Raw genomic sequence first — 72,089 nt, 5'->3', positions numbered from 1 at the left:
TTTACCTTAAATTAAACTTTCCGTTTGAAGGTGTGTCCAAATACCATGGACACGGCTCAAAATACCATGGACACGCGTCGGACACGTGCCCAATTAAAAGATGAAAGTTAGACACGGCTTTATAGGTGACCGACACGTTTTGACGTGTGTCCGACGCGGGTGTCCGACACGGGAACACCGATTAGGAGGAGTGTCCGTGCAACCTAGGATACCACAAAGACCAACAATGAAAAAGAAAAAATACCGAGGTTTGCAATGTATATGCCCGTGTAGGATCCCCATGGTTATAGCACCCCCAGATCTAAATTCTAGAATTCCTCATTGTCTAGACCTTCTACATGATAATTTTATCACTTAAATTTTTACTAATACAAACACAGAAATCTAACTGAACATGCAGGCAAAACTATATTGCTCCCATTTGTTTTGCCTGATCTATCAATGATCAATCCGGGAAGCATTTTCTTTGAAAGCTTATTTCATCTGAAAACAGCCATGACTATATGGAGTGAAAAACAGCGAAGTGAGCAAACCTTAGTTTGAGAGAGCGCAAGGTGCACTGAGGCGATGGGGTCCCAAGGGGCTGAGGCTCAAGGCGCGACTTTTGCACACGAGGCGCACTGATTTTTCAGAAGAACATCCATATTTTACAATCAAATTCTGTGCGAAAATAATCCCTTTTTTTGTTTTAAAGAGGGCGAACATGTACTTTAAAAGTGAAAATTAAGGATAATGGGGAGAAAACAAGGGTAAAATAAAAGAATTTGGAAAAAAATATGGATTGCACACTAATGCGCCCCGTGTGCGCCTCACTAGTTGCGCCTTGGGTGTGCCTCATGCGCCTTAGGTCAGCCTTTTGTATCCCATGCGCCTCACAGTGTTGTGTCTGATGCGACCTGGCTGGCGTCTCACTGCGCCTTGTGCATAGGCATGCTTTTTTAAACTAAGGGGCAAACACAATAAACCTATGATTCCTTCAGAAAAAGAATAGGCATAGGAACAAAACTTATCCAACATGTCCAACTTAGACTTGTCACCCACTAATAAATCAAGTACTACTCGTAGAGGAATGAAATTTATCTATCAACTCATAATAGCGTAGATAGTCACTCACAGTGTCACGCGCATGATTCTCTTGAATGTGGATATTCATAATTTTAAAATAGGACAGAAACGAGCAATATAACATGTGGACATGAATCTATACTTGATATAGGTAATAGTGCAAGCTAACTGTTTGTATTTGTTAAAGCAGTTCTGTTTGTTCAAACATCTTTCTCTCCATCCCAAAACCAGAAGCATGAGAAGTATCCGCTACTTAATTGTTACATCCATGAAAAGAATTGCCACACAAGAAACAACAGCGAAATCCAGTAACAGAAAGCAGTTCATTCAACAAAGTTTAGTACAGAGCAGTTCCATGCATTCAATATATAATCATTCGATATTTCCAGTTACACAATCTATAATGTACCTGTGAGCTCTGTATTTCAGTTTTGAAGGTTGCCAAGCTCGACTCTCTGGTCACCTCATACTAAAAGACACAGAAACAACAGAGGATGTAAGAGTTATTCAGATTAAAAGAGTTTCAAGTAGCAACAAAACTTTGACAGCAGATATTATGGCAATGTTGAGCAATAAACAAGATATTTCTATTTTCTTGTTCTCTAATCTTATAGTAATACACATTATATTTACAGATTTACATAATGTTGATTAGATATAGTTAAACTTTTAAGATGCAGTTTTTATGCGGACATCCTTACAAAGAACGAGGGTAGAAGACAGGTTACTAACTCATCCACAGTTATCCTATTTCATCTGAATTGGTATAACTGGCACCTCAAGCCAATTGTTACTGAATCGGTTTTTCCGCATACTCAGGTTTTTCTAATCCTTAACTCATTTGAATTGGTTTAAGAGGCACCCCAAGGCTATTATTACTGAGTAGGTGGTTAGGCATCACTGAATGTTTCTACAGACTCAAGTCATTTGAATTAGTACAACACTTTTATGCCCTAACTTCTCCTCAGGTATTCCCGCATTCTTATTTCATCTGATTTGAAATACAAAACTAGGTGTTTCCCCATGCTCAGTATTTCTGCATCATTATTTCAAGCTAATATTAATGAATAGGTGTTTCCACATCATTAAGTGTTTCTGGATCCTCAAGTCATGTGAGTTAGTACAACTCTTATTCCCTAACTACTCCTTAAGTATTTCGGCATTCTATTTCATCTGAATTGGTACAACACTCTTATGCCCTAACTACTCCTTAGGTGTTTATGCATCATTAATGTTTCTGCATCCTCGCGACATTTGAATTATTACAGCACTTTTACGCCCTAACTACTCAGGTTTTCCACATTCTTATTTCATTTGAATCCGTGCAGTACAACGCTCGTATGCCCTAACTACTCCATACACGTTCCCGCATCCTTGTGTTATTACAATAAATCATTCTCCACAGGTCCACAGCCTTCTCGACTGTTATCATCTGGCAGCATTAACATTTTCTCGAGACGGAGTAATACTAACGATCTAAATCAAGAATGTACCAAATAACATAGTGAAAAAAGAGTAAAGAAACAAACATACATTGTGCATTTCAGGTTTGGTGACAAAGAAATACGCCACACTCTCAAGACTATCATTCAACACCTTCGTTATCGCACCAGTTAACACTTCCGCTTGTTTCGGCGGAAATCCTTGTTCTTCTAATCTCCTCACCTGTTACATCAATTTCTTCTCAAAAACACGCATAAATTGAATAAAAAAACACAAAAACTACAAGAGAAAGAGTAATTACGAGAGCGTAAGTATCGACGATGAATAACCGCTTATCATTAGCATTGACGAGTTCCGACATATGCTTAGTATCGATATACCGACTTCCGTAACGCGAATTATTCGATAGCGAAGAATGTAATCGAAAACGAGCGGCGGTTGATTCCTTCAATTTCGTTGAATTTAGAATTGAGTTAGTGCCGAATTTAAAAAGTCGCCTATAAGCTGTAGAAGCCGCCATTAATGGACAAATTCAATCGCTTGAATGAATTAACAGCAGGTATGAGTTCGAAAATTGGAATTCCTAGGTTTTCTCCATGTAGAAGAACGGATGAGTAGAGATTGTCGAAGATGAAGATGAAGATGAAAATTAATTTGAATGTGAAGGAAGAAGTGGAGAACTGATGGTTGAGGTTTAGTTATGGCCTGTGGGTTCTCTATCTTCTTTACCTCTCGCTATAAAATGATCAGCCGCGTTGTTTTCAATTAAACCTCTGCATTTTTTATTTATTTATTTATTTTTATTTTTTTTGTGACGAGGGGACCCATATTTGCTACTTTGGGCTTCCGTGTGCACTTACTTTCTTAAAAGTTTAACGAGTGAACACTTGAACGGGTGTGTTTAGAACTAGAGGTGGCAATTAGCTAGGTGGGGTTGGATCAAGTTGGGTCTTATCGTTCAGGTTATTGAATCATGATTAAATTATGACCATATTTGGGTCGGTCAGATCGGGCTCAGCCGGCTTAACTCTTAGTTCGTATTTTAAATGTGTAATTTCCAAGTGGTAATTTTATGTATGTAACAAACTTGGTTAATGTTATAGAGGATGCAGTTTAATACTTAGAGGCTTCCAATGGGCTCCACCTACATCACAACGATTGGCCTCCTATATATCTTAGACTAAAGGGTGTTTGGTCAAGCTTTCTAAGTGCTTTTCTAATTGTAAAAGTAGAAGTAGGGTCAAACACTATAATTTAGGGAGATAAAAAACTACTTTTGAAAAGTTAATAAAAAGCTACTAGAAAACGAAACACCAAATTGATGCTTCTGCTTTTACTTCTCCCAAAAACTCTTAGGATTATGGAAACTAAAAAAAAAAACTAAAAAGGAGTAGTAGGCCAAACATATCAATTTATTAAGAAACTACTTTTACAAAAGTTAGGCCAAACAACCACAACTTTTTCAAAAAGTAGTTTATGAAAAAACTCATTCTAGAAAGTAAAAGTTATTTCACATAAACTAGGCCAAACAGCACCTAAGACAATTACGAGTAGAGGTGGTATAAAAGTTGGTTGGAATTGGGTCAGTCATTTTATATCTGCAACGCATTTCTTATCATGGGCTAGTTCATCTCATAAGGATTAAAAAATGTTTTTTTAAAAGGAGTTATATGAAATGGAGGAAGCCAAATATGATAATCTGGCTAAAATGGCGTTATCAAAAGGATTCTTATACGGTCTAACTGAATCTTTGATGGAAATGGCGCAATCAAAAGGATCATTTAATGGAAATGAAGAAGATTATTACACGGTAATCAAAAGGGAATTGTTTAACCAGGTCATGACTATGACTCATGCTCATGCTACTCTATTTTTGGGTAGATGCACGACTGAAAACTGGAAAGTAGATATCCAAATTAAATCGATCCAGAATTTGTTGGGTCGCTCATAGATAAGAAGAATGTCCTTCAATTATGTCGTTGGCATCCACTTGAGTGCATAATATTACAACATTTAATAAACTCTAAACATTAGATATCAACTCATTAGAGTAGAACCCGGAAGAGTTAAGTTCGATAACACCTAAGGGAGGGAAGAAGGTGAACTAAGTGTACCTTTTAAAAAAAATTCTTTCAACTTGGTTGTTGACAACTCAAGTGAATGCTTCTTAAGTTGAAGACCTGAGAAACTTAATTGTTTTAACTTTTAAGTTCACAATAGAAACAGATAACTGTTGCACGGACACAAGTGCACAATACGAAATAAATGAGGCAAATGAATGTAAAATTAAATGTACAAACAAGACAATGTTTTTCAGTTGGTTCGGCCAACTATATATTTAAAGGGCTAGACCTAGTGTTATTTTATTGCTTGTTTAGAAATTTGCTCAAACTACTAAACCCCTTACAATGAAAATAACACACTAACCTACTCTTGTTGCACTTAATCTTAAAGACGCTCCCCTTCAAGAGTTTTTGTTCTTATCTCACAGGTTTAAAGAGTATGGATCTCAATTATTCAGTTAAGGAATATGAGATCAACTTAATAGACTTGAACACGAGATAATAGAACAAGTTCAGATACCACAGTATATCAAACTGATTTAAGGAGATATTTAGCTTTAAAACGAATAAAGACTTTAAAACAGAAAAATGATTTTGCAAACACTTTCAAAGACAATGTTTTAAATGCACAAATGATTTTCAAAGATCTTTATCAATAAATGCTCATAAAAGTCTTGTCATTGAATGAGAAGAGAGGGAGGTATTTATAGATAGAGAAGCGCAAAAGTGGAGATGAAGTGTGTAAACGAGGGAACCAAAAACACTTCTTCACTTTTTTATCCAAGTGACAATGTGGTGAAAGGTAGTTATCGTAAAATCCTTTGAGAACAATCATATTTAGAGTGTGAGACTTAGACCAGCTGTTTAATTTTTTTATGCAAAACATAAATCTTACCAAAAATAGAAAAGGTAAAAGATCCATTTTTGAAAATGTGATTTTTGACAAGATTAACCTTTAAATCAATTTGAAAATAAACTCTATTTGCTCATTTAAATAAGACATCCTTTAAAAACAAAAGTCTTTTGCTACAAGATTAACAATTGTTGACATTTTCGAAAATTTCTCTTTTTTTTTTTTTTTTTTTTTTTTCTTTTCTGAATCAGAAACCATAATGGTTTGTATTGTGGGCATTCTTGGCGTAAAGATTGAGAATTTCACATCTACAATACAAAACTTAAAAAGGCACACAATTAAATGAACAATAACTTGGCATTATCAACTAAACATAGTCCTAACAAATCTAGAAAACAAAAGGCTTACATTTTCAATCCCAGGCACATCAACTAACCTTCCGAATTCCAACTGAACCCTTGGAGATAAGGCTATTTCAAAGAAAATTATAGGGTTCAACTTAAGTTGGGCTGTTAGAGTCACACGCATATGTTCATTTAGGCATGCGCATATAGGTTATTTGAGTTGAGTCTAGCTCAAACTGATTTAAGTCGGGCCATATTGGGCAGGTTAAACATATGGGGTTAGGTAAGGTCTATTTCAAATAAGGTACTAGTTAGTGGTTACAAGATGATGACTCAATTCAATTGGATTTATTCTCCTTTATGAAGACTAACTTATTTTTTACTGTAGATAATATTAATTGTGTTTTCAAAGTATTCGTTTTCAGTAATATTGGAAAAAGTGTATTTAAAGTATAAGCATAATGCGAAAATAAACACTCTTATTTAAAGAGTGGAGCTAATCTTTTTTTTTTTTTTTTTAATTTATAATAAGTGTTTATATAGAGGCCCATCACATTCAATCTAAATAATTCATACCCTAAGTAAATAGATTGACGGGTCTTAGAAATTTTGAAATCCTAAACATTGTTAATATTGTGAATTATTGTAATACTACGGTTTTATGAGTCTCAGGGTACTCTATCGAGTGGGCCTTACTCTGTCGAGTAAGGGTGTTTTGATTTACTAAACAATGTTCTGCTTGTAGGGTACTCGATCGAGTAGCCTTGGCACTCGATCGAGTACGAGACTTACTCGATCGAGTAAGTCGGGTTACGGGTGTTAATTGACGGGTTTTGTTAATAAAGCGGATTTATATATTATAAGTTCGTCATCTTCCTAAAACAGTTTTGCTAAAACCTAATTCACTACTTAAGAGAGTTCTCAAGTACGTTGCTTTGTTCTTCCGCTTTATTGAAAAATCCCGGAGCTAGAGAGGTCGGATTTCGTTGTTCTTTGCATCATAGTGATCCTTGCGTCAAGGGTAAGATCCACGTACCATTTTTATAGTATTTGCTTGACTTTGTTTAAACCCTAATTTTGGGAATTGTGGTTTTTATGATTTGTGGTGTTAGTAGTAATTGTATGATTATGTGAATAGGAGGAGGATTCGTAGAAGAGAGGTTTTGAGACAGCTGCTAGATCGTCTGCTGTTTGTGTTGCATTCCAGGTAGGGTTTTCCCTACTCAGTATTAGTTACATGATATGTGTGGTGATTGTGCTGTAGTTAATGATTGTTGATTGATTCAGACGGTTGTGATTGTATATTGTTGATTGATTCAGACGGCTGTTGATTTTGGTGTTATGGTTATTGTTTATCTGTCTGTGTTCTTCGGGGTGCATCCCTGGCTGAGTGGAGTCACTTGCGCGAGTGGCTTTGTAACACCCCTAATTTCCATAATATAATTCTTTAATTTTATTTTCCCATATTTTATATTTTATTTTCGGGAAAATATCCGTCTTTTGCGTATTCGGCTCGTTGGGCTCGAATTTCTGTGAAGACCCTCTCCTCCTTGGGTTTCACGGGTGATGTGGGAAAGGATGGGTGTTTTTGGGCCGAGACTTGAAATAAACCCATGAGCTTCTCTATAAATATAAGGGGAAACCAAACCCTTACTTTTCTTATCTCATAATTCTCAAAACTCAAAACCTAATCTCTTCCTTCTTCTCTCTCTCTCTTGGTGCCGCACGCCCTACCCCTCTTTTAGGGTTTTCGTGTGCCTCTTTCCTCCCTTGTGCCGCGCGTTTCTCGCCTAGGGTTTTGTGCCATCCTCCCTTTCTTCTTCGTTCTTCATCGTTCTTCGTGCTTAGATCGATCCTACTTCTTAGATCTATCTATCTTCTTCGTAAGTTTTATATTTTCGCATAGTTTTATAGTTTTTATAGTTTATATATATGTAGTTAGTATATTTATTAGATTTGTTATCTTTGGCACGTGGATGATTCCAATAAAGGCGTGGAGACTGGACCTGGAGAAGACGTTTATATCGTTGAAGACGATCTCTAGGGTTTAATTTGCTTAATAAGGTAATTAGGTGTTTTCTTTTAATTGTATTTATGCCAATTGATGTAATTAATATGATTTAATGATTGTCTTGTATGTTTGGTACGTGTTGGATTGTTTATGATCATGTTAAATTATGTTTTCGCATGTTTGTATATGTTTTAATGTATTAATTATATATCATATGTTGTTTATTTGTTTATTATGTGTGTCATGAGCGTAGTTAGAGTTTATGAGTGAACCCTAATGGCTGCATGATAGGCGGCCAAGAGTTCTCTCCAAAGTTATAGCTAAAGTTAATACAACTTTGGGTAGTTACTCTAGTTATGGCTGAAACAGGTATAACCTTGGAAATATGAATCCAGGTTATAGCTGAATCTACTATAACATTGAAGTACGAGATAAGGTTATAGCTGGAACTTACGTACCCTGAGATTTATGGCTCAAGGTTATGGTTGGAGCTAGTATAACTTTGAGTTTCGTGCACTACAAGGATAACACGGTAAAGTGACGGACGAATCCGTCACTATATAACATTTCCCGTCACAAAAAGCGGGTTTGTGACGGATTATCCGTCACAAACCGTCGTCACTATATATGGTCACAAAAAGCGGGTTTGTGACGGATAATCCGTAACAAATACACCTGGGACGGATTTGTGACGGCTAATCCGTCACATAGTTTATCAACAGTGACACGTGTAAACCGTTGCAAATTGATTTTTGTGACGGAATGTCCGTTGCAAAATTGATTTTTTGTGACGGAATATCCGTTGCAAAATTGAATTTTGTGACGGACTATCCGTTGCAAAATTGAATTTTGTGACGGAATATCCGTTGCAAATTTTTGATACTTGTGACGGATTTGTGACGGCTAATCCGTCACATACTGAAACTGTAATACTCCGTATTTATAAGTCTTGGGGTACTCTATCGAGTAGGCCTTACTCTGTCGAGTAAGGGTATGTAGCGAAATAAAATAGTTTCTGACCTGTTGGGTACTCGATCGAGTAGCTGGGGTACTCGATCGAGTAAGGGGGTACTCGATCGAGTGCCTTGGGTACTCGATCGAGTGTCCGGGTTTACGGGGAGTTTTTCTCGGGTTTTGTTAATTATGCGATTAAGGTATTTAAACATAATCGTCATTGTTTTAAATCACTTTTTACAAAACCTAAAACCTGTTTAAGAGAGAAAGCAACTAGTTCTTCTTCCTAATCGCGTTCTTGACAATTCCCGGAGTTCAGTCGGTCAGTTCGTATCGTAGTTCGTGTCGTTGGATTCCTTGCGTCGAGGGTAAGCTTTTAATATAATTTCTATAATGTTTTGTTAAGATTGGTGAAACCCTAATTTAGGAATTGGGGGTTTTGGTGTGTAGTTTGTGATGTGTAGTCTCTATGTGCTGTATGATAGGAGGAGAATTCGTAGAGGAGCCATTTTGATACAGCTGTAGATACCGTCTGCGTGTTGTGCTTTCCAGGTAGGATTCCCTACTCAGTATTAGTCCCATAATGGGATATTGGTGATGTGTTGTATTTGGTTGTTTGATATAATGATTGTACTGTGTTTGTGGTTGTGATTGCTGTTGATGGTTCTCGAGATGCGTTCTCGGCTGAGTGGGGTCACTTGCGGGAGTGACTTCACGCCCTAGTTTCGCCCTTCGTGGAACCCGCCACGGAAGGGGATGTGCACATTAATGGGACAGGGTTATCGCTCGGTATGATGAGCGGGGCTTAGGTGGGAACGACTGCGGTCCCCCACTGGCAGGGCTGGTCCAGTGGACAGTCGGTGATTGGGATTGATGGGATTGGAGTAGTTGTGTGTATGTGTGACGGTTAAGCTGTCTGTGTATCTTACTGTTGATATATATATAAGTTGTGTGATTAGTACTGACCCCGTTTAAATGTTTTAAAAACTGTGGTGATCCATTCGGGGGTGGTGAGCAGTTGCTTGGCAGGTATATCTTGGATACGCGTGGGATCTAGCTGGGGATGGAGTCATCACATATCAGAGTCTTTAATCTTCCGCTGTGTTTATTAGAACAGTTCCTTTTCAGTTGGTTTATAGTTTGAGAACAGTTGTATTTTGCTTACAGTTGGTTTTGTAATGTGATCACTTAAACTTATTTAATAAAGTATGTTTCTTCATTGTCTTATGATTATCATGACTCGGGTAACCGAGATGGTAGCATCCTTATACCTGAGTGGTCCTGGTAAGGCACTTGGAGTATGGGGGTGTTACAAATGGTATCAGAGCGACGATCCTGAAACCTGTAACCAATAAATCCAATGAATATAGGGAGTCAATTAAAATGAACCCGGGGTAAAGGTTGTAGGAGCTAATGCAAAGACTTGGGAGACGTCCTAAAGTCGCGAACTCGCCCTACAATTTTGAACCGGTCACCATGGGATATGTGTCGGGATCGTTATGTGCTTATTGTGTGCTGTGTGTATTTATGTAGTAGTATGTTGTATGAATTGATGGATGAAAGATGATAATGACGTGAATTGTATGTTGGTTGATTGTAAAGCATGAAAGTATAATTATTGATACATGTAATTTGACATGTTATAATTACGTAAGGAAAAGTGTTTTGTCTATATATATATATAAAGCGATGTGTAAGTATACATGTTGTTGTTGTCGTGTTGAGTAAAAGTACAGAAGGTTAGGAGTATGAATTTAACATGTGCTGGGTGAATATGTTGAACGTATATGGTGGGTAAATATGTGGTATGATGGATGAATTAGTGGAAAAAGATGAATCATCGTGGTATGATAACATGGTTCCGGATTAAGCGTGGTTATATAATGGAAGTTATTTTATAGTGTTGTTATGTTAGTAACATGGAATAGGATTTGTAATGTATGAGTATGATTTGTCTTACGAAAGGCTATAGAATAAAAGCATGTGGGTAGTGCATGTTGAATGTTGTTGCTTTGTTTTCGAAAATAATAATATGTGATTGGGGCTACTGGTTTCATGAGTATTGGGTTGTTTTCGTTTAACTTGGTTGTTGTTTAAGTTGTTTGGAAGTAAAAATCAAATAATTATGTCGTTTGATTACAGCAAAGTTGTCTTTAAACTGTTATAACTTGAGATGCGTAAATGATTTTAATGTGATTCCAATTGGAGGTGATAGCTTGTTCTTTTACGATTCTAACGATAGGTCACACACCCAAAACGACCAAGAAATGAGTGAGTTATGGCTGTTTTACGAAAACTGGACAGTGCTGAGAATTGGGGTACTCGATCGAGTATCCTTGGTACTCGATCGAGTAAGGGGGCACTCGATCGAGTACCTTAGCTACTCGATCGAGTAGCCCTGGTGATTTGTTTTACGTGCTTCTGATCTTCACCTACTCGATCGAGTAAGTCCCTTACTCGATCGAGTGGCCTGTACTCGATCTAGTGACCCCTATTTTGGGTCATATGTTTATCTTTTGACTTCGTTGCATATTATGTTTAATTCAAAGGCGTTATTTTGCTTCTTTATGCATTGTTTTACATGTATGTTGGTCTTGACGCGTAAGTTACCCAATTTTGTGGTGTAAAGAGTGGCACCTATGATGAGTATGAGTTCGGTGGGGAGGACATGATTTATATGTGTTGGGATTAGTAAGACTTAATTGAGGCATAGAGCATGTTGTGTGAGACGAGATGAGTGACATGATTGTATGTTGAGTAATGAAAATGTAAGTGAATGTGGGCAAGGCATGATGTAAGTTTAAGGAACGTGAGAATGAAAAGATTGAAAGAAAGGATGTGGATAGTAGCAACCCGAGATGTATAATAAATTATGGAGGGAGATGGCTAGAAATAGTGTTGAGTAAGAACATATGTAATGAAAGGTCGTTTGGAAATAGTGGTATATAGCGAACTTAATGGGACATGTCGCGATGTGGATTTGCAGGTAGTGACCGAGTTTGGAAATTTGTGTTATCGAGAGACGAAACTACCGTGTGATTTCCTTGGGTAATTAACGGTATTAAATGAATTATGATTTCTAGAGATGTAAAAAGGGAGATGCAATTGTTTGAACATTAAACGTTGATTCTATGGATAGATTAGTGGCAAGTGTGAGTGATAGCATAATAAGAGAAGATCCATGGTAAGAAAGAGTGGGATGATGTCGGTAGAAAGTAATGGAATTTGAGTTTTGGAGCAACGAAAGGGTAAATGGATTTCTAAAGAGTTAGCTAGAAGGAATAAGGAGTTGAACTATTAATTGGTATTATTGAGTGTAAAGAGAAAAGAAGGATAAAAGTAAGTCGAGGAAAATATTCACCTGAGTTATGTGATATAAAGGTAAGGAATCATCGAAATGTGTGATATTATCATGAGGATGTTAGTTAATGGTTATATGGGAGCTTCAGGACAACATGTTTAATAATGAGTTTCGAGAAATTAAGGAAAGTAAGAAGTTAGTAGAATATCTACATGATATGAGATTTTGGTGGAGAAATGGATGATGATTCAATTAAGGAAAATATTGGGAAGAATGTTGAGGTAATTTTGTTCATGGATTCGATGTTCGTTGTTTGGGATGTTAACCAAAGATAGAAAAGAAATCATGATGTTTAGAGATGAGTGAAGAGGTTTGATGTCCTGGACAAAGGTAGTGTTATGGTCTTTGACTAGTGGTTAAGGGTAAGGGTATATTAGAAAAGTGGCAATTCTAAAGAGGCTAATTTTGTAAAGACTGAATTGATAAAAGTATGGTTGTCAGGAAGTATAAGACATAGTCTTAGGAGGTGGTTTCTCATAATGAGTGTTAGCCGTATGGTTATGTATGGCGAAAGGTCTTTGGTGATGCGAATGGAAGAATGTGATGAGGGGCATGCGAGTTAAGCTCGGACAACAGGTAACCTTTGTTGAGTGGTAACTTACGTGGTCAGGATTGACTAGTTGGTTGTGATTACGGGTCTATGATATGTGTAAATGTTTGTGTGAGGTTCCGACCTCACAAGAAGTGGTATGGTGTGATAATTATAAAGTCGTTTTTATGAATGTTACGAATATATATGTTGGACACGGTAGTTTAATTGAATGATATCCAAAAAGGTAATAATTTGATTAATTTGACATGGCTAGTTATAATTTTATGTGTATTAATAACACATGTGTATTCCGTGAAATGGTAGAGATGATGTTCATGAGATGCTTATCTGTTTATTCATATAATATGTTGCGTTGTGATTGAGTGAAGTGGATTTGAGTAAGTTTTCTTGTCCGAAAGGTTATTTCCAAGTCAGTATTTATGGAATTGTATGTAGTTGTGATGTCTATCAATGTGGTTGTGGTGCCTCGGGTGGTGATCCGGGCTCGATATTTAGTGTTGTGATGCGGGTATTTTCGCACTACGGTGTGGCTGTTGGTGGCGGTGTTGCGATGCCGTCACCGGTTGTGGTCGAGTAGGCGGGATGATTATGATACGAGTTTTCGAAAGTGCATACCAGTTATACATAGATTGTTGTTTTGTTTGCTGTTGTTCTTTGTGAGTTTTGGTTGAACATGTAGACAGTTGTCTTGCTTATTGATGTTTTCTTTACCAGGTTAAGTTAAGAATGAGGTAGAGTATGATATGAAATAGAGTTGAATATGTTTTCGTTGTTGTCATGGTATAGTGATGTTCTATTGATGGGACACGGTTGTGAGAGGTTGTTACAGTAATTTTGATCTTGTTCTAGATAAGGCTTTAGTAGACATGGTAATGGAAAATGATTCGTGGAACATGTGTTGTAATGATCTGAAAGCGGCAGGTAGTTCATAACCTTTTGTTGGGACAGTGAGTGTAGGGTGTTGGGGGAATTAGTGTCATATTAAGTTATGTCTGAGTTTTGCGGTAATGAAGGAAAGAACTTGAGGATCTAGTGTGAGTATAAGTAACGAGTGTGGATCGGGAGTTATGCTTCTGGAAGATAAGTGCTTTACATAGCGAGGTATGTTGGTTTGCAGTGATAATGGAGAGTTAGTATGGTGATTTTGCTACGAGCCTTATGGTATAGGTTAGGGGTGTGCAGATTGATTTGAAGTATGAGAACTGTTGAAGTAAGAGAGCCTTGAGAAATAGGAGTGATTATGGAAATGAGGTTATAGGCAGTTATCTTTGACATATGGTGGTGATGAGGATAATGAGATAATATAGCTAAGGGTTTAGTATTAGTGAGTTACGAGGACGTAACATTTGTCTTAAGAGGAGTAGGATGCAATAAAAGAGAGTTTCATGGTGGTGCATGCGGTAATATAATTGGAAGTAGAGTGTTAGCGTAGCGTAAAGGAGGGATTTGTTTTGTGGACAATACTTATAAAAGGCCATGGCCGTGCTTGTAGTAGTGTGATGCTTCAGAGTGTGGGAATATTTTATATAGTGTTGACAGTTGAAGGATGATGTTAGGAGTCTGAGTAAACTTCGAGGACGAAGTTCCTTTTAAGGGAGGTAGAATGTAACATTCCGTTTGATGTCTATGAGTGTCTTGGTATTGGATTTGATAGTGGATGATATTATGGAGCTAGCAGCGTTAGAGGATGGTAGTTGGTTATGTATGGAGTTGGTGTCGTGAGGGATATATATGTGGTAGGTACGATATCGTGAGTCATGTTGTGGAAGTGAACATAGTTGGTGGAGTGGGTGTTAAGAGTTCATGTTCTATGTTCGGTCGAGTTCTTGAGTTCTTAGCTAAGTTGTTGTGTGTCTTGGTCGAGTCAGTATGGTTGTTTCTATGTATGGGTTGAACTTCGGGGACGAAGTTCTTTTTAAGGAGGGAAGACTGTAATACTCCGTATTTATAAGTCTTGGGGTACTCTATCGAGTAGGCCTTACTCTGTCGAGTAAGGGTATGTAGCGAAATAAAATAGTTTCTGACCTGTTGGGTACTCGATCGAGTAGCTGGGGTACTCGATCGAGTAAGGGGGTACTCGATCGAGTGCCTTGGGTACTCGATCGAGTGTCCGGGTTTACGGGGAGTTTTTCTCGGGTTTTGTTAATTATGCGATTAAGGTATTTAAACATAATCGTCATTGTTTTAAATCACTTTTTACAAAACCTAAAACCTGTTTAAGAGAGAAAGCAACTAGTTCTTCTTCCTAATCGCGTTCTTGACAATTCCGGAGTTCGATCGGTCGGTTCGTATCGTAGTTCGTGTCGTTGGATTCCTTGCGTCGAGGGTAAGCTTTTAATATAATTTCTATAATGTTTTGTTAAGATTGGTGAAACCCTAATTTAGGAATTGGGGGTTTTGGTGTGTAGTTTGTGATGTGTAGTCTCTATGTGTTGTATGATAGGAGGAGAATTCGTAGAGGAGCCGTTTTGATACAAATTTGTAGATACCGTCTGCGTGTTGTGCTTTCCAGGTAGGATTTCCTACTCGGTATTAGTCCCATAATGGGATATTGGTGATGTGTTGTATTTGGTTGTTTGATATGATGATTGTCTTGTGTTTGTGGTTGTGATTGCTGTTGATGGTTCTCGAGATGCGTTCCTCGGCTGAGTGGGGTCACTTGCGGGAGTGACTTCACGCCTAGTTTCGCCCTTCGTGGAACCCGCCACGGAAGGGGATGTGCACATTAATGGGACAGGGTTATCGCTCGGTATGATGAGCGGGGCTTAGGTGGGAACGACTGCGGTCCCCCACCGCGGGTGGTCCAAAGTGGACGATCGGTGATTGGGATTGATGGGATTGGAGTAGTTGTGTGTATGTGTGACGGTTAAGCTGTCTGTTTATCTTATTGTTGATATATATATAAGTTGTGTGATTAGTATCGACCCGTTTAAATGTTTTAAAAACTGTGGTGATCCATTCGGGGTGGTGAGCGATTGCTTAGCGGTATATCTTGGATACGCGTGGGATCTAGCTGGGGATGGAGTCATCACATATCAGAGTCTTTAATCTTCCGCTGTGTTTATTAGAACAGTTCCTTTTCAGTTGGTTTATAGTTTGAGAACAGTTGTATTTTGCTTACAGTTGGTTTTGTAATGTGATCACTTAAACTTATTTAATAAAGTATGTTTCTTCATTGTCTTATGATTATCATGCCTCGGGTAACCGAGATGGTAGCATCCTTATACCTGAGTGGTCCTGGTAAGGCACTTGGAGTATGGGGGTGTTACAGAAACAACATTTTTAAAAAAACCAGCAGGTTTGCTGCTGGCCACAATGCACGTAGCATTGTTTCAGTAAAACCTGCAATATACAACACAACCCCGTCGACCGCAAAACGGGAATCTATGTCAAGTCGGCCGCAAAGTGGGAACCAATCAACAATACGTTTTAACTAACACCAACACCGAATCATAAAGTTAAAGGTTGTCTTTTATAAATAAAATCTAACATAATTAAGTTAGTGGTTTACATAAACTTCATCAAATCTACCAAGGTTCAAGATTTGATTTTTACTTAAGAAACTAAGAGTTTACCTAATCGGGGTAATGTGCTGACTACCAAATGGATGACCGTCATCCGTGAAATCGTCTCTACCGAAATGGAGGCGGGCCAACTGAGCATGTAGAGGGGGAGGGGGAGTCCATCCATACTTCTCGAACAAGAACGCCTCCATGCTATCTCCTTTGTACTTTTGGGTCATCATCTCTCCCTCCATCCTACCGATTTGCTGTCGCAATTGTGAATTTTCCATTGTGACTCGAGAAAGCAAACTAGGTGAGTAAGAAGAAACCGAGTGACGGGCAAGCCTCACTACTACAGATACAGCCTATAACAACGGGTAAAAACCGTTGTAAAATAAAAAAGCGGACGTTGTTAAATCGGCCGTTGTAGAAGGTATTTACAACGGTTTGCTTATTTAGTGAAACCGTTGTCTAAAGTATTCACCACGGTTAAAAGCCGTTGTTGTTGGGTGTTCTCCGTTGTGGAAAGTGTTTCAAAATTTTGGAGGGAATAATATAACAACGGTTGTCGTATGTATAACCGTTGTTGTAACTTTCCCTCCAAAATTATGAAGTCTTTTGACAACGGGTTTATGGTACATACCCGTTGTTGAAATTTTTTGTAACAACGGTTCTTTGTTTAATACCCGTTGTTGAATATTATGCGCGGGTATTTGTGAATGTCATTCACAACGGTGTTATTTTTATTAACCGTTGTGAAAGGTATTCACAACGGTTTTTTTTAGTAACCGTTTTTATTACAAACTCCTAATGTTTTGAAAAAATAAATTTGTTTCATGCCATTCAAAAACCTCGCATATGTCGCCAAGACCATATACCAAAGACCAACATAAATCACAAATTGGGTTCATCGAACTCAATAGATTCAATTCAACCACAACAAAGAATGATCATCATATATATATATATATATATATATATATATATATATATATATATATATATATATATATATATATATATATATATATATATATATATACTTACAAGGAGTTGAATTTACATGAACTAATCATTCCCTAACTTCAACAAAAAATTTACTAATAAGTTGATCTAAACTCTGAGTATCATGCATTTCTAAATATATTCTAAGACGTAGTTGCCCCACATGTCTCTTACCTCGTCTATATCTACACTTGAGTACCGCTCAATCTGTTGTGACGGGTTGATTGCATACTTTATGGAAAAAACAAAGAGAAGACATTATGGTATATATAGCAGCAAGCTAGCAAGACAACATTAGCAACATCATGGTATATATAGCGTTAGCAAGACAACATTAGCTCTAATTTAAAAAAAGTAATAAACACATGTTTAAATTATTACTAACCTTGTCTGGAATAACGAGATATCTTCGCCTAATAATCTCCAACATGAACCGACAAGCGTAGTATCCACATTGTATGCTATCCGGGTCAAGGCGAGGGGCCTATTATTACATAAAAAAAGCAGAGAGAGAAGGCTCATATCAGAATCTTGAACTTTAGGTATTGTATTAGTATTAAACACAGATTTTGCACTTAATGTTATTGTATTTGAGCACGTACCCCTGTTATCGTAATAAAATCGGGGCCAACATCGAATCTTCCGTGGGTTGATCCTCTTTCGTTTGCTCTTTTCTTCTTAAAGGCCCTTTTTTTAAAAAATAAAAAAGGAGGCAGAAACTAATTTTTTTAGGGGCAAAAATATGAAAGAACTTTTTTCTATAAATAAAAAATGAAAATGTTATTATAAATAAATCAGTATTATAAACTTACATATTAATCAAGTGCTTAAAAGTCTCGCTTGGTTGATGATGTAAAGAGTCCAACCAGAAAACTTTATTCCTTGTCGGCATGATGACTGCTAGCACCCAATGAGTCCTACATCAAGAGACATCATCATTATTAACAAGTACATATATTAGGTATGAAAATGCAATTGTAGGGGGAAACGTAATATTAATTTGTTTATTACCCTTTTTCATTATAAGCGCCAAAAATCAGCTTCTTGGTTGTCGCCAATTGCTGAGCAATATAATCTACCCGTTGTTCGAACGAGAAATCCGGAATAAATAAAGATAAAACATAGGGGCACAGGAATCCGTATAGATCAGATGGAATATTCTTCTCGGGGATCACTCTCAATTTCAATATCCTACATTATTACGGTATTAATTCCGGTATTTAAAACACTATCTAGTAGTTAGAATATTAGACTATGAAATTATTTATTAAGAAACTTACTTCATCCAAACAAATATGTGTGATATATCAATCTGGTCTAGGCCAGCCCATACGGCTAGCAGATCCCATGATATAAGCGCTTGGCGCTCAGCCCCTAGAATATCCTCCTCGAGCGGAATAACTATCACTTGCTCGGTGGCTATGCGATGGCCAGCCTCCTCATGCAGTCTCATCATCGTCACCGTTCTTACTTTTTGCATGTAATCCTTCCCTTTATATTGTGTGGAGTTTAAAGTCCTAACTTTCGGTCCGGAAAGAATGAGTCTTTGATTTTGTCCCCTACACAAAATTACCATGCTTTTTATAAATACAGACAAAATATAAATAAAGGGAGCGAGGTTAATTTTTAAAAAAATGGAGAAGTTAATTAAATACATACCTCATCAAGTTGTTGTGAAGTCGAGGTCGTTGGCATGTCTGTGGACTTAGGCTTATCCGCCAAAGCCGCCTTTTTTGTTCCCTACAAAAAAAAATAACATATAAATTTAACATATAAAAACATTCAACAATTAAAAATGTAACATATATATATATATATATAAAGGTATTTCTTCTAACCCCAACGGCTTTCCGCTGCTCAGGCGGCGGAGATATCTTCGCCAAGTAGATGTGAGTATCAGGCCATTGGATGAAACTTCCAAGCGCATCTCCCGTAATGGTAATGTCGTCACGAATCGGGACAGAAATTTGAAAGTTTTCATGGCCTGGATTGACCGTAGTTATCTCTACTATTCTATGATTCGGCAAAAGTTTTTCGCCATGAACTACGCTTTCCGCTGCAGATTTGTTTTCTACGAGACCCCGGCCAACACGCACATGTGGCTTTTCGATTCTATTAGGGTCAAGCAAGAATAATCGGCCTCTTGTTTACGGCCTAAAGAATATACACATACATTATTATATCTTTGCAAAAACGCTTCAAAATTCAAAAGATTTTGCAAAAACGCTTTCTGTCTCAGGCCGATTTTTGCACAAACTTCAGTATTCATATAAATTTAACTAATTAAACACTTCATGCATACCTTACGAAAACAGGAACTGACTTGAAGGGGATGTATCTTTGTTTTCCATCACCGCCTTCTCATCAAGTTGCATCTCCTTTTCAGACCCATTATTTACCTAATAAAATTAACCAATTCAATGTCACCATGTCAGAAGTTGGCAGTGAACACACCCCCTGATCTTACCCCAAAAAAAAAACAAAAAAAAATAAGGAAGTATTAGGTACCTGATCGGCTTTAGTTGTTACAACTTCAGAAGCATTATTAGGTACCTGATCTTTCTGAATCTCGTTGACCGATACTTCCTTCTCATGTATTGCCAAGGTAGTAGCGGCCTCTTGACCAATCTGTTGTACCTTATTATTACCCCTTTAGAAATGACATCCTCCATCATCTTCACTTCTTCTTCGGAAAGCTTACCTCCAGATTCACCTTTAGTAGTACGGATGCCATTAATCAAGTCGCTTGCCAAGAATGTAATGTGTCTGCAATTTTTATCCCAACAATAACATGTGAATTGAACTTAAATGAAAATAATAGAATAAATGTTACCATGTCAGCGTTCTCAGACTTAGTCTTCCTTTTCTTCTTTATCTGGGCAGTTTTCCCATAATATTTCGTTACTCCAACCTGTAACGGGACGCCCCTCAAACGACCTGGATGTTCGGGTCGGCCAATCGCTCTAGCAAGAACGTCATTACGACCACTGGGAGTGAATTTCCTTTCTTCTACCTCTTTCAATACGTTATCCTATAATATATTAAATAAACTTCAAATTATATTTGTGACTAAAATAATAAAGTTAGTAATGAACTCGTCTTAATAAAATAATGCTTACTATGTTGGCCAAAACTTCCTCATCATATTTGTCATGCGACGACCGGGATCCTTTAGGCGTGTGCCCATGTTTATAAGTTACATGCCGATCCACCTCTTTCACTCCCTTTGCCACCTACACATTAACATGGTAACATTTATACACGTAAATGTGTATCAATGCAAGTCCAAGTGTGATTAAAAAATAAAGTCTCACAGGGCAATAATGCATGCTACTTACGAGGTCCTCTTCTATCTTTCTCAGAATCCGCCTCGAGAACCATAGAATTTCCCCTTCTTGCATGAAATGTTAGCACGATTTCTTTTGCTAACGGCCTTCAAATAATTATATAAAAGCGCAAGTAGATGAGATAATAAAAAGATTATATAAAGGACTCATTAATTAAAAAAATGATAGGTAAATCGTTAAAAGGCGAGGATATTTAACTCGAAACTTCTCGCAGTTCTCATCTTTTTGAAAAGATCCCATTCTTCCTGCTTTGATGGTGGGACACTTGTTTTCCGGTGGGCTCTTACGCATCTCCCCGTTGCCTTGTCCACATACAACCAATCCCTAGCAACGCCACACTTCCACCGCTGTGGACATCCGCGGCCTTATGCATTAAATACTCATCATGGCTTTTATCGGGTATAATAAAGCCTTCCTTTACACGAGCCAAGTATAACTCCGCCAATTTTGGATTCAAAGTTCTAACATCATCTAAATGGATAGGCACAAACTGTCTTGTGCAAGCACCAATCCAACTGGAGAAAAGACCCGCATTTGGACCAGTAGGGAAACCCATCTCACTCCATGTTATTTGGAACGGCTGTTTAGCGGCTATAGCTGCAAGGACTTTCTTGCACTTCGTAGCACCCCTCTCACCAGGCTTATTATCACCAGGCTCATTATTCTTTTGACTTCTTTTACGTTTTTCACCCATGATAATCCTAAAACCCAAATATGAATGATATAGCTGGAAATGAACAACTTAACAACGTACATGCAGAGCATTATCTAAAACCCTAAACCCTAATAGGAATGAAAATTTAAAACAACAGATTGAGCTTCTAAAATCCTAAACCCTGATAAAAGGAGTAAAGTAGATGATGCGGGATGATAAAGATAACAAAGAAGACGAAAAACAAACAGATGCATGAAAAAGAAACAAGATGATCGTCTTAAAACCCTAATGACGAAACACAAAATTAAAGTGAACATACCTGTTGATGATGATGATAAAGAGAACGAGCAGGATGATAAGGGAAGGCAACGGAATCGGCTTTAAATCAAGGCGACGGCCGGCGACGAGAATGTAAAAAGCGAGGAAGAGAGAAGAATTAACTCAGGATACCAACGGTTGAACTAATAATAATGTTGTGTGTATGGCATGTTGTATGGGTTTCTATATTAGTTTTTTATTAAGACAAACTATTGACAACGGGTGCTCAAAGAAGAACCGTTGTTATATGTTAATAACAACGGGTCAATAAAAGTAAACCGTTGTCAAAAGTTTATTACAACGGTTAAAATATACCCGTTGTAATATATTTTCACCAAATTTGCGCCAAAATGAAATATGTCAAAAAAATAATTGACAACGGGTAGAGGTACTACACCCGTTGTTGAAAGTATTAACAACGGGTAATTTAAATATAACCGTTGTTATTGTTGAACCTCTTTTTTTAAAAAATTATCAGTAATTCCATTACACCAAACTGTAACAATACATACTTTGCAACATTATTCAGCAATTTCAACACCAAAGATCCACATCTAATAATAAGATCAAGAAAATAAGACAACTTACACCAAAGATGCATGCATACTTTGTGTCCCGATGAACTATCTCAGGATCGGGGACGTTTCTTGGATGTCATAGTTTCTTCGTTAACCCAAATACCTTCACCATGGTCATCGCGCATATAGATGCTTTAGGTGTCCTCATGATCAGTGTCAACATCGTCGAAATAAGATACAGTGGTAGACTGATCCATTCCCTCAAAAACGACATCCTGATCATCATCATCATTATCGGATGGACTACTCCTTCTTTTCCTTATAGACAAGACAACAACACCACTTCTTATCCATAGGATCGGTGACATAGAACACTTGTTTAGCTTGGGATGCCATTATGAAAGGATCATCCTTATTATTGCCAACCTTACCCATATTGACCAACGTAAATCCCATCTTATCCTTTCGGACACAATGGATGTTGTTATCAACCCAATTACATCGAAACAAAGGCATTGTGAAATCAATGTAATCTAGTACCAATATTTCTTGAATAACACCATAATAAAGGCATTTTCCCCAAATAGGCTTTTTATCTTTTGAAGTAGCAAAGTGCATTGCCTCAAATTCAGAACTCACACCACTATTTTGCATTGTGCTCACCTCATCTTGCTCGCGGGTGTAAAAATTATATCCATTAATGGCAAAACTGTTGTAAAAGGTGACCCTGGCATTTGGACCTAAACCAAGACGTAGTAACCTAGGAGAGATGTCATCACCAGTTTGATCGATAATCGTAAGACAATATTCCTAAACCACACTGGAAACGTCTTCGTATGCTCGTTCGCAATCCACTTCTCGGTCTTGTTTTGGTGATCGTATTTGAGCTCATCTTTGTATTGTTGAATATAAGGTTGCACCTCATCTTCGTTGTTTAGCACATACATGTGTGCTAAATGCAACATTTCACGTGTCACAATTTTTTCAACCCGGCCCCTAATACCTTTTCCTCATCCATCACTATGACGATTCTTAGGAACGCCAATCAACTCCTCGGGGGAGAGATGAGCGTAACAATATGAAAGAGCTTCGTCTAAAATAGCGCGTTCAGCAATACAACCTTCTGGACGATACCGATTAGATGTATAGTCCTTGTAGACTTTCATCAATCTTTCGAAAGGATATTGGTATCTCAAGTACACGGGCCCAAGGTACAAAATCTCCCTAACCAAGTGAATGGTCAGATGAATCATGATAGTGAAGAAAGAGGGTGGAAAATACATTTCCAACTGACAAAGAGAGGTTACAACGAGGTCCTGCAATGAATCCGCGTCATCGGGATCGATGACTTTCTCGCATATGGACTGGAAGAAGAGACAGAATCTAGTTATAACATATCTTACCTTTTCAGGTAAAATGGAACGAATAGCCACCAGTAGTAATTGTTGCATCAAAGTGTGACAATCATGTGACTTTAACCCGGTGAGTTTTAGGTCTTGCATCGACACTAGGCTTTTGATGTTCGACAAATAACCATGTGGCACTTTAATTCCATTCAAGCATGCACATAACTCTTTTCTCTCATTCCGTGAAAGGGTAAAAGCTGCTGGCGGTAAAAATGTACGATTACCTCTCTTCTCTGGTGCCAACTCTAGCCTAATACCCATCATTTTCATATCTTCCCTAGCTGCGGCGTTATCCTTTGTTTTACCAGGAACATTCGGAAGGGTATTGATAATATTATCACGACATTTTTCTCAATGTGCATGAAATCGAGGCAATGCGACCTCCAGGTCGGCCAATATGGAAGTTTATCAAAAAATATGGATCTTTTCTTATACCCACGAGTAGACAATTTAGAGTCGCTCTTCTTCCCATAATCTATCTCAATATGCTTTACTTTCTGATAAACTTCATGCCCACTCAAAATTCTAGGAGGTTGACGAAGTTCTTGTCTTCCATTGAATGCTTTCTGCATCTTGCGATAACAATGGTCATGAGACAAGAACCTCCTATTTCCCATATACACATACTTACGAGAAGACTTCAAGTATTCGGACTCGATATCCTCCCCACACAATGGACAAGCCTCTTTCCCATGAACTGTGTGCCCGAAAGGTCGCCATAAGCCGGATAGTCGGTTATTGTACACAATAACATCGCTCTCAAATTGAAAGTTTCGTTCTTATATGCATCAAATACTTCTATCCCACTATCCCACAACAATCGCAAATCATCTAGAAGAGGTTCTAAATATACATCTATATCATTTCCAGGTTGTTTAGGGCCGGAAATTAACAACGACAACATCAAATACTTTCTTTTCATGCACACATATGGAGGTAAGTTATAAATAGCCAACACTACTGGCCAAGTACTATGTTGGCTACTCATGTTTCCGTGTGGGTTCATTCCATCAGTGGACTGCGCTAGACGTAAGTTTCTAGGTTCATTGCCGAACTCGGGATACTTAGCGTCGAACGATTTCCATTGCTTACCATCTGCCGGGTGTCTTAGCTTTCCATCATTTATTCTTCCTGTTTCATGCCAAGTTAACATTTTTGCATCATCGGGATTCGCATAAATCCTTATGACTCTTGGTATCAATGGAAAATACCACAACACCTTAGCCGGGATCCCTTCCTTATCCTTATAACGTCACTCCAAACATTTAGGGCAATTGGTTAAGTTTTGATATAATTTCCGATACAATATGCAATCATTTGGACATGCATGTATTTTCTCATATTTCATACCCACTCCTCTTATTAGTTTTTTCGCCTCATATGTCTTAACAGGTAGAACATTACCATCAGGAAGCAACTCCTTTATCAAGGCTAAAAAACTAGTGAAACACGTGTCACTCACCCCATTTGCCCCCTTGATATTATACAACTTCACCACATCCGACATTTTTGTGAACTTACAACCAGGATAAAGAGGTGCTTCAGACTCACACAACTTCTCATACATGTTGTTAAGGTCATCCCAATTACTAGTGTCATCACCTACATCTTCAAAAGCAATGGACTCATCATCATTCTCTTCATTATCTATAGACCCAACATTCAACTTCTCTACTTCCAACTCTTCCAACTCAAAAACTCGGCAAACTCGGGATCATCGATTTAGCCTTTCGTGTACCTCAACATCATCTTCTTCCGAGTTATTCTCTTCCTCTAATGATTCCCCATGAAAAATCCAAAGTGTATAGGATCGACTAAATCTCCACTTTTCTAGGTGTATTTTAACGTCAGGAAAAGCCATATAGCTAATATTACCACATCTTTCACAAGGACATGCAATACTAGAAGAACCTTTCAAATTGTTCGAAACGAATTCATAAAATTCAGCTAAACCATCCTTGTAGGTGCGGTCACTCATATTTGCATCAATCATCCAAGTTCGAGTCATTATTCTACATTCGTAATAATAGGCAACTAATTCAGAAAATACAATAATAGGCAAACAAATAAACGAAATTCAGGAAAGCAATTAAGCTAAATTATCAACAAATTAGATAATAACCCAAAAAATCCTATATCTAGTTTTAAGCGTTGCTAAGAAACATATATATACCTGATTGATAAACACGCGCGATGAGGGAGAGAAGACGTGACAACAGTGACGGAGATGAAGACAGAGAGACGATCAGGGAGGAATGGAGGATGATATAGTAGCAGTATTAGCTTGTGTTTGTGTTTGTAGCGTATAGCAGAATAAAGCAATATGTTGTTCTTAAGATTTTCATAATATTAATAACAACGGTTATTGAGATTACAACCGTTGTTAAAAAGTATTAAAAACGGGTTCTAATATAACCGTTGTGATTACTTTTCACTAATTTGGCGCCAAACCATTAACAACGGTTAAAATTTAACCGTTGTTATTAGTTTTTTCATTAACAACGGTTGTTTAAGTATGACCCGTTGTTAAAACAAATAACAACGGCTAACAACACATAACCGTTGTAATTAAGTTTGGTAAAATTCGCGGAATAAATTCTACAACGTGTTTTGATGATTTTCGTGAATAAGCGTTGTTAAAGGGCCGTTGTGGTTGCCTGTATTTGTAGTAGTGCCTATTAGCTGGAGGATCGTACAACTCTGGTGCCGCTGACCCCATACCCCACACGCGCATCTTCTCATTATAGCTTCCATTGGCAGTATAGTAGGACTCGTTCGGATCTGGTTCCAGTCCCTCGGGCATTGGCTGGTTCATAAGTCGACGGTAACCAACCTGAAAAAGTAATAAGTAGGAAAAAAGTGTTAGTTAAAATTTAAATTAAATAATACCTTACTAATTTATAAAATAACATAAGAAGGCTAATTAAATCGATTTTTTCTAATTAAAGAAACTTACATCGGTCTCTTCTGCTCGAGGGTTAATCCAGTTGCCATGCTTATCTTTCTTGGACTTCTCCATGAGCTTGTACGGTGTGGTTTCAGCACCCTGAAAAAATTATATGAAAAAAATATTACTCCGTATTATAGATCGATAATCGTTAATTCTTTGTTATGAGAAAACTAAGTTATGAAATACACTAAAAATCAATACTTAAATGAAATAAGAAATTTTATAAATTTGGGAACTCAAATGTACTTACCAATTCCTTAAAAGCCAAAACTGCATTCTTCCTTCCGAGAGTGTGGGTTGCTAATGCTTACCCATCTTTCGATCCCGACCTTCTATTTACCTTATTTGTTTCCGAAGTTTTAGCAAATTCGGGATTCTCTATTGGCCTTTTCTTCAATTTCTCCCAATTTGTGACGGTAAGCCACTCCGGCTTTTTCTTTGCGGTGACGGCTTGGGCGATAATCTGGGTAATACGCCTCTTGATCCGACTCTCCCACTCAGTCCTAAGGGGATATCCTGGTTCGTGGGCCCGAACACTACCCTGAAATTAAAAAAATATGAATTGTTATTAGTAGATAAATAAATTTAATTATATTATTAAAGAATAAAAATATTATTAAAGAATTAACCTCAAAATATTGCCACATCCTCTCTCGCTGCTCATGAGTCATCTCTGACCAATTGGTGACGTACTCCGCGTACGTATGAGTGAATGACTTGGTCAAATATTCGCGGACCGGCTTGTCCTCCCACCTTGAAATAAATGACATATATTAGATCAGGTGATTTAAAATGAAATTATTAAAGGAAAAATTGCAAAATATTACCTATTATAGTTGATATTTTTCAAAATATCACATATTATACTTATATTTTCAAAGTATAATATATAGGATTTTGAAAAATATTGACAATAATGGGTAGTATTTTGAAATGCGTCATTATTTAAATAATATACCAGAAAGTCAATAAAAAATAAAAAGGGAAAGCATTACTTACCAGGATCCTATGGCAGGATCCTCAGATAGAACAACTCGCATGTCCTCTGGCTGCTGCTGCTGCTGCTGCTGGTGTGGCTGTGGCTGCTCTACCTCCTGCTCCTCCTTCTCCCGGTCATGTCGTCCACGACTACCACCTCCAAACATCCGTCTAATTATGTTTCCACGACCTACCATTATTACTAATTATAAACATTCCAAATTGTTAGTCAAATATGTGATACATAACGCAGTATATGTCTAAATCACACAAGAAAGTCAACAAAAATAAATCACACAATAAATTGTCTTAAAATTAACCTTAACTCAAAATAAACATCATAGTTTTACACAAATGGATTAACATTATTGTTAACCAAAAAAATTGAATAAAATTACAGCTAATCTCCATCACTATCACTATCACTACGAATTAAAAGAGCTTCATCTTCTGAAAAAAGCATTCCGACTTCGTGCACTTCTTCCTCATTTTCCCACTCTTCTCCCTCTTCTTTTTCTTCATCATTATCTTCATCCTCTTCGCCGCTTTCTATAACCACTTCGTATTCATCTTCACTCCGAATGTCTTCCACCAAAATTGGTGAAATGGAATGATCATTGACAACGTCAACATCTTCTTGAAAGTCAATTTCTTTAACAGGAGCGTCGACATGTGATCTAGCCTTGATTTTAAAAACCGCAGACCATTGATTATCTTGCTTAGTGGTTGGATAAGGAGAATAACAAACTTGATCGACTTGATAGGCTAACACAAAAGGATTATGTCCACGAAGTCTCTTTGCTTGGTTTACATCTACAAGTCCGTAAATCTTATGGATATTGAGTCCTTGTGGAGAATTATCAAACCAATCACATTTAAATAATATGACCCTATAAATCCTTGGACCGGTATAATAAGCAAGCTCAATTATTTCATTTAGAATTCCATAGTAGTCCAACCCTTCTGTGAAACTTACACAAACTCCATTGCTTAATGTAGCTTTCGGAATATCAACCTTCTTCTTAAAAGCACGAAATTTATAACCATTGATAGAATATCGTCTCCAAGTCCTCACCATGTTACTAGGACCCATTGCTAGAGTCTTAATTAAAGGATCCTTCAATCTATAAGCCTATTCAATAAGAAATGTTTTAACGTGTTATAATTTTATCATTCTTAAATAAGTAATGTGTTAGTTGTCTATTTTAAATAAAATGTATAGCTTACTTCATTTCTGAACCATTTCGTAAAACTTTTGTCATGTTTGCTCCAAACGTCATCCGACGAAACAACGTCAGGAAATGTTAGTTTGATATGTGTCTCAAACTCTCTATATCAATAACATGTTTTTGTTATATATTATTTATAATTTAAGCCAAGCATAATAATTAAGAATGAATTTAGTAAATAAGACGTAACGTACTCTTCATAACGCTCTAACAATTTTTCACAATTTCTTATCACATAAAAGTGAGCTTCTTCGAACTCTTTCTCATCCAAGAATCTCTCAATACATTTCCCGGTTGTAGTTCCCATGTCATCATTGAATAACGTGGGTAGGTTTGAATTTAGATGATATTCTAAATTCAAACCAACATCCAAGTCTTTCACTTTTGTGTCAATATGATATTCAAAATATAAAGAACAGAAATTGGAAATTTCCTCTAACAAAAAAGCGTTGCATATGGAACCTTCCACGCGGGCTTTGTTGGTAATCTTTTTCTTCAAATGATTAAGGAACCTAAAAATATATGGAATTTGTAAATTAATAATTAGTTATTATTGTCAATCCAAAATAAATGGTTAAAAGAGTAAATAAGTGATATATTACCTCTCAAATGGATACATCCATCGATATTGAACAGGTCCTCCAACTTTCGCTTCATAAGGTAAGTGAATGGGCAAATGCTCCATGGAATTGAAGAAAGATGGGGGAAATATCTTCTCTAACTTGCATATTATTTCCGCAATGTTTGTCTCTAAACGTTCCATAGATTCAACCTTAATTGTAGATGCACATAAGTCTCTAAAAAATTGGCTTATCTCCGTTATTGCATTCCAAGAAGCCGTCGGGAGTAAATGTTTCAAAGCAACAGGTAATAAACGCTCCATAAAGACATGACAATCATGACTTTTCATCGAATGCAAGATCAACTTCACATGATCGACACACCTACTCAAATCCGAAGCATAACCATCCGGGAATTTCAAAGAACAAACCCAATCACACAAAGCCTTTTTTTCAGCAGTTGTTAAAACAAACCTAGATGTTGTAGGCCGTTTATAACAATTTTCAATAAAGTCAGCTTTACCTTTAGGTCCAAATGTAGTTTTCTTTGGTACATTCATCACCGTGTTGATAATTTGTTCAAAAAAGTTTTTCTCAATGTGCATAACATCTAAGTTGTGTCGAATCAACAACGTTTTCCAATAAGGAAGTTCCCAAAATATGCTTTGTTTCCACCAACCTTCCTTCTTGTCTTTCAATCTTTTTAATTCTTGATCAGAAGCATCAATTACTTTTGGTAAATCTTTTACCGTATCCCACACCTCGTCACCGGTTAGTTTCGCTGCGGCTATGCGGGTTACAATTTTCTTCTTTAAAAAATGCTTACAATTATTGCGGAAAGGATGATCAGGTTTTAAGAACTCACGGTGACAATCGAACCAAGAAACCTTGCCACTATGTTTTAGCCAAAAAGATTTATGGTCTTTTTCTTGACAATAAGGACAAGCACGGTACCCAGTTGTAGACCAGCCGAAAAGCATACCATATGCAGGGAAATCGTTGATCATCCACATTAATGCGGCCTTTAATTGAAAATTTTGTTTCTTAGAGACATCATAGGTGTACACACCAATTTCCCAAAGTTCTTTTAACTCTTTGATTAACGGTTGGAGGTATACATCTAAATTTGCCTTAGGGTTCTTAGGACTTGGAATGAGCACAGATAAGATCATAAATTGTCTCTTCATGCATAACCAAGGAGGTAAGTTGTACGGAGTGACAATCACGGGCCAACATGAGTAATTCCTCCCAAATTGCCCAAAAGGGTCATATCCATCTGTACACAAACCCAGGCGAACATTACGAGGCTCACTTGCAAATTCTGGATGTTCTCTATCGAAATGTTTCCAAGCTTCTCCGTCACTTGGGTGTGCCATTGTCCCACTTTCTCTTAATCTAGAGTTTTTATAGTGCCAACTCATCTCACCTGCTATGTGCTTGGTTGCATATAGTCGTTGTAACCTTGGTGCAAGCGGGAAATAAGTTAGTGTTTACAAGGAATTCGTCTCCCGCTTGAATTCTTTGCACTCTTATACCGATCTGCATGGCACTTTGTGCATTTCTCAAGATTAGCATTTTCCTCCCAAAAAAGCATGCATCCAGTAGGACATGCATCAATCTTCTCATGAGGTAGTTGCAATCCCTTAAGCACCTTCTTAATCTCATTAAAATTGCGCGCCATTTGATTATCCTTTGGAATAATGTCACCAACGAACGACATAAAACCATCAACGCATCTAAGAGATATGTTGTTCTCACATTTGAGTGTTGCCAACCTAGCGGCCGCTTGCAACAGACTCATATTACTTCCCTTATACACTGGTTGTTCGGCTTGTTCTAGCATTTTAAAGAAGGAAGAAATTTGAGGGTTTGGGGTTTCAAAACGCACTTCTTCATCGCTAAGGTCGTCGGGATTAAGCTGATCTTCCAATATTTGTTCAATATTATCGCGTAATGTATTTTCTACCATCTCCCGGTAAGGATTTCCACTAACTACATTACTCGTACTTTCTTGGATAGGCAAATTCTCACCGTGGTGCGTCCATACATAGTAATTATCGGCAAAACCATACGAGTAAAGATGACTTAGAACATCCCTCTTTCCTCTATAAGCTACATTCTTACATTTCTTACATGGACACTTCATTTCACCTACATCCTTATACACGGTACTTTGTTCTGCGAATTCAATAAACTCCCTCACACCCTTTGCAAATTCAACCTTAGGTTTCTTTTTTTCATCTAATCTTTCATACATCCACGCTCGTTCTAATTTTTTCATGTTATGTATCTACATTTCAATATATCTATGTTATAAACAAACAATAGTAAAATAAGAATAATAGCAACCAACAATACACAATAAATATTATCATACAAATATATAATTATTGTCAACAAGTACTCCATCTTCGAATTGGGTCCTTATCACTCCAACCTAAACCCGTCAATGTACGTTTCAAGTCACTAGTAAACACACACCTGTTATTTATTAATGAGGAAAAAATTCGCCAGCAATTCCCCTTAGTTCTCCAAATACACAATGTAGAATAAATAATTATTCCACATATGTATTTAGAGAACATTAAAGAAAACGTTACCAAACTCTTTCGTCATTAATAAATCACAAGTACGTGTTTACTACCTAAGTGACTTGAAAAGTACAAAGACAGTCCCAAAACGGGGACTATTCAAGAATTGCTCCTAATGAGAAATTCTTGAACGGGTACTAGGTCGATCAACATCAAAACAAACAATAATTTGAACATCAACAATAAAAACAACGACTACTAATTTTAAACCAATTTCTAACTTACAATTTATATTCTTTTAATTTCTAACTAGCATAACAATTTGTAAATGACATTTTAAACCAATTTCCATCATTTGACATTAGTTTATAATCATATCTAACTTTACATTTTAAACAAATTTCTAACTTACAATTTATATTCTACTAGTATACTACTAATTTCTAACTTATATTTTTAACCAATTTACAACATTTTTGACCAATTTAGAACATTTTACTAATATATTAACTTTTATAACTAACATAACAATTTACAAACTATTAATATACTACAAATTTCTAACAAACATAACAATTTCTAACATACATTTTTAACCAATTTCTAATATTCTACTAAAATATTAACTTTAACAATATCAACAACAATAATTTCTAACTTATATTTTTAACCAATTTACAACATTTTTGACCAATTTACAACATTTTACTAATATATTAACTTTTATAACTAACATAACAATTTACAAACTATTAATATACTACAAATTTCTAACAAACATAACAATTTCTAACTTATATTTTTAACCAATTTCTAATATTTTACTAAAATATTAACTTTAACCATATCAACAACAATAATACACACAACATCAACTATAACAACATAAACAATAACAATATCAACAACAACAATGGCTACTATCCTAGAGTCATTAACATAATTTAAATAATAATTAGTAATTTTAAAAGATAATTAGTAAGAAAAGATTACCTAATTAACTAAAACTGAAAATGGTGGTTGTTGATTGCGGTGGCAGCGGGAATAGGTGGCGGCGGCGGCAGGAGGGCGGCGGCGGCGGCAGGAGGGTGGCGGCGGCAGTCTTGACAGGTGACGGTGGTTGATGGGGTGAACAATGGTGGGTGGTCGATGTTTTGGGGTAAATAATTAGGGAAATTGATTTGGGGGAAATAAGAAAGGTAAAGGGGGACGCGACTTGGTTTTATCAGAAAAAAAAAACTTGTGACGGACTAGCCGTCACAAATTCCGTTGCAAACCCGCTTTTTTTGAATTTTTGTGACGGAATATCCGTCACAAGTTTTAATTATTCCGTCACATGTATACTTTTTAGATTCCCTCTGCAAGAGGTGACGTGTGTCAGTTAAAGAAAATTTGTGACGGAATATCCGTCACAAATTCCGTAGCAAACCCGCTTTTTTTTGAATTTTTGTGACGGAATATCCGTCACAAGTTTTAATTATACCGTCACATGTATACTTTTTAGATTTCCTCTGTAAGAAGTGACGTGTGTCAGTTAAAGAAAATTTGTGACGGAATATCCGTCACATATAGTTTATTTTGTGACGGAATATCCGTTACAAATCTTTGTTTTTGTGACGGATCACCCGTCACAGACTTTGGCGCCCTTGTTTTTTCAACCCGCCAAATTCTTGTGACGCTATGTGACGGCTAGTCCGTCACAAATTTTTGTCCGTCACAAGTCCGTTGCAAACCCGTGTTTTGTGACGGGATTTTCATCCGTCCCTACTGTTCCGTCACTATGTCGTGTTATCCTTGTAGTGGTGTCAAGGTTATAGTTGAGGTAAGTATAACTTCAAGTCGTATATGTTGAAGTTATAGTCGAGGTTACTATAACCTCGCATCCAGAGTTCATGTTATGGTTAGGGTTACTATAACATTGAATTGTTAATGTTAGTTATAGCTGAAGTTACTATAACATTGGTTGCTTATAGTTGTTTCATATGTTGTATTGTGTTCAACGTGTTATGTCCTTGTGTTTGCATATATCTTTGGTTACTCTTATTCATATGATAAGTAGGATGATTAGTTATACTATCCTACGAGTTGGGTCATGATGTTGTTCATGCATGTTAGTACAGTCGGTTATACTGTGCATTGGTTTGTTTGCTAGTTTGAATAGATGACGGTAGTATCAGTTATATACTATTGGAATGAACCAACGCTACCCGTTGATGCGGGATTTATTTTGGTCTATGTTCGGGGGTGGCCAGAGGCAGTGGTTATACGCTCTGGGTCCCGAGTGTCGTTCGGTTTACCGAGAGTCTGGCCAGGTCTTAGACATATAGGCAGTGGTTATACGCTATACATAGTACCGTGAAGGCAGTGGTTATACGCTCCGCACCGATGGAGGCAGTGGTTATACGCTCCGTCAGCTAGAGGTAGTGGTTATACGCTCTGGCAAGTTAGAGGCAGTGGTTATACGCTCTAACGGGCGTTCGCTCTATTCGCTATGCTTTGTTGCTAGCTTTGTGCCTTCTGTTGATGTGGATTGTGTGTCACCATATTTGCTACGCTTTAATGCTAGCTTTGTGCCTTAGGTTGATGTGGGTCGTTTGTCACTACTAGTACTGTAAGTGTTCATGGTCTAGGTTTGCATGATTGCATTCGTCTAAGGTTGATAAGACATGGTAAACTTTGTTGGGTTTTCATGAGTATAAATGATCTCGCGTGTTTACTGGTTTTACATTTCATTTGTTAATGATTGTTAATTATATTCAATTGTTGTAAACATGACTGGGAGAGCATCTAGTTACTCCCGACTGATTGTCGACCCCCATTCTCAGGTTGTTCAGATGTTTGTTGTTTGGATCTTATCTTGCTGGGGAGTGCTGTGCGGCGAGATGAATAATAAATTAGGAGTTTGCTTTATGTTTTAAGAACCTTCGAATAACGTATTAGTTTGTTTTGGATTTAGATTGGTCAGGTGTTTCCGTCAACCCTTTTATCAGTATCGTACTCTGATATTCATTTTATATAAGTTTTTCCTTTGTTTTATAATTCGGGTTGTTACAGGCTTCACGCCCATGATTCGCCTTCTGTGGAACCCGCCATAGAAGGGATGTGCACATTAATGGACTTGGGTTTATCGCTCGATGGAGATGAGCGGGGCTTAGGTGGGAACGGTACGGTCCCCCACTGGTGGTGTGGAGTACCTGTTGCGATGGGTACTCTGGCAGGACTACACACTTTAGTGTAGGGCTGTTCACTCAGTGGTCCGGACCAAAGATCAGACCGGACCGGACCATTTGGTCCGGACCAGACCGGATCAAATTTTGTTTGGCCCGGTCCACGGTCCACCTATTTACTCTACTTTGGTCTTCAACCCGGTCCTGGACCAAAACCGAATAGATCGTGGACCGGAGCGTGGACCAAAGTTATGTAAGAAAAGAATTTTTTAAATTGTAATATTATTGATTTTACTTTCTACTTTGATTATACGTATTATAAGATGTGTAATTATGTAGTTAAATCTAGTAAGAAAATAATGTTGTTTATTTTGATCGTTACGAACTTCTCGAGTTCTAGTTTTATATGCTAAAACATGTCAATGATAATAATATTTGGTCCACTTTGGCCCGGTCCGGTCCGGTCCATGTATTTTTATGGTCCAGACTGGACCGGACAAATATTAATATGGTCCGGTCCTCGGTCCACCTCTTAACCCTTCTTTGGTCTTCGGTCCAGAGAGTTTGGTTCGGTCCGGTCCGGTCCTGGACCAATGAACACCCCTACTTTAGTGTGTAGTCATCTATGAGGAGATTGATTATGGAGTTGGGATTGGATGTGACGGTTGAGTTGTTTAGTACTTGTTTTATTGTGATTTATGTTGTGTAATTAGTACTGACCCCGTCTTTGTTTTGTAAAAGTGTGGTGATCTATCCGGGGATGGTGAGCAGTTGTTGAGCAGGTTTGATTAGAGGCTTTTGGGCTAGCTGGGATGTGTCACCACGAGCTGATTAGAGTCTTCCCCTGTCGTACTTTAGTAGTTGAGACATTTGGTTTTGAGAACATGTATCGTACTTTTTATCAGTTTGGATTTGGAATTGTAATCACGTTAAACTTTATTACCTTTAAATTTTGTTTCGTTATTGTCATTTGATTATCATTGCCTCGAGAAACCGAGATGGTGACATTTCTATGCCTGAGTGGTCCTGGTAAGGCACTTGGAGTATGAGGGTGTCACGAAGTGCTATCAGAGCGACGATCCTGAAACCTGTAACCAATGAATCTAATGAACATAGGGAGTCAATTAAAATGAACCCGGAGTAGAAGTTGTAGGAGCTAATGCAAAGGCTTGGGAGACGTCCTAAAGTCGCGAACTCGCCCTGCAATTTTCAACCGGTCACTCGGGGTATATGTCAGGGTCGTAAGTGTTATTTTTTGGTTTGTATGTGTACATAGTGGCATGTGTAATGAATTGTTGGATGTTGAATGTGGAGGATTGGAGGTATGGAGTAGAAGTTGAAAGATGTGTGATTCGTATGTTTAATTGAATGAAAAGCATGATGTATGTTTATGATGTGGCATATTGATAATATGAATAGATTGTTATGTTGATTGCATTAAGAGTTGCGTAGAAATGTATGCGTAGTTGTTGCTATCTTATTGAAAGTATGGTAGTTGTATATAATGTTGGGCAAGTGAGATGAACATGCGGGTAGTGTATACGAGTCTGCATGACTCGATCGAGGGGGGGGGGCACTCGATCGAGTAGGTGAGGTACTCAATCGAGTGGGTGTGACTCGGTCGAGTAGGTAGTGTGATGTTTTTCTGGGCAGAATTGTGTTTTTGGGTACTCGATCGAGTACATAGGGGCACTCGATCGAGTAGGGGTCGCTCGATCGAGTGGCGTGTCAGCTCGGTCGAGTATGTTTAAGATCAGAGGTCTGATTAAGTTCTGGAGTCGAGGCACTCGATCGAGTAGGTTGGGCACTCGATCGAGTAGCCTCAACTCGATCGAGTGGGTTTTGGTACTAGATCGAGTGGGGTCTGTGCAGGCTATATACGTGTTTTGGGTTATAGTATGCGTGTTTATATCTACCTTTTCTTATATAGTTACAAAATGCCGCCAAAGAAAACCGCCTTATATGTTAGAGCTGAGAGCATGAACATCGATGATATAGTGAAGATGTTTGAGCACCAAGATGCTCTTACGGAAGCGTTGAAAAGAGTGGGAAAGGATAAGGAGGTTGATCATTCAAAGATCAGCATCCACATAGCGAGGTTCAACCCGAAAGAGTATAAGGGGACCAGGGAGCCAATTCTTCTAGATAATTGGCACAGAGAGATGGAGAATATCCTGGAGTTGGTGCACTGCCCGGATGAGTTAAAAGTAGAACAAGCTGCGTTCTACTTGAGGGAAGCGGCAGGAGAGTGGTGGGATAAGGTCAAGGTGAGTGCTAGGGAGATGTATATGAAGCAGGGGCTAACTGCTATACCTTGGGATGAGTTCAGGAGAGCCAGGCGAGAGTTCGTACCGAAACATGTAAGGAGTAAGCTGAGAGAGGAGTTCAATGAGTTTAAGATGGCATCGGATATGACGGTGGCTGAGTATTACCGTAAGTTTAATGAGAAGGCTAGGTTCGCTGAGGATATGGGTTTGAGTGAGGAGAACCTAGCATTGAGGTTTGATAAGGGGTTGACCCCCAAGATAATGGAGAAGCTACATGTGGGAGTCCTTACAGATGTTAAGGAAGCTTATGAGAGAGCTGAGAGGGCTGAGAGTTTGGTGGAGATGACCTGAGAGAGAGGTGCTGAGAAAAGAAAGGCTGAGAGCGAGGGTGGTGGTCAATCTAATTATAAGAAGGGCAACCACACTCAGGCGAGAACATATTCATCTGGTTCGGGGTTTAGTGCTGGGGATTCCTATGGGCGTGGCCGTGGGAGTGGTAGCAGTAGCTGGGGGATGACCTGTTTTAACTGTGGCGGTGTAGGCCACAAGAGACATGAGTGCACCAGTGCGGTGAGTGGGGATTTCCAGACGCCGGGACAGGGAAGCTTTTCACAGGGTCCTGCACAGAGTTATGCGAGCAACAAACCGATTGGGTCATGGAACAACAGGGGAGGCCAGAGCAACAACGGTGGAGGTAACCGCAATGGCGGTAATTCTTATCAGAAGTCAGCTACGAACACCAACAAAAACCAGGGGTCGGGTGCTAAGCCGACTACCTCAGCTAGTAGTGTACAAGGAGGTGGGCAGAAGACCAGTGGAAAGCTGTTTATGATGGAGAAGAAAGCAGCTGAGGAAGATGTTCATGTTACCACTGGTACTTCTCTTGTTAATGGTGTTTATACCTTTTTTTTGTTTGATTCGGGGGCGTCACAGTCGTTTGTATCTTCGAGTCATGCTAAAAGGTTGAGTCTGAGAGTATGAGTCTATAAGAGAGAAAGTTTTCATACCTTCGGGTGAGTCTGTATCATGTGGGAGGTTGTATAGAGATGTATCCATGATAGTTGGGCAAGTTAATCTACCTGTAGACTTGCTAGAGTTTCCTTTAGAGAGCTTTGAGATGATAGTCGGGATGGACTGGTTAGGAAAGTACAAATCTAAGATAGATTGTCATCAAAAGAAAGTTTCTCTGAGAGGTCCTAAGGGCATTAGTGTGTCTTATCGTGGTTTTGTTATCAAACCCAAAGTTAAGTTGATTGCAGTTGTGACCTTGAAGTCCTATCTGAGGAAGGGGTGTCGTTGATCTTGTGCCATGTGAGAGATGACAGGATGAAGAGTCCGACAGTTGAGCAGATACCAGTTGTGGGGGAGTTTCAAGATGTCTTTCCAGAGGAGATTCCGGGGTTGCCACCGAAGAGGGAGATAGATTTCAGTGTTGAGCTAAAACCGGGGACGAGGCCAATCTCTAAGGCACCGTACCGGATGGGTCCTAAGGAGTTGGAGGAACTCAGGAAGCAGTTAGATGATCTGATTGAGAGGGGATACATTAGACCTAGTGTATCACCGTGGGGAGCACCAATTCTGTTTGTGAAAAAGAAAGATGGGAGCTTGAGGTTGTGCATAGATTACAGGGATCTGAACAGAGTAACGGTGAAGAACAAGTATCCTTTGCCAAGGATAGATGATCTGTTTGATCAGTTGAGTGGTGCAGGAGTCTTTTCTAAGATTGATTTGAGGTCGGGGTACCATCAGGTGAAGATTAGAGAGGAGGACATACCAAAGACAACTTTCACGTCGAGGTATGGCCATTATGAGTATGTAGTGATGCCGTTTGGGTTATCTAATGAACCCGTTGTGTTTATGGATTTGATGAACAGAGTCTTCAGTCAGGTTTAGGAGACGTTTGTGGTGGTTTCATAGAAGACATCTTAGTCTTTTCTAAGACTAAGGAGGAGCATGAGGAGCATCTCAGGATTGTGTTGCAGACCTTGAGAGAGCATGAGTTGTATGCAAAGTTGTCCAAGTATGAGTTCTGGTTGGAGAAAGTTGCTTTTCTGGGGCATGTGATTTCAAAGGAAGGGGTAGGTGTGGATCCTGCAAAGATTGAGGCAGTTACCAAGTGGGAAGCACCAAAAAATGTAGCTGAGATCATGAGTTTTTTGGGTTTAGCTGGGTATTATCGACGATTCGTGAAGGATTTCTCCAAGATTGCTAGACCTATGACAGCTTTGATGAGGAAAGAGAACATGTTTCGTTGGGATGAGAGTTGTGAGACGGCGTTCCAAACATTAAAGGATAGTTTGACCACAGCTCTAATCTTAGCATTGCCTGAAGGGAGTGAGAACTTTGAAGTGTATACAGATGCTTCAAAGAATGGGTTGGGATGTGTGTTGATGCAAAATGGTGAAGTGATTGCCTACGCTTCTAGGCAATTAAAGCCTTATGAGGAGAATTATCCTACACACGATCTGGAGTTGGGTGCAATTGTGTTTGCTCTTAAGATTTAGAGACATTACCTATATGGGGCGACCTTTAAGGTATTTTCAGATCACAAGAGTCTCAAGTACATCTTCACTCAAAAGGAGTTGAACATGAGACAGAGGAGGTGGATGGAGTTGATTGGCAATTACGACATGGATATTATCTACCATGAAGGGAAAGCCAATGTAGTTGCAGATGCTTTAAGCAGAAAGAGTGTGCATTCTTTGTGCACAACCATATCTTTGATGAGATTGAGAGATGAGGTTGGGAAGTTTGGGATACATATGATCCAGAAAGGGGATGTCATGGGAGATTTGACGGTGCAGCCTGATCTTTATGATGATATTCGTGGTAAACAGGTGTTGGATCCTAAGATAGTGGAGTGGAGAGCTGGAGTGGAGAAAGGGACAGTGTCTAGATTCTTTATTCACACAGATGGTAGTTTGAGGTTTGATGGGAGGTGGTGTGTCCCTAATGATGAGGAGCTGAAAAAGACAATCATGACAGAGGCTCATTGTATACCATACTTGGTACATACAGGTGGTGACAAGCTATAAAAGGATTTAAAGAAGAATTTCTGGTGGCCTGGGATGAAGAAATAAACAGCTGAATTCGTGGCCCGTTGTTTGACATGTCAGAGAGTTAAAGGGGAGCAGCGACGACCACAAGGTAAGATTCAGTCTCTTGAGGTACTTGAGTGGAAGTGGGAGTCCATTTCTATGGATTTTATCGTGGGTTTGCCGAAGAGTCAGCAGGGTAATACCATGATATGGGTTATAGTGGATCGACTGACCAAGTCAGCTCATTTCGTGCCAATGAAAGATACATGGACTAAGGCACAACTAGGCAACTAGATATGGCTTATCGGAAGAATGTGCTGAGATTACATGGGGTGCCCAAAGACATAGTATCTGACGGAGACTCGAGGTTTATCTCAAGGTTTTGGAAAAAGTTTTCAGGAGTCTTTGGGAACTACATTGAAGATGAGTACAGCATTTCATCCTGCGACAGATGGTCAGACAGAGAGGATAATCAAAACTCTTGAGGATATGTTACGAGCTTGTGTGATGTATTTTAATGGTAGCTGGGAACAGAGATTAGATTTGATTGAGTTTTCTTACAGCAACAGCTATCACACCAGTATTGGCATGGCGCCATTTGAGGCTTTACATGGGAGGAGATGTAGGAGTCCGATTTGTTGGGACGACAGTGCTGGGGCAGTGGTTTTAGGACCAGAGATGGTACAGGAAATGGTAGAGCAGATTAAGCTGATTAGGGAAAGGATGAGAGCGGCTCAGGATAGACAAAAGAGTTATGCAGATCTACATCGCCGGGATATAGAGTTTAAGGTTGGGGACAAGGTTCTTTTGAAAGTGTCTCCTATGCGTGGGGTCATGAGATTTGGTAATAAAGGCTAGCTGAGTCAGAAGTTCATAGGACCATATGAGTTCTTAGACCGGGTTGGAGAGGTTGCTTATCGGTTGGCCTTACCGTCTGCTTTGGATAGGGTACATAATGTGTTTCATGTGTCTCAGCTGCGGAAGTATGTGAGTGATCCATCATATGTGTTAGAGGTAGAGAATATAGAGCTAGATGAGTCCTTGTCTTATCTTGAGGTGCCTAAACAGATTCTTGACCGGAAGGTTAGGAAGACTAGACATGGTGAGACAGTCTTGCTTAAGATTCTTTGGTCTAATCATGAGGTTGAGGAAGTTATATAGGAGACGGAGGAGGCCATGAGAGAGCGTTATCCGTTTCTTTTTTTATCAGGTATGTATGGTTACGGGGACGTAACCTTGTTTCTTTTAGGGGAGTAGGAGATGGTCGCGAAGAGTTTTTACATCTTTTTGTGTTGCTTTTGATATAGTTAGTACTTGTTTGAGTCGGGTTGAGTCTGGTTGGTACGTATGTTTTGGGAGTTTTATGTTGAGTTTTGTTTTGTTGTTGTGTCGGGAGAGTGTTAGTGTGTTTTTGTTTTGTTGTGGTTTGAACTTCGGGGATGAAATTCTTTTTAAGGAGGGAAGACTGTAATACTACAGTTTTATGAGTCTCAGGGTACTCTATCGAGTGGGCCTTACTCTGTCGAGTAAGGGTGTTTTGATTTACGAAACAGTGTTCTGCCTGTAGGGTACTCGATCGAGTAGCCTTGCTACTCGATCGAGTACGAGACTTACTCGATCGAGTAAGTCGGGTTACGGGTGTTAATTGACGGGTTTTGTTAATAAAGCGGATTTATATATTATAAGTTCGTCAACTTCCTAAAACACTTTTGCTAAAACCTAATTCACTACTTAAGAGAGTTCTCAAGTACGTTGCTTTGTTTTTCCGCTTTATTGACAAATCCCGGAGCTAGAGAGGTCGGATTTCGTTGTTCTTTGCATCATAGTGATCCTTGCGTCAAGGGTAAGATCCACGTACCATTTTTATAGCATTTGCTTGACTTTGTTTAAACCCTAATTTTGGGAATTAGGGGTTTTTATGATTTGTGGTGTTAGTAGTAATTGTATGATTATGTGAATAGGAGGAGGATTCGTAGAAGAAAGGTTTTGAGACAGCTGCTAGATCGTCTGCTGTTTGTGTTGCATTCCAGGTAGGGTTTTCCCTACTCAGTATTAGTTACATGATATGTGTGGTGATTGTGCTGTAGTTAGTGATTGTTGATTGATTCAGACGGTTGTGATTGTATATTGTTGATTGATTCAGACGTCTGTTGATTTTGGTGTTATGGTTATTGTTTATCTGTCTGTGTTCTTCGGGGTGCGTCCCTGGCTGAGTGGAGTCACTTGCGGGAGTTGATTCAGACAGCTGCTAGATCGTCTTTGTTTTGTAAAACTGTGGTGATCCATTCGGGGATGGTGAGCAGTTGTTGAGCAGGTTTGATTAGAGGCTTTTGGGCTAGCTGGGATGTGTCACCACGAGCTGATTAGAGTCTTCCGCTGTCGTACTTTATTAGTTGAGACATTTGGTTTTGAGAACATGTATCGTACTTTTTATCAGTTTGGATTTGGAATTGTAATCGCGTTAAACTTTATTACCTTTAAATTGTGTTTCGTTATTGTCATTTTATTACCATTACCCGGTAAACCGAGATGGTGACATTTCTTGTAATACCCCGTATTTTAATAATAAGTTATGAGAATAGTTTATGTAATTTAATAATTAATTAAAGGCATTTCTAATAATGAATTACAAATAAGACGATAATTAAATAATAAAATAAGTAAAACAAGTCGGGAATTGGGCTTAGCTAATAATCGGGTATTGGACCATGTGCCATTAAGTAATTGGACTGAAATTTAGTATAATAAGGTTAGAGTATAATCGGGATTTGCATCGGAAAATAATTATAATATAATATGGAAAGGTAGTAATTATATTAATACTAATAATAATTTATGACAATAATAAATTAGTAAAGATAAAATAAGGGAATCCTACCTATGATATATGTAATAATAATAATATAATTGTGATAATAATAATATAATGATAATTATAATAATAGTAATTCCTATATTAATTGGAATAGGTAAATTAAGATAGTTTCCTAATCGACCTCGTTTTCTCTATAATCTTACGCTATAAATACCACCTTAAATCTAATAAATAAATTACAAATCAAAAGAAGAAGCTTTAGGAGGTGGAAAGAAAGAAGAATTAAGAAACAAAATTACTAAAGATCGCCCCTATATTACTCATCTCGCCCCTAATATTAATTTCACTTTCCAATTTTGCCCTTTATTCTAAAACATTCTCAAAACTATTTTTTGTCGGTAATTCAAAATATGTATGACGGTGACCCATTTTACGATAATTAATAATCAAGCACGATTAAATTCGAAACAAAATTGACGATTAGAAACGTAAAAACTTCAAACGATCATAACTTTGTGCTCGGGTGTCCGATTTTGACGATTTTTTTTTTCAAATCACTTAACTCGACGAGATGAACGCAATGGTAAAAAGAAAAAATGGAAAGCGGGCACATTCGTGTGAAAAACACGAACTGGCCTAGGCCGGTTCATGTGGTTTACATGAACCAGCCCTGGCCAGTTCATGTAAATCACACGAATGGGCCTAGGCCAGTTCATGTGGATTACACGAATTGGCCCAGGCTGGTTCGTGTAAACCACATGAATCGGCCTAGGTCAATTCGTGTTTTTACACGAATGGACCATTTTTCAAATTTTTTTTTTTGCATTGCGTTCGTCTCGTCGAGTTAAGTGATTTGAAAAAAAAAATCGTCACAATCGGACACCTGAGCACAAAGTTATGATCGTTTAAAAGTTTTTGGTCCTTTATTCGTCAAATTTTGTCCAATTTAAATCCCTATTTCGTATTATTTTGAGACGGTTTTGTTTTTGTTAATTTATGAAGCGGTTTTTTGAAATTTAAAATTTAAAATCGGAAATGAGTAAAAATGAAGGTAAATGGGGTTTTAATTACACAAGGGCAAAAAGGTAATATTTAGGGGCGAGATGAGTAAAACTAGGGGCGATCTTTAGCAAACCCGTTAACAAAATCAATTGGTCGACTTGAGGTAATTAACTCAGCTTAAAGCGGTTTATATTATTTTCATACAAGCATCTTTAGATCGATAGTATGACTTCTATAGACCATCATAGGACTCGAAAATTGGACCTATAGCGACATTGGACTACAAAGTTTCTGACCTAACCATTGTTGGTCGTCGTTGACCACCGTTGACCACCGTTGACCACCGTTGACCGTCCAATCGAAGGACAAAAGGGGAGGTATCGGTTTATTATTAGGGTTAGGGTTAGGGTTGGTTTTGCGTTATTTGGCCCACTTAGCGTGACCCATCTGACCTAGGGTTGTGGGTGGTGGCTTATGGGTGTTAGTCGGTCCTAATGGTGGTGTTAGGGTGGTGTGTGATGGTCAAAGGTGGCTGGTTTAACCGGGTTTAATTGATTATGCGAAACAGGGGTGTTTGGGGGAGTTTCGACCCGTTAGGGTCGTGTCGTGGTATGGGGCTGGTAGGGTTGACACATAGGGGTTGAGTCGACCTCCTTGGTGGTTTTGGGGTGGCCGGAGATGGAGGTTCGTGGTAGTGGTGGCTGGTAAGTCGCGGAACAGGGGGGAGGGGTGTTTATTGTTGATGTCGGTGTTGGCCTGTTGTCGTGTGAGGTTGTGGGAGCTGGTGGACCACCATGGGTCAAGGGAGACCACGGTGGTGGCCACTGGTGGTCGTGGGGTATTGTAAGGTGGCGAGTTGATTTTTGTTGTCGGGTTTTCGGTATTAGTAGTTCATGGTAGTGTTTAGGGAAAGGTTGTGCGGTCTGTTCTGGGCGGTTCAACTGGTGGTTATGGGTGATCGGGTACGTCATGGTGAAGGCTAAAAGTGGCAGGCTCGGGTGGTGTCGTTGGTGGTTGCTTGTGTCGGGAAAAGACGGGTTAAGAGGGGGTGTTGGTGACGGTTTACACGAGTTAAGAGGGGGAGTTGTTCGTGGGTTTTCACGGGGTGCATGGGTATGTGTGGTGAGATGATTGTTTATTTTTTTTAGACGGGTTAACTCGGGTATTAATAAGTAATCGGGTCTTGACTTTAATTAACGGGTTTTCGTATTATAATTAAAACGGGATTAATTATACGAGATTGTAGTTAACATAATTAATTATTTAATTTATAATTGATAAAATAATTAGTTTGGGTGATTGTGACGGGTTTGCAATCGGGTTTTATAATTGAAGCGGGATTTGAATATCGTAATGAATTAATAATGAATTAGTAATTAAGTTAGGTAATGAATAATAAATATAAGTTTAATTATAAAGGGATGAGAATAATGAATGATGTATAATTAATAATGGAATAATTATTTATGTTAGGAAATTCGTTGAGAAACTTTATTTGGATTTCTACGTGTTTGGATTGCATCATTGGAGCGGCTTGCTATACAGGTAGGGATAAATCCTACTCAACTTTTACTCGATAATGTTTGTTGGATGGTTTACATTAAAGTGAATTGATCGTATGAGAATTGTGTTGGTTGATATAATCGTAATTGTTGGAAGGGAGATTTATATTGTATATGTTGGTTATACTGTGGTGGAGTATTGTTGTAGTATTAACAGATTTATTCTGGCAGACATTACTTATAATAATGTGGAGTGGTTGAACAGATTTATTCTGGCAGACGATATTTATCGTGTTTACTCGAGCGGGCCCAGTTGGTCCGCAGCCATCCGAGGATATTACTCAACTATATGTTGAGGCAGACATTACCTTTTGGTAATGTAGTGTGTGTTTACTCACCTTCGGGTTGAGGCTGCCCCGGCCAGGGATTGGCGGGATGATTAGTGTGCTAAGAAAAAAGAATGGAGCACGTTGTCAGGGGGTTGTGCAATGTAAAAAGAAAATTGGATTGTTATCGTATGTTTTTGTTGTTAGTATTTATTCCTACTCAACCTCGCGGTTGAGTGTGTATTCGTGAACACCTGCGGTGAACCGTTTTATGGGGAGTAGATTTGACAGGTACTAAAGATTAGCTGACTCAGGAGCATTGAGATGAGAGCTTGACTTGGACCCTAGTTGAAGTATAGATCACATAGAATAATCACATCACTTTATTTATTTCCGCTGCGAAATGTATTGTAATTTATATTAAGTTTTAGTTGGTTAAGTTGTAATAATCATGTATTCATTAAAGTAAAGTACTTTGGTGAGTTGGACTTTGTTATTCACTAACTCGGGAAACCGAGATGGTAACAGTCCTATTTATTTGGAAATGTCTAGCTAAAGGCTCCTGAATAAATGGGGGTGTTACATTTCTATACCTGAGTGGTCCGGTAAGACACTTGGAGTATGGGGGTGTCACAATTATACATTTGGAAGTACAAAACTATTTCTCTCACACGGTCTTATATTTATATTCATATTCACATAACCAAACGTGTCTTTAAATCATTTTGTTTATTAGATCAAGTCATTTGGCCCTCGAATAAATTGATCGGTTTGTTAATGCGTTACAAATTCGCTAAGTAGTATGAACAAACAGGAGTGTCGAAGAGCCGAGAAGACATATAATAGTAAAAACAAAAAACCTTCATAAGTGCCTTTAAATTTTATTGAATATGTTGATGATAAGGTACATGGTCCAACTTAAAACAGTAAAACAGAGCAGACTGAAAAAAAAAAAAAAAATTTAAGCCAACAACATAACGTTTGTAAATGTTGAGACACGAGAACAACACAACCACCATAACCATACATAGCATACAACACTTGATGATGATTTAAAGGCCTAAGAGCGAAGTCAAGTGTGAAGACATGCTTACACCGGGGCAGAAGCATCATCCCCGTTTCTTGTCTCCTGCACATGCCACCAGCACGGGTTACTCACTCTTTAACACCATTATAGTTAATTATTTTAGTATGTTAAAATATAATCTTATATGTAGACAATGTAGTACATTTATTTTTTTTATATTAATCATTTATTTAACTTTAACTAAAATATATTCGCAAATAACACAAAAGGTAAAAATATGTAATTGAGACAAATGAGCGAGAAAATACCTGACAAGGATTCCAATGTTCACCCCATCCACGTGGGTTCAAAAATGTGGGAATAACAACCATTTTAGCAAACAGTAAAATTGCACTTATAAGATGATTACTACCTGCTTAGATTTGCTTTGATGTTTATTGTATATTTCTCACTATTTATACGGGATTTAGCGTAAATATCGCCTCCATTGACGAAATTCATGGAAACTATTGCTAATTAAGAGACCACGTGATAGGCTTCATGGGGAATGGAGTGTAATTTGGAGGAGGTGGCCAATTGGCCATGTGCTTGAGCATTCGAACAAAACGAGTCAAGGATTCCAATGCGATAATTAAGAATATAATTAAGGATTTAGGAGTCCGAGGGCAATGGCCCATCCCGTAAATCGTAATTAGTGAAGAGACATTTAGGAGATGGCCAAGATGTAAAATTGCCGGAGTTTAAAATAGGATCGATTTGACAATTTGCACATAATCTCAAACGTTTTTGGGGCCAAATTGCACCTAACACTAAACGTATGAGTAATTTACTACTTTCCTCGGACCTAAAGATCTACACATCACTCTAATTTTGTTAAGATACACGTTGAATTACTCGTACTTAGGAGAGCATTAATTCACTGTTACACGGTTGGAATCAGCTTCCTGATCATGCGTAAAAATGCCTTCAAAAAAGGAGTTGGATGATAACCAATACTAAAAACCTTTGTATATACATGGTTTTACAACTCCAAAACACCAGCCCTCAATATTGACACTATCTTCAGTATCCCAACAAGCTGCCATAAATCAATGACGACTAGCGCTTATTACAATCACTTTACACTCGTATTATTCTATATCATTATAGGATAGGCTGATCTTATATTACAATGAGATTCTTCATCGGTTCAACAGACTGTTAAAGGAGGAAGCAAAACATGATAATCTGGCTGAAAATGGTGTTATCAAAAGGACACTTATACGGTCAAACTGATTCTTTGATGGAAATGGCGCAATCAAAAGGATGATCTGATGGAAATGAAGAGGATCATAATACGATTAAAAAAACGGAATTGTTTAAACTAGGCCTTGACTGTGATTCATGCTGCTCTATTTTTGGGTAGATGCACCACTGAAAACTGGAAAGTAGGTATCCAAATCAAGCCGATCCAGAATTTGCTGGGTCGCCCAGAGATAAGAAGAATGTCCTTCGATTATGTCGGTGGCATCCACCTGAGTGCATAAAGTACAGCATTTAAGAAACAGCTCTGAACATTAGATATCAGCTCAATAGAGTAGAATCCAGAAGACAGAGAGCTTACATTTTCAATCCCAGGCACATCAACTTCCTGGATTCCAGCTAAACCCTTGGAGAGAAGGCTGTTTCAAGGAAAATTACAGGGTTCAACTTGAGTTAGACTGTTAAGAGTCGCATGCATATGTTCATGTACACATGCGCAAATAGGTTATTTGAGTTGAGCCTAGCTCAAGTCGAATTGAGTCAGGTTATATCAGGTAGGTTACACATTACGGATCTGGTAGGGTACCGGTTGGGTCATTTTCGATTAGTGGTTACAACTTACAAGTTTGCTCAATTGGATTTAGTTCAATTCGGTGCAAGTCATGACTATGAAGACTTGGGTTATTTTTTAATGTAGATGATGTTAACCGTGTTTTCAAAGCAGTTGTTTCGGGTCATTGTGGCTCACTTCCTGTCAGCTTGGGTCAGGTCAATTTCGGGTCTAACAAAGTTCGGGTTGACTCTGGTCAGGTCAAGTCATATTTGGGTTTTATAATTCAAGTCTACTCAGGATTTTAGGACAGGTCATTTGGATTAGCTTAGTTTTATTGAGATGCATATGCCTTGTTTTACGCAGAAATTCTTGCCAATGGCCAGCCCTAATGTGAAACTGATCCAATTACTCGTATAATTAAATGAGAAATATTAAATATTCATAGTAAATGGAATAATTTTACAATGAAATGGTTTCATACAGACTTGCGTGGTTTTTTACTCTATTTATACATGTGTTGTGGGGGAAAAAGAAAACCGTAAGCAGGGCTGTAGAACATCTCTGCTGAGCTACCTAATCCCCGACGATTTGAACTTGAAGAAAACACATAACTGGTTCAGATTAAGAGCTCCCATAACAGATGGAATATTCAAGAATTAAAGTTGCAAAATTGCAATGCACAATTCCATTAGCAAATCAGAACAGCCAATCGAGATGGGAATTTTGCCTCAAGTTTTAGCAGAGCTATAGGTGAAGGGCAAAAAATTGACAAATAAAACGTAACTTGTTTAGATTGTTGGAGTTCGTATTCAGCATTGGATTCGTATGTCATCCCACAAAATAAATATTATATCTTGCGTACCTTGCGCGGAAGGCAATGCCAAGTATCCAGTCATTTCGTGAAAAAACATTAACAAATCTTCCGGCAACGACCTACAAAAAGACGGGACAATTGAGCACCAACACAAAAATTTTAGTCACATCTTACAAGCCACTAACGCCATGTAGCTAAGAATAAGTATGACACAAGCATGGAAACAACTGATAACGATGAATTACCTTACGCGCAGCTTCCCAATTTTCGTCTTTTATTGGAATTGGTGCCCCAAGAAGAACAACTCTTTCAACAAGATTAGCTGCCAGAAGAGTACTGACACACTTTTAGAATGCGCAAAGAAAACCAATATGCGTACCTCGTGGGATTGGAAATATTATTATTACCTTGCTCAGTTTTGGACAAGTATTTGAGACACTTGAATATTACTCTAGCTCCTAAAGAGTAACCTACAAGTGTAACAGGCCTGCAATAGATTTAGCAGTCCTATATATGTATATCATAGATGTGCTTGTTGATCGGAATATTATCAAGCCAGTAAATAAGCCCTTTGTCCATGAATAATCTTCCCTCTTGAAATCTCTCTCTCTCTTTTTTTTTTTTTTTTAATGTTATGTTGTCATTATGGTAATAACCCAAAAAAAGAAAAAAAATCATGGTTGGGACCCTATCCCGCCCAAGGCACTAGGACGACATTACACAAAACACCCAGGTGTGACTTTATAAGGAGGCAACTAGCGAGACACACTACTATGCAACTTCTATATTTTTTTCTAGTTCTTTTATAATGTCCTCTTTGCGAAGTTATTCCTAGCTTTACTCTTTGCAAATCAGCCCTCTTTAATAACCAATAAAGGTATTGCCGATTTGCTGCACAAAATTTTATTTTGAAAATACAAATGTGTTTGCAAAACTGGTGCACCTCATTGTCTATAGGGCATGCATCTTTGCCTCGCGCCTTGTCGCGTTAGGTCTTTACCGTCTTGGTGCGCCTCAAGCAAGTTGGACCCCATATTATAAGTTTGCATATTCGTCAACATTATATAGTTTGCTCCTCATTTTTGAGCAAAACAAACTAAGAAATTTATTCATGGACGAAGAATGTTATTCAAGGGTTTGACAAATGATTAAATAGTATTGTATAAAAAAAAAGAAACAAGAAAGAAAGGCGAATGATCACCTGTTCCCTTGCAACCCCTTCAACAGTATTTCGGCAAGAAGCTTTCCAGCTTTGTCGGATCTGAAGATTTATTTAACTATATTTAATTATTTAAGATATAAATAATACTAATTCTAAGCAGCATAGCACACATCAGCTACTGCATCAATTAAGAGGTAAGAGGGAGATACGCTTTAGTTCTCACCCTGTCGGTAAGCAAGCCTTGCAATGACAAGTTGATAATACCTGTTCACAGCTATCGTCCACTTGCTGTCTATAAAATCAGTGATTGCAAGCAAGGTAGCTGGCCAGGCTAATGCGGTAAGAAGCGTGCTAAGAACCGTCATCATAGCACCTTGTTTCATCAACTGCAAAGCAAGTCCTACAAAAAGTAGCATCAGGATATGACAACTACTTTATTGTGAAGGTTAATACTCTACCAGCAATGTCATTCATTTGGAATAGAATAATTACTTGAAGTGAGCCAATCCTGTATTGCTGTACTGACAGCTATCAGATGTTGGGACTCCCACACGAGCACATACCTGGAGTTAGTCGGTGTGACAGTGAGAATCCAAAAATGAATAGCAAGCAAAAGAAACAAGAATTCATGACCAAGTGTCATGAAATCCGCAGTTGGATTACGTGAAATGATAAACCGAATCACAGGATTCACGAACAACCTATTGCGAAAATAAGTTGAAAACAAACTACTTTTGATTGTCCCCAAAATTCAAACAAAGATCAAGAAGCGTAATTGAGGTAACTCTGATATTTGGTTAGATCAAACATTGGAAATGAGGAAGAAGACTGCTTATCAAATCTCCTTAATCACTTCTTGAATCAATTTATTAAGATACAATTTCATATTTTTAATTCTATTACTGAAAATGTTTCAAGCCACTAGGTGCTGAAAAGCCAAAAGAGAGAGTATAGGAGATACATATGATCTCAATTGCCACAAAATATAAAACAGTGGTACTTTTGTCTAAAATACATTTCAAGAAGAAAAGAAAGACATCAAGCACAACTGTCAGATATAGGGTACCTTTCAAGGTTATTAGTTAGCCCTTCCCATGGCATTATAAAATCGTCCTCATCAAAAACAAATCCAGATACCAGGATTCCAACAGCTAATCGCTGAAAAAACAAATATAATATTCATATGAACTCAAAGAAACAAGATGGAATACATAAAAGGTCAATCAGGCAAAAAGCTAACTGGAAAACAAGTAACTCAAAGGTCAAACAATTTACTCACTCCTTGTCCATGATTATTTCCTACAGCTTTGAACTCAAATTCCTCGATACTTCCTATCCTCCGTGCCATTTTCGTCCCAGTGAGCCCAGCTCCAGCAGCTGCAGGAAATGTATGACCAAAAAATTAATACATGGCCACAGAACATTCTAACAATTTTATCTAGTTCAACATAGGAAACACCCGAACATCTTACAAAAGACACTGAAACTTATGTGAGCAGTCTTACTTGTAAGAGCACCTCATTAACATTAACATTAACCCTATAACAAAATGAAAATACATCGAAATTCAGGGTGTTTCATTGTCTCATACAAGTGATAAAAACTCATATACAACAAGATATAAGGAGAAAGAGTAGAGTACAGATGAAAAATTTAACATCCTCGAAGAATTTTACCTCCAAATGAGGCAGCAATGGCAACGGAGCCCGCAACAGAGCCCGCAACACTTGCAGCAGCAGCAAATCCACCTGCTCCAATGACAGGAATAATAGTGCCCAGTGTAGGGGCCAAAGCACTGAATCCGGCAGCAATAGCAGGTGCAGCTAAGCCTGTTGAAGAATAATTGAACAGATGAATTTCGGAAACAGAACGTCAATAAACAGTTGTCTCAGTAGTAAGTCCTGAATTTACCCCCAGTGATGGCCATCAAAGCACCACCAGTTACAGCAGCAGCTCCAATTATTCCCCCACGCTTCCATTTAGCCCATGGACTTTCTTCGGATTTGGCTTCTTCTTGTTTCAATTCCTGCTCTTTTGCTAAAGCCATGACAGAGCAGGCAATAATAGTCTCCATCGCTTCCTGCAAAAAGAAGGATGTACACACAGTCATGTACTCTAGCAAGGTTGAGAATGAAGCACGATGTATTCCAGTTCAGAAAATTAATCATAATTATCTACTAAAAATTACATACTATATAAACTAACAAAAATCATAATCTAGAGTTGAACACATATAAATTCAACCTGATGCCTGATAATGCAGGAAATATAACATGAATTGTTACAGCGGTATAACTAAGAATATAAGTTTTCTCAAATTAACCTTATCTATTACCTCCCTATAAATTCTATTACCCAAATTCTTGTTTATGACGGGCATATCCCTCTTAAACTTACAACGGGTCAAATAGGATAGATGGGACAGAATCAGAATGCCTAGAGAGTAGAGACTAGCAAAAAGCTTATCTTGTCTATCCAAGTGGGGTACTATTTGACCCGTTTTAATCTTAAGACGGAGATGCCAGTCTTAAGAGATACTAAGAGATACTGATTCAATTAAGCATCAGACAGGAAATTAATAAACTGCAATTTGATTGAGCCTCATACCACTTCCACCCACTTGACATCAAGCCATGTTGCAAGTAGCCGTAAAGCAACGCGGTGTCGAGCGTCATAACCCTTTCTTTGCTTGGATTTTTTGCTATTGTCAGACATATTTGCGAGGCTTGCTGAAAGAAGCTCGTAAAGAACTGTTAGTTTCCTTTCATAGCTAAGCTTTCTCTCCTCTTCCACAGGGTCCTCGCTGAATTTATATTCAGGCTCATGAGGGGAATCTTCATCAAGGATAGTATTAGCAGTTTTTTCCTGGATGACTTCAATCACTTGTCTCTCAGCAGAGGTTGAAGGTGTCTCTGGCATCTCAGGCACAGAACACTTTTCTCGTCGTTCTTGATGATACTCACGCTGCTTTTTCCTCTTTGTCTCAGAATCGATCAAAGCTACCATACTTGCTACCATACCATCAATACCTTTTGCCAAGGCAAGCTCTTGATCCTTCTTTTCTGATGAACTTCCCTCAGTCTCTTCTGAAAGCAGTCTCAGAAACTGATATATTACACTAGTGAGTTCAAATAAATATAGTAACAATCAACAAACAGAATTAATGATACTCAAAGAACGTATTCTTTGTTAATTTTGTAAACCTCAAAAGTATACTAGTTCTCATTCCTCGTTGGTAAATATGGAGCATAAACGATGGCACCAAAAAAAATATCAAGCACGGATTTTGTGGAAGCACATCACCCGATATTACGCAAAAGTAATTTTTATTGTAGGATTGGTGCAAGTTCCTGTCATAAAATATCGTTGTTTGATTGCTTTCTGAGAAGGAGAATATATAACTAAGACCATACAGAAATAAGACGAAAACAGTTCAGAACCATTTAAAAACGACTCGCCTATTATGAACAGATACAGAACAATTATTACATGCAACCTGGTCTAACAAAATGGTACAGGCTAGCCCAAACAAGCACCTGTTTACCCCTAGCTTAAAAACAAAACAGAAAGAGATAAAGCTATGTATTACAAAGATATCTCCTTCAAAAATACAAAAAAAATTGGCATAAAAGGGTTTACACACACACACACACAGTCTTAGCATGCAAAATCTGCCAACAGGTGTAGACAGACATTCACTACGCCAGGACTCACTTGATTCTACGCCATACTAATACCACAATCAGAATCACAGTCAAAATCGCATCATACACTAAGATTACCTACCAATATTGTCCAAAGGGTTGTATACTCCTACTCTATTATTAATGCAGTCCAATAAATTGTTTAGAAGGCATAAAAATGCACAATCGTTTATACATGGAAAAAAGAAAAATGCAAAAAGAGATACCGCGCCAACATGGTGAGTAGCTGGGGAAGCATTAGCGGTCTCCTCGATCCCTTGCCATGCAGAAGAATCTATCTCCAAAAACCTACACACATTTTCACCCTAATGTTTCATCTTTCTTACAGAGCACTTCAAAACAATATTATGACAATCAATTAAAAATGCATCTCTTAATACTTAAAATTCACGCCCAATTCTCATACTAACTGTTTGATTTCAAAGCACTCCACGTTGTGGTATTAAATCAATGTCCCGACACTGAAACATGACCATTTTTAAAACGTTTTCAAAATCACCCCAATGGCGCGACCGCACTTTGAAGCGATATTGGCCACAATTGGCAAGACTAGATTGTAATCCCTAATACTAATCCTATGCTCCAGCTGCAGTGGCATAGCCGATTGTATCTGGTGAAGTCTTAAGACCGCACAGCTGTCCAACCATAGACATTTTACGTTGTTGAATTCGTCTAATTCGAGAATTTTATGCCTCTAAACCCACATAATAATACTCCGTAACAAACAAATTACACTTACAGTAAAACTATTCCGGGATTCTAACAATTTTGGCTACGCCACTCACTCCAGGTCATCAGCATTACGATCATCAATCAAAACACAATAACATCCTAACATTTGTCTTAAGACCCTACACTCCTACAGCTTCCCCATGATTGACGGTTTTACATTGTTAAATTTGTCTGATTCGAAAATCTAATGTCTTTAAAACTCCGTAATTGAAACAAGCAAATTACAATGACATTAAAACCGTTTTTAAACAATTCTGGCTACGCCACTAGCTCAAGGTGACAATGAGCTCAACAACATAACGATAATCAATGGAAACACGATCATATATTCATATACTAACATTTCAGAATTCCACAATTTCACACTATCACCAATTATATTTATCAACATTCAACATAGACATAAACAATAATTAAAAAAGAGAAAACAGAAAGAAATACTACTTGAAAATGGGATGAAGAAGGCCAGAATTAGGATGAATCCAAAGGAGAGGATCATCGGAGACGGAATCACTACTATTACTTCCGTCACTACTACTGCTAATGCGATCCTTAATAATCTCTCCACCGTCACCGCCACCGTCATCGCCACCGTGAAATCGATTATACGGCGGCGAACCGAGGGGGCGAGACTGGTGGATCTGCGCCTGGTTAATCGCTAGTCCGAACAATGCTCCGGCAGCGTACCTTTCCGTCGGTGATAACATTTTTGCCGCCATTTTTAACGGTTACGGTATGATTTTAGGATTTTAATTAGAGTAAAGGTTGATTTTTAGGTGTGTTTGATTGAAAGTGATTGTTGGTTGAAACGTTCCTTGGATTGTTGTGCGTGTCATAAGTCGTGACTCTGTACTTCATAGTCGAAGTGTTTGAAATTAAATTTGAACGTGTCGGACGGAAGAGTGAAAATGAGTCGGCCAATGTGGCGGGTTCTACAAATATGCCTTGTGTAACGAACCTCTAAAACACTAATTCCTAAAAATTGTGCACGTTAAATTATTTTGAGCCTTTAAATTATTTAATACGCGGGATAATTGTCGATAAAATAAAAACGAACCACTCTCACACACCACCCCTAACCACTGCCCACTACCTAGAACTACCGTCGTTCACCCTCACCACCGCACCTTCCACCAACAATAAACCCTTTATTGATAATAATTGATAAACAAATAAACATATTAATTTCACTAATTGATAAACCCTAACAATTTCAACAAAACAAATTAATAATTGCTAAATAACAAAATTACTTCACTAATTGGAGAATTAAAATTCATTATTCAAGTTTTTATAACGACTAGATTCGATTTTAGGGGGAAATGTAGAACTTTCTTTTTCTAGGTTTAAATAAAATGGTATGATATGGAAAGTTAATGAAAAAATGTATGTGAAAGAGTAAAATTCGTATATGAAAAAGTAGTTCCGATAAATATAAGCGCTAATTTTTTCCATAAAATTTCGCTTAGTCTGGTGGTTTAAATGCAAGCAGCAAGTGTAAACGCGTGGGTGCTGTGTTCGATTCCCTGGTGCTCGACTTGAATCCGAGCCTAGTTTCGGTGATGACGTGAGTCCATTTTGAATAATAAATCTGAAACTAACTCAATTTTGTTAAATATGTTGGTTTTTAACCCCATTTAAAGAAAAAATTCGAGTATGTAGGTAGCATTTCCAAAGCTGTCACAGTTGACATATGGAGGTCAACCAACGCACTGCACTACTATACTGACTGCTTCTATAGTACTACTATACCATTCCCAGTTGAATCCTGATAAAAGATGAGATGATCAAATGATCAATGGTGAACATAAGTCAGAGGAAAAGTTTTAGTAATATTCAGTCATACCCACAATGAACGTACAAGCAAGCTATATATATCAAAGAAAAGGATAGGTAAAAGGACGCCTAAGTTAATGTCCAGGAAGGAGGAAAGGCACCAACAGTAAAGTAACATAAATATAGGAAATCAATATTCCATATTTCCTATATTTTCTATTACTCCCCCTTAAGTTGGAGCAGTAGGAGCACGAATGCCCAACTTACGACATAAATATGCGAAAGCGTCACGTCCAAGAGCCTTGGTAAACAAGTCGGCAATTTGCTCTGGGCTTCGAATATGGTGAGTGACGATGTTCTTGTTCAACAAATGTTGTCTAATAAAATGACAATCAATCTCGATATGTTTGGTGCGATCATGGAAAACCGGGTTCTTGGCAATGTGGAGTGCAGACTTATTATCACAAAAAAGGTGCATAGACTGCTCGTGTCTTATATTAAGTGAGGCAAGAAAAGATTTGAGCCAAATGAGCTCACTGGTCACCGCGGCCATAGCACGATATTCCGCTTCCGCCGTGGATTTTGCTACAGTCGATTATTTTCGCACTTTCCAAGAGATAGGAGTGGTGTCAAGTGCCACAAAGTAACCAGTGAGGGACCGACGTGTTAACGGGCACCGAGCATAATCAGAATCGGAGTAGCCATTGAGCTGAAGCTTTGCATCCTTCCTCATCACGATTCCTTTACCAGGATCACCCTTAAGATATTTCACAACCCGTATCGCAGCTTCCCAATGATCTTTCCTTGGACTTTGCACGAATTGAGATAAAACATGGACGGCATATAGAAGATCTGGTCTCGTGATTGTGAGATAGACAAGTCTTCCCACTAAGCGCATGTACATGAGAGGGTCCTTCAACAAAGGACTAGTCGAGAGAGACAACTCGTGGTTTTGTGCGATGGGTGTATATGCTGGTTTTGCACCCATCAGTTTTGCTTCTTTTATGATTTCAAGGGCATATTTTCGTTGACAAAGGAACAAACCCGACTCTCCATGCGCAACTTCGATTCCCAAAAAAAAAACCGCAACCGGCCCAAGTCTTTTATACCGAATTTGGTGTCTAGGAAATTCTTCAGCCGATTGTTTGCTTCAAAGTTGCTACTAACAATGATCATATCGTCGACATAAACTAAGAGAGCAAGAAAATTACCTCCTTTGTTCATTGTAAACAACGAATAGTCAGCAAGAAATTGAGTGAACCCATAAGCACGTAAAGCATCCGTCAACTTGGCAAACCAATTTCGTGAGGCTTGTTTAAGCTCATATATAGATTTTCGCAACCTGCAAACCTTACCCTTTTCACGAGTTTCGAACCCCTGTGGGAGTCGCATGTATACTTCCTCATCGAGATCACCATGGAGGAAAGCATTGTTGATGTCAAGTTGCTCAATGTTCCATTTCTTTGTCACAAAGAATGGCTAATAGAAGCCGAACACTAGTCATCTTCGCCACGGGTGCAAAGGTCTCGTGGTAATCAATGCCTTCTATCTGAGTGAAACCTTGAGCAACTAACCGAGCTTTGTATCTTTCCACAGTGCCATTTGCCTTGAGTTTTACCTTGTACACCCATTTACAACCTATGGGTTTCTTACCATCAGGTAAATCAACAATGGTCCATGTCTTATTGTTTTCAAGAGCTTCAATTTCTCTGCCCATCGCCTCTCGCCATTCACGATGCTTCACGGCTTCGAAATAATTCCGAGGTTCTTGTATTGTATCCACAACTCCAAGAAAATTCTGGTGAGACAGTGAGAAACAACTACTAGTGGCATAATCAATTATTGGATAACGAGTACCTTTCATAGTTGACGGTGATCGGAATGAGTGAGTTACTTCGGAAGTGACACGAGTGGATTTGCACAAGTAATCTCGCTTCCATGCAGGCTCGAATTTTTGTCTCTCACCCCTCCCCATTCGTACTACATTTTCCTCCAAGTTCTCTGATTCACTGTTATTATTGCCACTGTTTGTAGTATCATGGTTGATGGTCTGGTTGTCAATTAGTACGTTGGGATTGGGCTCGGTATTGTTGGTTGTGGAACTATTGTCTTGGGTTGTTTGGGCATCTTTTGTGGTTTCGAAATTCGGCCTGTTATTGTTTGTTGTGGGTCCGGTGTTTTGGGGTGTTTGGGCTGAGGTATCATAAGTGTGAGTTGGCTGTATGTATGGTTGTATGATGGGCTCAATTATGGCCAATTCGTCTGTGGGCTCAGCTGGAGGATTTTGTGTTGACTCATGGACTGTTTTTTGTTCATATGGAAACACATGTTCATAAAAGTGGACATCACGAGAAACAAAGTGTTGTTTTGTTTTCAAGTCGTAAACACACCATCCCTTTTGAGATTTGGGATACCCTATGAACATACAACGGATTCCGCGCTCCTTAAACTTGTCTTTTGGACGTTGTTTGTTATGGGCATAAGCAAGGCATCCAAACACTCTCAGGTGATCTAGATTAGGAGCATGACCATATAATAGCTCATATGGTGTTTTTCTATCTAAAACTTTTGTGGGTGTCCTATTTATGAGGTAAGCAGCAGTTAGGACACACTCCCCCCAAAACTCAATGGGCAAATTAGCTTGGAACCGAAGGGCCCTCGCTTTCTCTAGAATATGTCTATGTTTTCTCTCGATACGGCCATTTTGTTGGGGAGTATCCACTAAACTGGTTTGGAAAATCATGCCATTTTCTTGATAAAAGAGTTTTAAAGGTCCCGAGAGAAACTCGGTTCCATTATCACTTTGAACTATTTTGACTTGACTTCCAAACTGGGTATTTACCATTTTACAAAAATATACCATTAAATCACACACCTCCCGTCTATCTCTCATAAGGTGGACCCATACACTTCGACTATGGTCATCAACAACAGTTAAAAAATAATGAGCACCGGATAGGCTATTTTCTCTATATGGTCCCCAAATGTCACAATGGATTAAGTGAAATACACTGTCATGTCTCTTATTATTTAACGGAAAACTCAATCTTGTCTGCTTTGACCGACAACAAGGGTCACAAATAAAATTCGGATCAATGCGTAATTGTTTTGAAAGTAATTTGCTAAAAGAAGAAAAAACTTGACTTGAAGGATGACCAAGTCTCCTATGCCATACCCGTGCTTCATCAACCCCAACTCGTGCCACCATATCTCCAACGCGTGTCATGTAATATACACCATCCCGCAACTCACCCCGTCCAATCTCCGTCTTCATAGATTGGTCCTGTATTATACAACAATTAGAATTAAAGACCACTAAGCAATTATTTTCACGTATAAGTTGCGGAATAGAAATTAAATGACACGTAAGACTTGGCACGTATAACACATCTTGTAAGACAAAGTTATTTGCTAACATCACACGTCCATGGACTGATGCTTGGATAGCTGTCCCATCTGGTAAGGACACTTGTGAAGGTGCGCTTTTCCATGTATCCAAAAGTATTTCTTTACACCCTGTCATGTGGTGGGAACACCCACAATCAAGCATCCAACTATTCAATTTAAGAAAATCACTACCTTTTAACTTCTCACTAGCTTCACTTTTTGCATTGAGCATAAGTCGCAATTGCTCCATCTCAGCCGCAGTAAATCCTTGACTTGAAGATTCACCATCTTCACTCGTTGATACGGCGTTTGCTACATGGTTGTTTCCACCTGTGCTACGGCCTCCTCTGCTACTTCGTCCGCCACGCCTTCCTCTACCTCTCCCCCGGCCGGTGATTCCCAATTTTTCCCAACAGTTGGCCTCTGTATGGTACCACTTCTTGCAATGAGTGCATCGCGGGGGTTCGTGGTCTTTGGATTCTGGGTTTTGGCTTACTCCGTGACTGTTACCTGTCTGTGTTGCCATGGCAACCTCTGTTGCAGGTTCGTCCCTTGCGCGCGTAACTGCCTTGTGTCTCTCTTCCCTTAAAAGAATCTCGTAGACACGATTTAGAGAAATCAAATCGTCTTCCATCAAAAGGTTGGAGCGGATGTTGTCATATAGGCCACCATTAAGACCCATTATGAATTGGTGGATCTTTTCTTCTTCTTTTTCCTTGAGAAATTCAGCGGCTGCACCACAGGTGCAGGTGGGTACTCGACTATGTTTCGCGAGTTCATCCCACAGAGTTTTTAGATTCGTATAATAATCAACAATAGAACGGTTACCTTGTCTGCAAGCCACGATGTCGCTCTTCAATTGATGAACTCGTGCAGTGTTTCCGGCGGCATAACGCTCCCTTAATTCTTTCCATATTTCTGATACGGTTCCATCAAAAGCTATGCTAGGATGCAGCTTCTCTGCAATTACACTTCTCAACCAAGATTTTACCATAGCATTACATTGCCGCCACGCAACGAGTTCTATATCTCCTTCCCCTTTTCCCTATGGTTTCGGTACAATTCCATCTACAAGCCCCAATTTATTTTTTGCTTCTAATCCATTCTTGACCGCGTTGACCCAAAGGTCGTAGTTTTCACCGTCAAAAGTGATGGATGTCAGTTTTGTTGGAATATGTGTCCTCCGACAATAATGCGATCACGACTGTTGATCATGATGATCACATGTTTAAATCTCATTATAAAGAATACAATTGGGAAGTAATTTTGTTACTGTCAACTGGTCAACATATATCGGTAATGATTGGCTGACTAGAGTTTGACATTACTGTCGTGCGACGGTGGTGATCAGTTGACCCCCTAGGTCATACCTATAGGGCAACACTCTTAATTGATTATTTAATTAATCGTATAATGTTGCGAGTTAATTAAATTACTTGAAAATTGACGGACGATTTTGGAAGTAAAATTTACGTATCAAATTGAAATGTGATTAAATGAGATACGGTCTGAGTAATTGAATTGTATGATTACTCGGATGAAATAATTGTTTAATGTAACAATTAAATTTGAATGAATTGTTATAAATACAATCGGTTGTAATTTATAAATGGTAAAATATTTTGGCACAAGTAATTATGAAATTACTAAGTCGATTTTTGTATGTGACGTATTTTTATTAATACGTTGATTTTTAATATGTTAAAAATACATAACAAATTTATATCACATATGACATGTGACATATTGACAATTGACAAAAATAATATGGAATCCATATTATCAAGTGGGCCGAAAATTAGAGGGTTTATGAGCTAATTATATGTTGATTGTAATTAGTGGAAGGCATGATGATTACACTAGTCACTAGCCATGCAAGCCTATTGTTCATTGTGAAGAACAATTTTTTCATGCATTGGCTCTCCTAAAGCCCTCCTCTTACACGGTTTTGAGAAGACAAAACCTATGATGGTTTTTCCATAATTTTTACCTAATAATATACAAAAGGTTGTAAAATATTTTTATTCATTCACTCATCCAAAATACAATTTCTAGAGAGAACTAAATCCTCCTCTTCTTCTCTCTAAAAACTGAAATATTTAAGAGTTTATAAATATTTTTGGTTCAATTTTCTACTAATTAATATTATACTAGTTCTTGTAATATTAATTAAATTAAGAGAAAGCTTTGGGTATTAATCCTAAGGAGAGATCCTATACTTGGATCTTTGTTCTTCCATAAGGGAAAGCTCAAGAACAAGAGAGAAAGGTGATCTCTCTTGTGCCCATTAAACCGAAATCACCAATGTAAGGACATGATTTCTCCTCTATTTTTATATTGTTTGCATGCATAAAATCCACATTTAATTTTATGACAAATTAATTTCGACATATATGAGTATGTTAGTATGTATATGAATCTACATTTCCTTCAATTGGTATCAGAGCCACGGTTGTTTGCATGCAAATCGGTTAAAAGTTTTTCCGAGTTATAAGAATAACAAATAAAACTTGTAAAATTTGTGTTATTATGAGATATCACGAAATTAATCCATGCATGTTAATATTTCTGGTCCTAAAATATTTTAGGATATTTTGGTTAATTTTCGGATTTTTATTGTTCATATTTTACAATAATGGCATTTAAATATGATTTTATGAGTAAAAATGTCATTTTTGGTCTAAAATTAGCTATACTTCGAATTTTAAGTTGATTTTTGGATATGTTGTCACATATATTATTTTGAGATAACCTGTAAATTTTCATAATTTTTGGACTTGTTATGCTCGAAAAATGAATTTTTCATTATTAAATTCGGATTTAGGTGAAAAATAGGTTAATATGAGTTAAATTTCGAATATGGTCATAGAAAATTAATATGTTGTCACATGCAATTTTACAAGATGTGTGTAAAATAATTGGATATAAAGAAGTCTTTTTGCATGATTTATGGATTTTTGAAGAAAAATAGCATAAATAGTGACATTATTAGTGGAAAATTAATAAAACATAATCTATGACTTAGGAAAAACGTCTAATGTTGCATTTTATTATATTTTTCAGATCTAAAATTGAAAAGTTAGTGAAAATAATTTTTCCATGTTTTTATGATTATTTTATTAAAAATCGATAAATCGCAACATTGTTTTTCCGGAAAAATTTCGAAATTTTTAACCTAAAATTTTGAACATTATGAGTGTCATGGAATTTTTCCAGAATGTTCATGAATTTAAATTTCAAATTTTGAATTTATTTGAAATTCTGTGATTTATTTGAAGTTTAATAGCTTATTTTTGTAATTTTGGTCCATTTATGAACAATTTTGTAAATATGGGTTAATTATGGTCAAATAATTAGTGAAGACTAAATTTTGAGTCCTAAGAGGTTAGGGTAATTAACTTATGCATAAATATAAGTTTATGTATTTTTGTGATTATAAAATGTTGAAATCACGCAAATCCGTAAAAACCGAGTAATATACGATATTGGCTAATTAAAGGCGATTTAGCATAAAATTGAGCATGTTCATACATATTATAATGCTGCATTTTCTTTATGATTGTCATAATTTTAATTATGTAATTTTACTTAGTATGGCCTTAGATTTTAATTGGTATTTCCCGAAATGTATGGAAATATCGATTCGGTTGTAATTTTATTGTGATCTCGTATCACCGTTTTGTAATTTAATAGATTTATTTTTATTTTAGTTACAAATGTATAATAGGAAATTATGTAATTTATTATGTAATTTTATTCATTCCGGAGTTCCAAAAGACGGATTTCTTCAAGAATGGCGATACATAAAGACGGTGTTACCTCGAGATGCGTGCCACAACCGAAGTTCAAGGGATCAATGGAGTTGGTTTCCGAATATGTAATAGTTAAATAGTTTTTCTATTTTAGGAAAGGCCATACTAGGATTTATTTATCTTTATGCTTGCATTTTATTTTATGTCACATGCATCGCTAAATCGCCATAACTAAATATGCATTGTTATTTTATCGAGTTTATCGACCGTGTCAATTAAAATTATCGTAGTTCACCGCTTTAGTTCACTTAAAACGTGATAGATAATAAATTGACATGACCTCTCGCTAAAACAATTAATTGAGACATAGCCTTACCAAATAGTAGAAACCATGAAAACCTATTTCGCGAGGGAGTGCGCTCGGCCCCACCGGGGTACAAACCTTGTTACGTAGGGGAAGTGGGTGATGAATGTTAATCCACCGAATTCATGTTGATAAGGGATGTATCGGCCACACCGTGCCCAAGTTAATGTGGGTTTGGATCATGGACACATTTATTCGAAATTTGGATTAAACTCAACAAAAGTATTTGATAAGGGATGTATCGGTCCCACCGTGCCCTTGTCGATGTGTTTTGGGCTATAGATAATTGTTAATGTAATATTATCGACCAAGAGTTCTAAAAGTAGAATCGATTAAACGTTAATCCACCGAGTTATATTGATAAAGGATGTATCGGCCTCACCGTGCCTAAGTCGATATGAATTTGGGTCTTGGAATCATTTATCTAGTTGGGTAGAGGTCACTAGAAAAATGCATAAAACTTGTTTAAATCATACATTTTTACGAGTATTATTAAAACGACAATTGTGTTACTCCTTATATTTTGTTTTGTAGACCACTTCTTTTTCATAACAAATGGCAACACCAACACCAACTCCTAATGCTACACCTCTCGCTAGTTCGTCTTGGCTCCGATCCTTTATGGATCGATGTAAACTTGAAAAGAATGGGTCAAATTTCTCCGAATGGGATGCCCAACTCAAATTAGCCGCCGAAGGTGACGACAAGCTTCGTTACCTTACCGAGGCCTCTCCACCCGAACCCTCCACTAGGTCCACCGCGGCCACTAGGGAAGCATATGAGGCTTACCAAAAGGAGTCCGCCGCAATGAAAAATGTCTTAATATTTGCGATGGAGGCGGACCTCCAAAGGAGAGCCTTTAAAATGGGCAATGCTAATGAGATTTACTCCAAACTTGTGACCATGTTTTCACAAACTCCGCGGATCGTCCAATATGAGGCGGCCGCGGCATTCTTTGATCTCGACTTCAAAGAGGGGCAAAAGGTTAGCCCTCATGTGCTCAAACTCATGGAGCTTGTCGAGACCTTGAAAATTCAAAAGGTTGAAATCCCCAAAGAACTCATCGTAGATAGGATTCTACACTCCTTGTCCAAAGTCAAGGCATATGTGCAATTCCGGGTGAATTTCAACATGCAAGACAAGGATGTGTCTCTTGAGGAGTTGCACAAGTTACTTGTGCAAGCCGAGAGGGACATGGGGTTAAATGTGAACCCTCCCAAGGATGTGCTTAACATAAGCACTAAGAGTAAGGGGAAGTTCAAGAAGAATGGGAGAAAGGGCAAGAAGCAAGCTCCCACATTCACCAAAGCTAAGTCTTGTGAAGCTAGCACCTCCAAAGTCAAGAAGGGTCCTCTTGATAAATGCCATTATTGTAATGGCATGGGACATTGGAAAAGAAATTGTTCCAAATACCTTGGTGATATCAAAGCTGGAAAGATCACTCCAGTAGGTAAATGACTAACCTTCTTTTATGTTTCTAAATTCAACTATGCTATTATGATGCAAAGTTGTGATAATGTATCTCCCCTTTTTATTGTAAATAGGGCCTCCACCAAGTAAAGACAAGGGAAAGGAAAAGCAAGCATAAGAAACCATCAAGAAGCTAGGGATAGCTTTTATGGAGCTTTGCTTTTCATTGTCTTATTTTAAGTTATATTTTGGATTTTAGAACTTTAAGTTTCCGTGTTCGACATGGAAAAGTATTTTGGATAATGGTTTGTATTTTGGATGATGGTGACTTGGTTTGCAACCCAAGTCACCCGTTTTATCATTTATCCTTTCATGTTCTAAAATTCATCTTTAAATGCTTGCACTTTGAAACATAATATTAGTCACTTAAAGTGATCTAATAGACAAATATAATGACGGGTTTCATTATATGTCCACATGCTTAAGGCTTGTGTATGATCATTTATGAAGCGATTTTGAGTCTATGAACTCTCTTAAAGGAATGTCAACCACCAAGTACACATATGAAATCAATAACTATTAGTCTATCTATGAGATAGTTCTCCTTATACTTCAACATCATTAATTTGTGTCTCATATGCTATCTTTGAATGTTTAGTGTATTTATTCTAAAGATAGAGTGGGAGAAAAATGAGGACACAACACACAAGGCAAGATAAAATTGTGTACTTGTGTATATGAAGATCTACACAAGAGAGAATGATTTGAATTAAGGTATGTTTATTTACATAGTATGCCGAATAGATGAGATCTATGGTCTCAAGTTAGTTCTATATGACTAAAGAGACCAAGTGTAGTAATCATAAGAGATTATTCTCAAGATAACTACACGAGGAGACCAAAAGAAGGTTTTGGAAGAAAAATGACTAATGTAAAGTCTTAACAAGTTTTTGACTAAGTTTATGAAACATTTGACCAATAGTTTCAACCTTGAGATTTACTTAAGAGCCTAAATGAATCATAGTAACATACTAGTTATGATCAAGTTGCAAAGATTGATATACCGATATCTTCAATGGCCAAAGTTTTAACCATGCAAATGTCATTGCTTAACCTCACTATGAAATGGTTAAACCTCCTTCCAAAAGGGTATTTGCGAAGGACGTATTCTAAATATTATTTATATTTGAATAATGACATTGCTACACATCATTATGACATAAGTGTATTGGAGATTTAAAATCTCTTTACGTAAGGTTGTGATGAGACCACTTCAAAATAGGTATTTTGAAAGGATATGATGGGAACATATATGGTTTTATCCTAATAACTTGGCAATGCAATTTATATTTCAATTCTTGATAAATTTCGATTGAGAAGTCAATTTCGAAATGTGTAGAATTGAGTGGGAGTTAGGAAATTCTCATGTGAAGACATGGAATTTAGTGGGAGCTCTCATCCTTTGAATGTTTACAACTCATCACTCATTAAAGAATGACGAGCTAATACCTTCTTTCATAAAGAAGCTTTTGAGTTTTCAATTCTGGATGAAAATGGACAATGATGAATCCAATTACATCAAGGGATGTTGGATTAGTATTAAGAATACACATCGTATCAACATTCACATAGGTTATTCATGTAGATGAAAATGGAATTGCCATTAGCAGTCATGGTCATTCATTGAACCTATGAACGGTTGATCTCATGATTATTAGTAACTAATGTTTCCGCCATTAGAATAATCATGTACATGTCCAATTATGAATCATATGCATAAGAGCATGATGATTGATTGGTGAGCCATAATAGAAACGTCATGAATTCTCAAGTAGAATCCGATGAGCGATTTCGGTGTTTGACGGAATACTCTATTATGTGATAAGAGGTTGCACATATTATAGAAAGTCCGAGCACATGTAAGGATTTATGAGAATCCCAATTCTTTCAAGCCTAGAAAGAGAAATGAGAAGTTTTTGGAAAGATGCTTGGTTGAATAAGAGGTTATTCAAGATAATCTTTCCTGGTTAAGCTAGGACTTGTGAGAAGTGCTAAACTAAATAATCTTGTCAATTGTTACAAGATTCTACAAAACATATACCTAGTGCATTGTGTGTGGAAGAAATACTTGATCAGTACAAGTTATATTATTCATCACAAATTCGTTCGTTATGTGATAGTCGATAAGGAAGTTCTTTCAAGTTAAAGAACCGAAACCAAGGTTGGGAACCTTGATGTGTACTTGGTAAGATTCATGCTATGAGAGAGAACATGAATGTGAAGGAAATTGCAAGTGTAAGAAGTTGGAACACATGGACACATGGGATGTTAAACTTCTATTGCAATCAATAAGTGTTTACACTTATGATATACATCACAAGGTTGTAATATGATATTGACTACCCGAGTGTGATGTCGACATTTGTCGTTTGAGTTATTATTAACTCACCTTGTACATTGTTATATCCAAACGGGTTGTAGAGACAATTGAACCCCGTTAAAGTGAACATGGATTAACATTGTTTTTGCCCATAGTTACTTATATGAGGTGACGTCTCGAAGTGACTAGAGTGTGATGCGATTGATGGCAAGTTCAAGTGCCATAGAGTCATGAGAGATGACTAGTCGATCACATAGGCAGACTGTTAGGAATATTTTGTCGGGCCTAATGACCGCTTATAGAGTTCTGGCAAATTTATATAGCCTGGTCGTGGCGAGAGCTACTATAGTATTCAAATGAGTCGATTCTTTTGACTAAAGACTATTCTCCTAAGATGGCACAGTTTCAGATTAACTTTGATTTGTGTTACTACGACCTTCGTAAATGGGGTCAAATGGGCATATTTTGGGTTATGATGGCTGTGGCTAGTCGAAGGGAATGAGTGCGATAGGAATTGTCCACCCCTAGTAAGGGTTATAACAATATCTCAGGGCCACTCGAGGAGTAATGAACTGGAAATGCGTGGCCACGCTCGGAAAGTATCTATGATAGATAAGTCCGGTCAATCAGTTATTCTCCAGATCGAGGAAACCACTCTCGATATGATCACTTGCAAGTACGACCTGAAAGACACCTTGCATTGAGTGGGAGATAGTAATAGGACAAGAGAATTGGTGACGCACACTTGTCGAGGACAAGTGGGAGATTGTTGGAATATGTGTCCTCCGACAATAATGCGATCACGACTGTTGATCATGATGATCACATGTTTAAATCTCATTATAAAGAATACAATTGGGAAGTAATTTTGTTATTGTCAACTGGTCAACATATATCGGTAATGATTGGCTGACTAGAGTTTGACATTACTGTCGTGCGACGGTGGTGATCAGTTGACCCCCTAGGTCATACCTATAGGGCAACACTCTTAATTGATTATTTAATTAATCGTATAATGTTGCGAGTTAATTAAATTACTTGAAAATTGACGGACGATTTTGGAAGTAAAATTTTTGTATCAAATTGAAATGTGATTAAATGAGATACGGTCTGAGTAATTGAATTGTATGATTACTCGAATAAAATAATTGTTTAATGTAACAATTAAATTTGAATGAATTGTTATAAATACAATCGGTTGTAATTTATAAATGGTAAAATATTTTGGCACAAGTAATTATGAAATTACTAAGTCGATTTTTGTATGTGACGTATTTTTATTAATACGTTGATTTTTAATATGTTAAAAATACATAACAAATTTATATCACATATGACATGTGACATATTGACAATTGACAAAAATAATATGGAATCCATATTATCAAGTGGGCCAAAAATTAGAGGGTTTATGAGCTAATTATATGTTGATTGTAATTAGTGGAAGGCATGATGATTACACTAGTCACTAGCCATGCAAGCCTATTGTTCATTGTGAAGAACAATTTTTCCATGCATTGGCTCTCCTAAAGCCCTCCTCTTACACGGTTTTGAGAAGACAAAACCTATGATGGTTTTCCATAATTTTTACCTAATAATATACAAAAGGTTGTAAAATATTTTTATTCATTCACTCATCCAAAATACAATTTCTAGAGAGAACTAAATCCTCCTCTTCTTCTCTCTAAAAACCGAAATATTTAAGAGTTTATAAATATTTTTGGTTCAATTTTCTACTAATTAATATTATACTAGTTCTTGTAATATTAATTAAATTAAGAGAAAGCTTTGGGTATTAATCGTAAGGAGAGATCCTATACTTGGATCTTTGTTCTTCCATAAGGGAAAGCTCAAGAACAAGAGAGAAAGGTGATCTCTCTTGTGCCCATTAAACCGAAATCACCAATGTAAGGACATGATTTCTCCTCTATTTTTATATTGTTTGCATGCATAAAATCCACATTTAATTTTATGACAAATTAATTTCGATATATATGAGTATGTTAGTATGTATATGAATCTACATTTCCTTCAAGTTTGAGACTTGGACTTTCCGAGGGGTGTAAGAACAAAGAGGATGAAGGCGGTATCGCGTTCATGTCTGGAATTCCTTGTTACACCCCGTATTTTATTAAGTTGGATAAAATTCTTTTAATTACTATTTTGAATTTAATTACATCATTTAACGATTTATATATTTATGCTTAGCTAATTAATTAATTTCATCATAATTCGATACGTTAATTTTAATAATCATTAATAAGTTTATTTAAAGTCAGTTCGAGTTTATTGAAATTAGTTCGAGTTTATTTATTTAATAATTTCCGTTTCTTTACGAGTCCTTATGAAAGTTGTTTTAAGTGAACCCGAGATGGATTTTGGGAACAAAACCGTCCAATTAGCTATTTTGAGCTTATTTCACTAAATTAGCAATTTTTATTAATATCCGTTAGTTTTGTAAAAATCGCTAATAATTCCGATTCAAGCTGATATTGTATTATTTACGTTAACTAGCTGAGTTTATTTTATTTTCACTAATTAAATTTATTTATTATTGATTCCGTTTTATTACTGAAACTTTTACTTAAACCGGTTAAATTTAACTCGAAACGGTTTTAATAACTATCGAAGTTTCTTAGCGATGAAGAAAGATACGTATAATAAATAGCAGGCTAGCAGGCTGCTGTCTCATTTCACGAACGTACTCTTTTCTTCTTCTTCGTTCCTTTTTCTTCTTTTGGGCGAGTCTTCTTCCCTTTTCAAAATTTGATCTGTTAATTGACGTCGGTGCTTCGTTCCTTATCCGTTTTCAATTATTTTTGTTCCATAGCGCTCCTCTCGTCGTTCTCGTCATTCCGATGTAAGTAACATTCATTTTCGTCATATATTTTTACAAACCCAATTTATACTTTCAGGTTTATTTATTATAAGACGGTTGTAAGTGCTGAGATAGACGGGCTGGTAGAAGATTTGTTAGTCATAAATGATTAGTTCAATCGGAAAAAGGTAACAATGATAGGTTACTCAATATTACTTGTAAAATATGTTTATTTCGAATGCTGGTTAGTCTGTTTTATAATTAAGACGGTGTATAATTATATATAGGGATCCTTATGGATGTTAATTAGTCAGTTGTATAGTTGAGACGGTGTATACTGATATGTGGAGATGATTGAGACGGTGTATACTGACCTCTAGGGATCATTTGGGATGCTAGCTAGTAAGTGGTATATTTAAGACGGTGTATGCTGACATGTATGGATTGTTTTGGACTAATTTGGACTCTGTGTTGGGGCGATTTTTGTAGTCTTTAGGGTCTGTTTTTGAGTTGCTTTATACTTGTGGATTTCCGCTCTAAAACCGTTTTAAATGCTTTGACTTAGTTGGCTCGGCTAGGACTGTTTTTTAGGCGCGAGAATGGAGTCTTAAGGGGACGATTGGTACTGTTTTTTGGGCGGGGACGAGAGCTGTCATCGTGGGTTTTCACTTTGCATTTGAGGACTGGAGTTGGGGTCGAACTTAGGCATCTTTTGGGTTCTGTTTTGGACTGATTTTTGGGTCAGGTTATGAAGTAGGGTGAAGGGTGGCTATGGGTAGTCGGGTGGTGGTCGTGTCGGACTCCTAGTGGCCTGGCAGTGGCCTAGCTGTGGCCTGGCCGTGGCCTAGCTAAGTCACGAGTTTGAGGCCATGTGTAGTTGGTGGTTAGGCCGAGTTTGAGGTTGTCATAATAACTTTTGAGCCGTGTCCATAAATTGTTTTGACGCTAGTTTGGTTTATTTAAAATATAATTAAATTAATTTCCGTCTCATATTTTATATAAAGATAATTCCACTAGTAGAAAAAGTACCATTCACATCTGTTATTTTGCCTCATTTACATCGGTTTTGTGGCGATGTTTCTGGGGGCGACGTATATAGTATTTTAACCTTAACATCGGTTTTAAAACCGATGTAAATAGAATACAATGTACATCGGTTATGTGAAAACCGATGTTAATAGACTCTAATTTACATCGATTTTGG

At 37.7% G+C, this 72,089-nt stretch overlaps 3 protein-coding genes across 4 annotated transcripts in view; all 3 read right to left on the bottom strand.

Moving 5' to 3' along the window:
- The window catches only part of LOC141643369 (protein FMP32, mitochondrial-like), a 6,573-nt gene extending 3,308 nt beyond the window's left edge, over nucleotides 1-3,265 (bottom strand). The window contains exons 1-3 of the mRNA XM_074452505.1: nucleotides 2,810-3,265; nucleotides 2,599-2,730; nucleotides 1,475-1,534 (exon numbers count right to left, since the gene is read on the bottom strand). Coding sequence (XP_074308606.1) covers nucleotides 1,475-1,534; nucleotides 2,599-2,730; nucleotides 2,810-3,028 — 411 coding nt within the window. The 5' untranslated portion in view covers nucleotides 3,029-3,265. The remainder of the gene's footprint in view (nucleotides 1-1,474; nucleotides 1,535-2,598; nucleotides 2,731-2,809) is intronic.
- A 44,476-nt stretch (nucleotides 3,266-47,741) lies between these two features.
- Nucleotides 47,742-55,908, bottom strand: LOC141643367 (transmembrane and coiled-coil domain-containing protein STS1-like). Of its 2 annotated transcripts, none has more exons than XR_012543687.1 (15): nucleotides 55,443-55,825; nucleotides 54,473-54,554; nucleotides 53,170-53,667; nucleotides 52,474-52,642; nucleotides 52,239-52,391; nucleotides 51,842-51,939; nucleotides 51,629-51,720; nucleotides 51,055-51,125; nucleotides 50,827-50,962; nucleotides 50,602-50,661; nucleotides 49,808-49,870; nucleotides 49,646-49,722; nucleotides 49,449-49,519; nucleotides 48,395-48,452; nucleotides 47,742-48,305 (listed from the first exon to the last, which is right to left on the bottom strand). XR_012543687.1 is itself a non-coding variant. In XM_074452503.1 (15 exons), exons 1-15 carry the CDS (start codon nucleotides 55,715-55,717, stop codon nucleotides 48,183-48,185), a joined length of 2,043 nt encoding a protein of 680 aa, XP_074308604.1. In that variant the 5' UTR covers nucleotides 55,718-55,908; the 3' UTR covers nucleotides 47,742-48,182. The 2 variants fall into 2 exon arrangements, 1 of the variants encoding a protein (XP_074308604.1); XM_074452503.1 differs by having other exon boundaries at nucleotides 49,808-49,887; nucleotides 55,443-55,908.
- Nucleotides 55,909-57,369: 1,461 nt separating this feature from the next.
- Nucleotides 57,370-57,762, bottom strand: LOC141641632 (putative mitochondrial protein AtMg00240). Its single transcript, XM_074450285.1, has one exon. The coding sequence runs from the start codon at nucleotides 57,760-57,762 to the stop codon at nucleotides 57,370-57,372; it is 393 nt and encodes a 130-aa protein (XP_074306386.1).
- Between the last annotated feature and the right edge of the window lie 14,327 nt (nucleotides 57,763-72,089).

This window comes from Silene latifolia, chromosome 2 (assembly GCF_048544455.1).
Source record: "Silene latifolia isolate original U9 population chromosome 2, ASM4854445v1, whole genome shotgun sequence".
Classification (NCBI taxonomy): domain Eukaryota; kingdom Viridiplantae; phylum Streptophyta; class Magnoliopsida; order Caryophyllales; family Caryophyllaceae; genus Silene; species Silene latifolia.
The sequence above is the reverse complement of the archived record's forward strand: the minus strand, read 5'-3'. Positions and strand labels throughout refer to the sequence as shown.

What these genes read in the sequence shown, in the direction of transcription:
- LOC141643367 (XM_074452503.1), bottom strand. Translation starts at nt 55,717, where the DNA reads ATGGCGGCAAAAATGTTATCACCGACGGAAAGGTACGCTGCCGGAGCA. An exon ending in ATGTCAAGTGGGTGGAAGTG is followed by an intron (nt 52,643 to 53,169) that starts GTATGAGGCTCA and finishes TTCTTTTTGCAG; the next exon opens with GAAGCGATGGAGACTATTAT. An exon ending in ATGTGCCTGGGATTGAAAAT is followed by an intron (nt 48,306 to 48,394) that starts GTAAGCTCTCTG and finishes TTATGCACTCAG; the next exon opens with GTGGATGCCACCGACATAAT.
- LOC141641632 (XM_074450285.1), bottom strand. Translation starts at nt 57,762, where the DNA reads ATGGGTGCAAAACCAGCATATACACCCATCGCACAAAACCACGAGTTG.